The sequence below is a fragment of the Schistocerca nitens genome, chromosome 6 (genome assembly GCF_023898315.1).
Source record: "Schistocerca nitens isolate TAMUIC-IGC-003100 chromosome 6, iqSchNite1.1, whole genome shotgun sequence".
Taxonomy (NCBI): domain Eukaryota; kingdom Metazoa; phylum Arthropoda; class Insecta; order Orthoptera; family Acrididae; genus Schistocerca; species Schistocerca nitens.
Window position 1 is genome coordinate 293728306 of NC_064619.1, and position 72089 is coordinate 293800394.

A 72089-nucleotide genomic window follows, 5' to 3' on the forward strand; every position below is an offset into this window, starting at 1 on the left:
AAATTCATGTGTAGCTTCCATAAGTACTCATATTGGGAAGGTCCTTTATGCTGAGGTATTGTGAAAACATTGCCATGGATGCACAAACTGGATAACAAAAACAAAAAGAAAAAATTATGAATGCAACTGTCAGAAAACATGTGAGGGATCCAGCAGAGGAATGTGAATATCCTCAGCTGTGAAGATCTTTCAGCGCTCTAAAGGACAATGTTGGGTTCGGTATGTTAAATTCATTGGTGATGTGATTCCAGTTCATTCAGACCAATAATTGACAGGTAGAATGTGTCTGTCAGATTTTTTTATGCGTGTGACGAGGACCTCCCGTCGGGTAGACCGCTCGCCTGGTCCAAGTCTTTCGATTTGACGCCACTTCGGCGACTTGCGCGTCGATGGGGATGAAATGATGATGATTAGGACAACACAACACCCAGTCCCTGAGAGGAGAAAATCTCCGACCCAGCCGGGAATCAAACCCGGGCCCTTAGGATTGACAATCTGTCGCGCTGACCACTCAGCTACCGGGGGGCGGAATCAGCTAAGTGAATACTATGGAAAAGCGATTAGAAAGAGTACCAATAACTTAGAAAGAATGAGAAAAGCAGTATAGGCAATGTTTTTCCACAATAGGTAAAGTGATGATAAGTCACTACAGAACTTCAGTTGACTGGTGTAAATATCGCAACGCTGAGGCATGAGGAACCGAATACATACACAGAAACACCAACCCTGATGCCCCTGGAGCATCAAGAAAGCCAGTATGTAGAGATCTAGCTCACCCAGTTCTTCTCAAGAAATGCCCCACAGGAAAAACTCAAAAAGTAAATTAGTCTTTCAACAATGTTGTACAGACCCACTGTTGCATGGACCCAAAAGCACATTTGTAGGCTTGAAAACACTGAAGATTGGGGTCAGTGATACTGTGGCCCTCTTCGGTGATGGACATTCAGACAGAATAAGTGTTCTGAAGCAATTTGGAACTAAGTCCAGCCATAATACAGAAGTAATCTTACGATAACTGTGTAGAGATCCCTCAGATGGAGAAAGAGACTACATATGGTTGATCCTCAGGATGATAAATATTACAAAGCTGAAGAGTTTTAGGCTGTCATTCAGTAGTGAATTTTGCTTTACTTCATCTTTCAAGTGCGATTCTGAAAAATTACTTTTTTGCAATGTTTTCATTATCTCAGAAACTACTTAAGGTAAAGTTCTGAAGTTTTTACATCTTATTGATAGTGGTATTATGTATATGTGGATCTATAATGATAGAGGTAGCATTCATAGATTGACCATAATTTTTTTAACTACGTAAATTTTTAATACCTTCATTAAAACTTCATGTCTTGATTCCTAACAAGGTTAGGTATTTGATAGTAAATCAGTAAATGTATGATACGACTCTATAACCTGGCAAAGTTTTGTTTTATTACCTTGGTCAGTTCCTGAGAAAACGGGATGTAAATGTGTTAAATTTAACATTATCAGGATAGCCCTTAAGCGATTTGTGGGAATCACAGAAAATGGAAATCTAGAAGGCCACACGGGGTTAAACTACCATCCTCCTGAACTCGATTTCAGTGTCTTACCGCTACAGCCTCTCTCTCGGTACCACAGACTCTTCTTGAAAACGTATGTGACTCACGCTTTTTTCAAGTCGTCTGGTACCCCTCGTTGCTCCAGCGGCCAGCCATAAACTGCAGCTAGAGGAGGGTCAAAATCTTTCGCATTATCTATTAGGAATCTCATCTGGTATCTCATCGGGTACACATATCGTTCCAGTGCTGAGCAGTTTTATTTCATTTTCTACTCCGCGATCGATTATCTCAATATCTGTCGTTACGCCACTCGTCAGACAGTGGAAAGGGGAAACCGTATTACGATCTTCCGCAGAGCAAAAAATTCGGAATACCGATTTCAGTATTTCGGCCATCTCTCGTCCATCTGTCGTTTTGGCACCAGTTTGGTTACTGAGTGACTGAACAGATGACTTCGATCGGAATAACGATTTCAAGTGCCACCAAAACTTCTTGTTATTTCCTGTCAGATCGGATATGAATATTTTACTTTCGAATTCACTGAACGCTTCTTGCATTGCCACCTTAGACATATTTGGCTTCTTTCAGCTGTTGCATCTGCTGTTTACGTCACTGTACATGATATTTTACATGAACGTATTGCTTCCAGAGGCGTCATTACCAACACTAATAAATAAAAATTCTTGTTACTTTATATTTAAGTAGAATTTAGTGTAGGTTGTTAACATGTAAGCCAATAACAAACCTATCACTCCTATTACTGTTACTATAGTGCCTCACCTCCAAAGACATTCGAAGGTTGAATAACAAAAGTTAAAATAAATCTGTATAAACATAATATCAGACGGCGTTCTTGGAAGCTGATACAATCTACTGCCCATTTTTCAGGACAAACTCTACCGGCCACTGAATTTCCGTCAGCTAGCATTAATACTTATTCAAAGTGTATAAAGCGAGTCTACAATCGATAAATGATTTGTGTGACGAAAGAGAAATAAAACTATAAAAGAAGCCACAGGGCAACAAATCGAATAGGCTACACTTTATCATCGAAAATTCCTACAGTGAATGATTATTAAATGTTAATATTTCTAAATTATTTCGCTTGAACATAGGCTACTTGATTATTAACTATTGACTCATATAACATTGTGCGATTGTACGTTGTTCATTTTCGGGTCCTAAATTGTTAATCCTATCACTACCATACATAATTTATTTTAATACTTTAATCTTACATCTAAGAAACAGTTGACAAGGAATGAATAAATCTCAGCAAACTAGAGCAGTAAACGTTAATCTGATCTGAGAGAAACAATTTTCAAGTTCTTTTTGCACTGCTGTTAACATTCTCTCTAATCATACAGTATAAACAAAATTACCTTGGCAATCTTAAGTTCCACTTTTTATCGCCCTTTCATTACAGTTGGTATATACTTTGTTTCTTACATTACTGACACTACTTTCGATGTTATGCAAAATGAAACTCATTTAACCAGTACTTGTAAGATTTATACGTGAAATAAGACATATAAAAGCAGCGGCAGTATCGAAATGGCAAGGTTGTCAGGTTACAACGTAATTACTGCATTAAACAGAGCAGTTCCTACGGGTACACGTTACCTACTGGCCTGGAGTAAATGTAGACGCCACTCTTTAGTACCAAAGCGGTACTTTGTTGTCATGTTCGATCTGTCTGTAAAAGTATACGGCTGGCTTATTTGAAAGAATCCAGTGGCAGGCAAGGGAAATAAACGTATTTCTGCACTGTTCAGTCACATTAATTTGGCTGCCTGTCTATACTACACACGTTACAGGCCTTTATCAGACCACGTGAAGCATTTACGACTACGTTCTGTCGGACATGTCTTACAGAACAGACACTATTTGTATATGTATACATCTGTGTGATAGCGTGACGACTGCATGACATTTGCATCTGTGCGGATGCACTAATATCGTCCGAACTTCTACGGGAATCAATAATTTGAAAGTTGGGGTTAACGGAAGAGGGCCAGAGATAGGAGGAAATTTGGGTCTATCAGTGAGCGTGTCCGGTCCACAACGCTCTATTCAGCTGCAAGTCATTAGGTTCCCAACCACCCTTTCCTTTTCCTCCCCATTCTTCTATTTCATATATATACCTGTCAAAAGCCTGAATAACAAGCAGTTTGGTTTGCAATAAATGTTATTTGCTACTGACTGCTGTACCCTTTACTACTTGTTACAACGATGTATTCACAGACTTTCACATCGATTATGTGTAAACATATTGGATAGTAACGTACATTGTTCGTGTTGCTGTGATTTTTTATAAATATGAGGAACTCATAGTTTTGGCACTCAGACGTAACTTATTCAACAATTTATTTATAATAGTTACTAATTGTGTTTCGTACTGCGACAAATATATTCTTTTATAACTGACTCCAAGCACTATCAGAGAGTATGTCGTACGCAATTGTAGTGCGTTTGTAGCTTTTGTTACTATTCTTACAAACAATTTCACATTAAATGTTAATAACTTTGTTAACGGTTATCAAACGGACATGGTGGCACTTTCACTGAAATCGTCTCATTATTGTGATTTCAGCGCTGTCATTACATCTTGTGTAGCTCCACTGGAAGTCATTTCGTTGTATAAAGTGGATATTTATGCTTTCGTTTTTGACTCACTTAGAATCGCGCCATGCTGCCCAGCGTCAGTAGCCACGTCGTGGCTCAGTTTCACCGCAGTGGACATCCGGTTACTGGCTTCCCATGTATTTATTCTGCAGCCCGTTCGGCTTACTGTGTCTCCTCAGGCCGTGTGACAGCTGTTGCTTATCCGTCTGGACCGGCCACTATGCTGCAACTTGTTAGTCAAATGTAGACCATTCAAATCTTCTGTCCTTTCATCACTTTTTATGTAAGTCCTATTGATTGTAGGGTCACAATGTCGAAGTATACAGGGCGTTTGCTTGAACTTGAGACAATTAAATATATGGAAAACGACGCATCGTACAAAGAAATGTTACAGGTAATAGCTCTCCAGCATGGGCGGGATCAACTTCTTATTTACAAATGGGAACCCCCCAGCCCACCCCATTTTTATTGCATAGTCGGATTCTACACCAAAAAACATACGGTTCACTCAAACCGCTGATTTTCACTGTCAGTAGATGACGCTATAATCGACTAATATCAAATGTGCCTGTTTTTGCACCTAAGAGCCGACGCGTTTGATTCTACAGTTCGTTTACGATGTAAATGTAAATCTTTGTGTTCCTAAGGTAGACATCGATGTTCAAACATTACTTGACTGCTGCAAATATGATTTTACAGCACAAATGATATGGATAGGTATTGATATTTCTGGCAAATAAGTTACTTGAAGTTAACGTAATTTTCTGTTCCCTGTGGGGGTTTGATAGTGGTGGGTTTCCAAACCATCGGAATGCTTGATTTCAGTGGCCGCCCTCGAACCCCCCTACTATGGTTCCGTCCAACGGCCGTAACTCTCGCGCTGGGCGGTATATGTCTACCGCCAGAATACAAACCAAAACCACTGTAAGAAGGTAAAATGTCCATACAGTGATCGTGCATCTGCTGTGGATACTGATCGAAGTCAAGAACCCCAAAGGTGCGAGGCAAGAGCAAGGGAACTCACCGAAATTACGCACCCCACTGGTGAGAGGCAAAGGGACTCACCGATATCAAGCATCTCGATGGGAACATGAAAACTATTATACCTACGTCGTTGCTCCTGGACCACGCTAAACTAGTTTCTAACCAGACACTGAAACAGCTAACCGTATTGTACCGTACAATCAAATATGCAACACTAAAGTAAACTTCTAATACAAATATCAGTCGTTAGAGCGTAAATGTTTACATTCAGATCCTAGGTATTTGAAATACAATTTGATTGGTAGAGTTTAGAGCACGTTTTATCCGTTTTCTGAATCAGAAGTTGTACCACACATACAAATACACTCACTTTGGTGATAGTTTTATATTAATTTTACATGACAGTTTTGAGATGTCCCGTTGAGCTGTTTGTAAGTCACATCATTTGCACAGTCAAACTATCTATAAATCTTGTATTTTTTAGATAATTTCCAGTCCATTTTATATGCAAATGACAGAAAATAACTTGGCATAGGGACGCCTTACGTATCCCATCTGATATGGGTTTACTGACATAAAATTTTGTACAGAAATGTATGTACTCTAATTTCAGGTGCTTACGACGTTTTTATTTGGTGACTCTAAAGAATCATACACACTACCACCTTTTATTTTCACCTTTATTTCATTTATTTTTAGAATCTCTTATCTTAAGTGATTTATTTTACAAACTCTTTGTAAATATTATGTAACAAGTTTTATCAGTTCTCCTGATGTTTGCTATTGTAGTGCAAATTTTGTACATGATAACGAGGGGGTATCAAGTGCAATCTTGTCGCATCTAATCTACAGTGAGGGGAAAAAAGCGCAAATCGCGACATAAGCGAAATGTGGTAGACGTGTTTCTACATCTGTAAGATGACGTCTATTCAAATTTCGCGCCAGTCGCATAAAAGTGGAGCTAGTAGCGCCACTTTGAAGGTGCAAATCAGTTTTGCTTTAAATACACGCTGTACCGGCCGTGATCGTTAGGTACCATTGAGATAGGACGGATTGAGTTGCTGTTAGTCAAGAATGCCTTTAAGGCGACGAAGATGCCATAATCAACACCTCAATGAGTTTAAACCAGGTTGTGTAACAGACTAAGAGAAGCTGGATGCTCCTTCTGTTCATGTTGATGTAAATTTGACAATTGTAAGGAATGGTCACGCTTAGGAACAATGTATGAAATAGGTATTATTTAAAAGCCAGTGTGCTTTTATTTGAAACGAAAGTGGCTCTGGGGAGTGGAAGAGGTGCAAGGGTGAATTGACGCGCTACTTAGAGCAAGCGTGGGAAGTAAGCTACACTGTCTGTAGGCAGCAATGAAGGAGGCAACATCCTGGTGGAGCAGGGGAAGTTTTGCCTTCAGATTTGCACAAAATTGCCTCGGATGAAGACTGAAAACGGCTTACGGCGTACCTGATAGTTGTTGGGCTACTGTATGTAAAATTGAATGACAGCAAAATACTTGCAGGCCGTACTGTGGGAGTGTAGCCATCATAATTGCTCGCTACACCCAAGCCTACTGCCACCAGATAAGGTCTTTTGTACAGCGTGAACCATTAATTTAAACTGTGTTTAAATAATCATTCTTGAACTTTAAAGAAACTGGTTCGTGCTGTTATTTGGATTTGTAAATTTGTGATCGTGACAAGGCACCTTGGACCGGTCGGCTACCCCGCACGGCCCCTGTTATTTCATCCTAATCATACGCCTGTATAGGGTTCCTTCCTGGTGTTTGATTAATCCGAGTGCCTTGTTTTACAGAGTTATGAAGTGTCAAGTTAATATAAAGAGGCACCTTCCAAATTGTTTTTTTTTTGTGTGTTTTCTTAACTATTGCAAAGTGTTACAGTAAATTTGTGCTTACGTAAAATTCAGTCAGACTGTAGCCAAGTTACTGGAATCTGTTAAATAACTGTACAGTGTTAGTTCAAAGAATAATAGCTTTTGAAACTATATTGCAGTAAGGAAGAGGTTTTCTTAAAGTGAAATGTTCAGTATAAAAAGTGTGCGCTTTAGTATCTAAGTATTTTAGTTTTTAAGTTTGTTGATAATGGAAATTGCTTTTCTAAAGGTGCCCCCTGCTCAAATTTTTTTAGGTTCCTTGAAGTTATCTACTGGACTTTTTCTCTTTCAAAAACGTAATGTACAAGGGTGCAGTCCAACATTGTTTACGTGGAGTAATATTTATTTGAAGAAGCAACTTAAATAGTAGCAAGAAAATAGGTAAAATTCATACTTATACTTTTCCAATACTACACTGTTTCATTGCCTGGATAGGCTGACAACCGTTAGTATATAAATAACTCAAAATTTTTATAAAAAACACGAAACTTTTATAAAAGAATCTTACAAAGCAAACAATGAAAGAATAAATAATACAGATACATCAACATTTCGAGCCTACAAAATCACAGGTAAATCGCGTCGCGCATTTTTCTGTTCATGTGTAGGGCGTACACGTACCGAATGCTAGTGAAATTGTTTCCTCTGTGAGCACCAAACCCACCCCTACGAGCTCATAATTGCAAGATTACACAAATTCTTTTAGAATCAAATACACGTTGCTGCTTCACGGCATAAATTTTTCCAAACGCATCGTCATAGTGGCCAGTCCTATAAAGAATGGATTGCGAAACTGCAGGACATGATTAGAGATTTTAAATTCAATTTTGTCCGTGGCACAACTTATCAGGACGAAATGCGTCGTGGTGGTATTATTCGGAATCTATCAGATCAGGGATTGAGGACCAAAATTCTAAAGCATCGCAACTCGAGCCTCCGCGAAGTGTTTGAAGTAATCGATCCACACATAATTCAAGATTTAGCCGATTTCTGTCTACCAGCTACCACTACACTTAACAACCCGTGCCTCAGCCATAGCCGCGCCCGGAGCACTCGCAAGTCAGCAAGGCATAAACAAGGGTGGACACACTACACAAAGCGTTTGCCGCGAAGCTCAACACTAATTACATTGTCCCAGTTCCGCGCTATGCGAAGTCATGTGTGAAATGCTATGACACTCATGATGGGAAGGATTGCTTCTTCAGACAACCTCAATGCAATTTTTGACATCGCAGGGGACACACAAAATCGGTCTGCCTGCGAAAGACTAGAAAGCACTCCGGTGTTTCACGCAGGAATAATGCAAAGCAGAAATGGATGGAAAATCAGACAAGCGAAGACGCAGAAAACGCACGCACATGAGTTTAATGCGAATGCCACACACTTCAAAAAGCGTCTCCCAATCTCGAAATTGCCGGCCTTGTGACCGAGCGGTTCTAGGCGCTTCAGTCCGGAACCACGCGGCAGCTACGGTCGCAGGTTCAAATCCTGCCTCGGGCATGGATATGTGTGATGTTCTTAGATTAGTTAGGTTTAAGAAGTTCTAAGTCTAGGGTACTGATGACCTCAGATGTTAAGTCCCATAGTGCTTGGAACCATTTGAACCATTTGAATCTCGAAATTAACGAAAGCGCTCTAATGCGCAGCTGGAAACAGAAGTTTCCTACAACACGGAATCGACATTTGTATTCAGAGATCACACCACAAGTGCACATTACACTGTAGTGCCTTACCAACTAGATGTAGGAGCTTCTGTCACGTTGCATCACGTAGATACAGATGAAAAAATTGGCCAACCACCTCTGGAAACAACAAGTCTACATCGCACCGCCTACAACGGCGAAAGCATTCCAGTGCTTGGAGCGTGCTGCTTACTTGCAAGACACGAAACCACGACTAATGATGTCCCTTTCACTCTGGTGCGCTCACGCACGAGCCCAAATATTTTCGGCGTGGATGTTTTTGATTCTTTCGAATTAGACGTACAGGACAATGTGCACGCCGCAATTCAACAGTACTGTGACAAGTATCAACATCTGTTCGACGGTCCTCTAGGTAGTGCAAAAGATTTTTCATTCTCACATTACGCTGAAAGCTAATGTTCAACCCAAATTTTGCCGCGCACGCCCTGTGCCGCATGCGTTACGCGACGACGTGGCTACAGAAATTCGGAGACTGGAATCCGTTGGTGTCTCAGAATATATTTCAGCAAGTCAGTGGGCATCACCTTCATTCGTCATTCGCAAGCCAATGGGAAGATTCGTCTTTGTGTGGATTTCAAACGCACAAAATTCACAGTCTGTCATTGATTCCTACACGCTCCCACGTACAGAGTACATTTTGGATCTTGCAGGAGGTTATCTTTAGTTGCCGTTGGACAAGCGACAGAAAATTTTTGTTGTGAATACTCACATCGCCTTGTTTGAATATCAGGGCCTACTTGTTGGAAGTGCTTCCGCAACTGCATTGTTTCAAGCATTTCTCGAGTAAGTAACGTCCTGTTTGCCTTCTTGTTTTAATTATCTTGACGTCATAATCATCTCCCGACAAATACCAGAACACCTTAAAAATTTTTACTGTCTTTTTCAAATTTTATCTGAGGCGGGCCTCAAATGTAACATACAGAAATGATCTTTATTCATCACAACGATTGAATACTTAGGACATATCATCGACACCAATGGCTCTCGTCCTTCAACGAAACATTTGCAAGTAATTCGGCAATTGCCATCTCCTAGGAATTTACGTGTACTGCAAACTTTTCTTGGAAAATGTATTTACTACATCCAGTTCATTTCGAATGCCGCGCAAGTCGCCGCACTTCCGAACTGCCCCAGACGTAAAAATGTTCCGTTCAATTGGATAAAGACTGACCAAACTTTTCAAAGACTAAAACACATTGCTTCTTCAACCTTGCCTTATGCAGTACGATCGACTCAAACCACTTGGGTTTGCAGTTGATGCGTCATTCCATTGCATCGGGGTGGTTATGTGCAATAAAATTGGCAAATGTGAACGCCACATCGCATTTGCTTCCAAAACTTTGAACAGTGCTCAGATTAATTATACTCAGCTGGAGAACGAGACCCTGGCTGTAACATAAGGTGCCACGCAAATTTCATCATTACCTGTATGGCAGAAAATTTTTCCTGGTCATGGACCATAAGCCTTCGACTGCTTTTTTTTTTTTTTCTTTTTCGTGCGTGGAAACAAGTTTCCGACAGTACGGCACAGAACTTTTAAGGTTGGTCGCTATTGTTGTCAATTTACCAGTATGATACTCCCTATCGCCCGACGGCGCAATGCGCAAACACCCTCACATCATCTCGTTTACCTGTCGGCACAGATGCAGCATTCGACGCATCGGAGCTTCCTGTTTACATACTGAGTCTTTTGATCCTCAAGCACTGAATTCTTTTTCTGTTGATTCACGGTGGATCGCACAAGCTACGGAACATGATCATCACTATAATTGTTAAAAAGTTGCGTTCGCAAAAGTTGGCCTCGCTCTCAGAAACATACTCCCGATCCCTCAGTCCGAAGATACTTTGTGCACTGCAACAGTTTATCGCTTCTGAATGATGTGATTCTACTTCACATGCCTAATGAACAGACAAGAGTATTAAATCTCACATCGTTGCAAAAGCGGGTGTTGAGTCTTCTACATAGAGGTCACTGACCAACAGTTCGCACTAAGAGGCTGGCGCGCTAGCATTGTACGCAACATGGTTTATATAAGCAAATAGAACGTGTAACGGCACGCTGTCACGCATGCCCGGACAATGAGGCCGCTCCGTGCCAGGAATTTTCTCCTAGTCACATTCAGATAGTCTATGGCAATGCCACCATATAACTTTTGCTGGCCTCTTTCGGCAAGCACATTGGTTGATTATCGTGGATGCATCCAAAAAATACCCTTTTGTTATCCAATGCATACAACGAATGCCACAGGCACTGTCAAGGCACTTGCTTCTGTATTTTCATTCGAAGGCTTGCCACAAACAATTTTTCTGACAATGAACCTCCTCTTTCTTCCAAGGAGTTTGCACAGTTTTGCAAGCAAAATGGACTACAGCATGTCATGACAGCACCATTCTTCTCTCAGTCTAACGTGGAGGCCGTACGTTTCGTTCGAACTAACAATACACAAATATCACACTGTCGAGCTTCACATTCACTTGAAGACGGCTTACTGGTCTTTCTGCGCCGCGTGGGATTAGCCGAGCGGTCTTAGGCGCTGCAGTCATGGACTGTGCGGCTGGTCCCGGCAGGGGTTCGAGTCCTCCCTCCGGCATGGGTGTGTGTGTTTGTCCTCAGGATAATTTAGGTTAAGTAGTGTGTAAGCTTAGGGACTGATGACCTTAGCAGTTAAGTCCCATAAGATTTCATACACATTTTATCTTTATGCGTTCATAACGTACTTTGCCTGCTCCTGAATTTTCGGCAGCAGGACGTTTACATGAGAGACGCGTCGGACTTTGCTGCATTTGCGTTGTCCTCACGGCTCTGATCCAGGTTCAGACTTCACCACGAAGTTTCACCAGAACGGCAGAGTTCAATATCGATTGTACAAAAGCCATATTTATGGGAATCCGGCGTTGTTGTTAGACCAGCAAGCAGAGCGCGGTATACTATTCGCGGCAACGCAAGCACTCAACAGCGCCACAAAAATCAGCCACGGCTCTCTGAATTCAGCAATTTTGCCGTAGATGAAACTACACTACTGGCCATTAAAATTGTTACACCAAGAGGAAATGCAGATGATAAACGGGTATTCATTGGACAAATATATTATACTAGAACTGACATGTGATTACATTTTCACGCAATTTGGGTGCATGGATCCTGAGAAATCAGTACGCAGAACAACAACCTCTGGCCGTAATAACGGCCTTGATACGCCTGGGCATCGAGTCAAACAGAGCTTGAATGGCGTGTACAGGTACAGCTGCCCATGCAGTTTCAAAACGATACCACAGTTCATGAAAAGTAGTGACTGGCGTACTGTGGCCAACCAGTTGCTCGGCCACCATTGACCAGACGTTTTCAATTGGTGAGAGATCTGGAGAATGTGTTGGCCAGGGCAGCAGTCGAACATTTTCTGTATCCAGAAAGGCCCGTACAGGACCTGCAACATGCGGTCGTGCATTATCCTGCTCAAATTTAGGGTTTTGCAGGGATCGAATGAAGGGTAGAGTCACGGGTTGTAACACATCTGAAATGTAACGTCCACTGTTCAAAGTGCCGTGAATGGGAGCAAGAGGTGACCGAGACGTGTAACCAATGGCACCCCATACCATCACGCCGGATGAAATGCCAGTATGGCCATGATGAATACACGCTTCCAATGTGCGTTTACCGCGATGTCGCCAAACACGGGTGCGACCATCATGATGCTGTAAACTGAACCTGGATTCATCCGAAAAAAATGACGTTTTCCCATTCGTGCACCCAGGTTCGTCGTTGAGTACACCATCGCAGGCGCTCCTGTCTGTGATGCAGCGTCAAGGGTAACCGCAGCCATGGTCTCCGAGCTGATAGTCCATGCTGCTGCAAACGTCGTCGAACTGTTCGTGCAGATGGTTGTTGTCTTGCAAACGTCCCCATCTGTTGACTCAGGGATCGAGACGTGGCTGCACGATCCGTTACAGCAATGCGGATAAGATGCCTGTCATCTCGACTGCTAGTGATACGAGGCCGTTGGGATCCAGCACGGCGTTCCGTATTACCCTTCTGAACCCACCGATTCCATATTCTGCTAACAGTCATTGGATCTCGACCAACGCGAGCAGCAATGTCGCGATACGATAAACCGCAATCGCGATAGGCTACAATCCGTCCTTTATCAAAGTCTTTTGTACCTGTACATGTTTTTACATTCAAACATTGTCAACTGACACTGCAACTTCAGACTTATGTATAGACCGGTAGAGAATCAAACAGCGTGCAAAGGAAGACATAACACCTAAGTGACCTGGATGTCTTTAGTACCTCATTAGTAACTCTATTTTCAGGCAGATCTGGGGAATGATAAGTTTACTTTTGTAGGCGTCTTAACAACATCTACAAAATTCATCATCGTCATAGAGACAGTGTGGGGTATGTTGAGCAGCAATGGGATGGCAGGGACACTCAAGGTATATCCTTTGGATAGCGGCAGTCGCATGTGATACTGTCCGACCATGATGGACCTGAAGCAAATCTGTACCTTCGGGATGCTGTACTATATTGGATGACGATGCATCAGCATCAAATGAATGGTTCGCTATCATTCATATTCTGACGATGTTCCTTTGAAGTTTCCTTATCTTATGTTCTAAAAGGGACCTTTCGCGATTATTATGCATTTTGATGGTCTTCATACTCGTATTTAACTAGCTGAGTACTCAGAATTGTGTGGGTATGTATTTATTCCAATGTTACATGGTGACAATTACTGAACTATATGAAATAAAATATAACTTCTGAACAGTTTGCGTTAGGATTTACGGTTCGTGTATTTTCTACAAGCCATGAATTTATGTCCTGAACTGCTCTATTTAAAACAGAGCCAATGTTGCACATAATATCCTTATCACCAATCTAATGTCATCAGGAAACAGAAATATTTTAGAATTACCTGTAATACTAGAGGGCATATCATTTGTATAAATGAGGAACAGGAGGGGTCCCAACACTGATCCCTGTGGCACCCTCCATTTGACCATACCTCACTCAGATCCCACATCACAACCATTCTCAACACTGGGGATAATGATCTTTTGCTGTCTGTTATTAAAGTAAGAGGTATAGCAATTGTGAGCTACTTCCCATATTCTGTAATGATCTAATTTCTGGAGCATTATTTTGTGATAAACACTAGCAAATGCCTTAGTTAAAAAAAACATGAGTAGCATTCGAAATCTGTTGTTTAATCCATCCAGTACCTCACACAGATAAGAGAATGTAGAATTTTCAGTTGTTAAACGATCTCTAAAACAGAACTGTACATTTGATAGCAAATTATGTGATATAAAGTGATCAATTATCCTTACATCCATAACCTTTTCAATAACTTTATTAAACACTGATGGCATAGAAATAGGTCTAAAATTGTCTACATTATCCTTTTCTCCCTTTATATAAAGTGGCTTTACTACTAAGTACTCAGGAAACTGACCATTCTTAAAGGAAAAATTACAAATATGGATAAGTACTGTGCAGCACGATACTTTAATGTTCTGATAGGCACTCGATCACATCCATGTGAGTCCTTAGTCTTCACTGATAGAATTGTTGACTCAATCTCCCCCTTGATAGTATCACAGAGGAGTATTTCAGACATCAGTCTCCGAGAGGCAATTTCCGAGAGAGTTATATGATTTCCTGTAGAAACTAGTTTTTATTTAATTCACCAGCAATGCTCAGAAAGTGATTGTTAAATATTGTACATATACCTGACCTATCAACAACAGAAATATTTTTACTATGAACTGACTTTATATCGTCTACCTTGTGCTGCTGACCAAAGACTTCCTTCACAACTGACCATATGCTTTTAATTTTATCATGTGGATTAGCCATTCAGTTTGCGTACCACATACTCTTTGCCTTCCTAATAACATTTCAATCACCTTACAATAGTGTTTGTAATGGGCTACTGTAGCTTGATTGTTACTACTTCTAACATTTTGATATACTTCCCACTTTGTTCTACATGAAAACCTTTCACCACCTAGGCTGCGTTTTATTTATTTATTTATTTATTTATTTATGCATTTATTTTACCTGGCAAGATTAGGGCCTTCAGGCCCTCTCTTACACCGAACCAGGCATACTCAGATTCAACAAGTTTCAGTTTCTACAGAACATTAAGGACATATAACATGTTATACAGTATTAATGTTAAAGAAAAAAAATAGAGATTATAAAAGTAGTACACTGATAATTATAACAATCAAAAAATAATTATAACAATCAAGAATAATAATAATAATAATAATAATAATAATGACTATGTATATGAAAGTAAACATATTTTTCTTTTATGATTGTCAGTCCTATTGCTAGTTGGGAATTTTCTCGTTATATTCTTGCAGCTTGTGAGTTATTCTCATCAAGCAGAGACATAAGACGATGGAATGGGGTGAAAGAGATATAGAAGAGGTAGATACGTTAGAGGAAGAGAAATAGAATGGTAAGATTCGAAGCTATGATGGAGAGGAGAAAGAAAAAGATGAGAGGGGCACAACAATGGTGGCTATACCGTCCCTAATATGTGAGTCTTGAGTTCCCTCTTGAATGCTGAGTGGTTTTGGATAAGACGCAGATCACAGGGGAGCGCGTTCCATAGTCGTATGGCTGAGATGGAGAATGACACGGAGAAAGATTTTGTGTTATGTAAAGGTACAGCCAAGATGCTAGACGTATCCGATCTGGTATTGCGGTTGTGGAATGATGAGAGGTGTTTAATGTGAGAAGATAAGTATTGGGGGCACCAGTGACTAAGAAATCGATGAAGTAAGCACATTGTGTGGAGATCGCGTGCCTTATGTGGGCGTATCCAACCTAGCTGGGAGTATGAAGGACTGATATGATCATACAACGGTATATTGCATACGTATCTAACGCAAGCATTCATCACTAGCTCGAGGCATCTCGAATTTTCACTATTTGTGCCGTGTTGAACTACATCACAGTAGTAAAGATAAGGCAAGACTAGTGTTTGGACTAATTTTTGTTTAACATGGGTTGGAAATATTTTTCTAAATTTTTGAATTGCATGTAGGGAGGAGAGCGATTTCCGGCAAGCTGTGACTGTTTGTTCTTCCCAGTTTAGGTGTTCATCCATGATTATTCCAAGGTCTTTTACTGTTTTTTGGTATGGTAGTTGGGTACCATTGAGGAGTATTTGAGGGACTGTTTCGCGAAAGTACCGACTGATTAACTTTGGATGAGATATAAGTATGACCTGGGATTTCTTGGGGTTTAGTTTCAGACCTAGGTTCTGTGCCCATCGAGAAACAGAGCAAAGATCTGCGTTCATACTCGCTACTGCGTCAGCAATGTTCTTGGGGCTTGCACTTATGTACAGTTGGATGTCGTCGGCATATAGATGGTAGTTGCAGGAGTGAATCACTGAAGAAATATCATTAATGTACAGTGAGAAGAGTAATGGACCAAGGACGGAGCCTTGGGGAACTCCAGAGCGCACGTTTTTCCATGATGACTTTTCCGACCCACAAATGACTTGTTGACTTCTGTTTTTGAGGTAGCTGTCGAACCAGTGTATTGCGCTGTTTGAGAAATTCAGCTGCTTCATTTTAATTAGTAATATATCAAAGTCAACTGTATCAAAAGCCTTGCTAAAGTCAAGCAGAGTTAGGATGGTAGCTTCACGTCTGTCCATAGCATGTTTAATGTCATCAGTTACTTTGATTAATGCAGTTGCTGTACTATGGTGCTTTCGAAAGCCTGACTGATATTTGTCGTGGATGTTATGAGTTTTGAGGTAATCCGTCAGCTGTTCATGGACGATGTATTCTAGGGCTTTAGATATTGCAGGAAGTATGCTGATCGGCCTGTAGTCACCTGGCGACTTAGGGTTGTCAGTCTTGGGTAAAGGTTGAATTAAACTTTGCTTCCACTCAGTAGGATATGTACTACTGACAAGAGACAGGTTGAAGATGTCTGTGATAACTGGAGTAATAGTGTTTACGACGTTCTTAATCATGCCAATGCTGACTCCATCATTTCCTACTGCCTCGGAAGAGATTCTCATAATTGCCCTGTGTACTGTGCCGGTAGTGACATGTTTTAGGAAAAACTTGTCTCTCGAGAGATTGATATCTTGGGGCTGGTAATTTGTCGCTGCGTGGCAGTTTACAGCTGTTGAGAAGAAATCGTTTAATTCTTCTGCAGACGCTTGATAAACAGCGTCAGATCTTCGCTTCCCTATACCGAAACTGCGCAGCTTTTTCCACAGTGCAGCAGGTTTTGATATGCCGCATACGACAGAGCGGGCATGTCTGATTTTGGCATTCCTCACGCTTTGCTTGGTTCTATTTCGGAGTTTCCTATAAGCTTCGTACGCCTCGGGAGTTGGGTTACGCTTGAAGGCCCTATGTGCAGCATCACGTTTATTCATTAACTGGCGTAATGCAGTGGTGAGCCACGGAGCGGGAGCTCTCTTTACCTTGACAGTGCGTTGAGGAGCATGTTTATCATGCAGTGCAATAATTTTGCGACATAATTCCCGAATTTTTCCGTCTAAAGTCTCTTCATTGCTTATATCATGCCAAGGGATGTCTGAGCAATCCTTTTGAAGAGCGTCATGGTTAACATTTTTTAGGTTTCTGTAGGTTACCAGGTGAGATTTTTCTTTGGTAGTATGTACTGAGTAATTTAAGAATATCACGTCATGAGCAGAGAGTCCTGGAGCGGATGTCTGATTGGCGCGAATTATTTTATCTGGTCGCTTTGTTGCTATTATATCTATGAGTGTATGGCTGTGTGGCGTGTGATGAGTTGGGTCCAGCGGTGTTAAACTCATATCATTGGAGTGGAACAGTCTCCTTAGTTTTTCTGCAGAGGGAGATTTTAACTGTAAGTCGATGTTTGTGTCGCCCATAATGATTATGTGTTCATACAGTGTCACGAGCGAGGACAGGGCAGACTGAAAGGAGGACATAGCACCGACGTTTGGAGGTTTATAGATCACTCCAATTAGCAGTTTCTGATTTGATGTATTTATTTCGAAAAACAAGAACTCTGCTTCTCCTTCGCCCTTTGCATCCGATGTGCATAGTATAGTAGGTCTCAGATCAGAGCGAACATAGGCACCCACACCACCCCCGCGTCTTGTTTCACGATCTGCCCTTAGGAGAGTGTAACCAGTGATTCGGATAGCGTCGGAAGAAATGTTTGGTTTCAACCAAGTTTCAGAGACGAGGATAATATGGAACAGCGATTGGCAGAACAGGTCACAGAACTCGTCGAAGTGAGCCGTTAGCGACTGAGCGTTCGCGTGGGCCACAAAGAGCCCGCCGCCGGAACCAGTCCGTCCCATTGTGGCCGCCTGTAGGACCGAGCGCGCTCCGTCTACCTGCTGGCCGGAAGAGGGACAAAAGCTGGATTTCGCGGGGGAAGACATATTTACAGGTGTGTCCAGGGTCGTGACTGACTCAAGCATCTGTGGGCTAAAGGTGAAAGACAAGCTGGAGGTATCGGAGAAGGGAGCGAAAAGAAAGATGGAAAGTGGCAGTAGTGGTTTCGAAAAAGATAATAGTAGTAGTAGTGGTAGTGACGAGGATGAAAATAACAGATATAGAAAGGCGGTTTTAAGGAGATTCCTGTTAATGGAGAATGTTAATTCCCGTTTGACTGACAATATGAATATACATGAGCACTTATGATAGACAAATTACTGCCAGTACCCCATTTAGAACGTCCTAATGGAAAGCAACTCTCAAAGAGCATGAGAAACGTGTTAAGGAAAGCATTCATTTGTCATCTACATTATCGATTCTATAAACATCCTGCCACTCTTGTTTCTTAACGAGGTTTAAAGAACTCTCTACTGCCATTGGATTAGCTTTCCTACATAGTTGGTAATTTATTTGAGTACAAAAGCCCTTTAGTGTTAAATTTGTGCAGCATGGCCTGAAAGGCCATTCACCCTTTTACTAACAGAATGCCCATCTAGGAACGAAGAATGAATAACAATATTGTCGATGGCTGCTCCATCGTTCCCCGTACCCTATCTGGAAAAAACACAGTCTGCATCAGATCATAAGAGTTTAGGAGATCTACCAACATCCTTTTTCATCCACAATCATTTACAAAATTAATATTGAGGTCACCACATATACCTTATTTCTGGTACCTCCTATAAAGTGAATCAAGGAGCCTCAAGCTTGAGCAAAAATGCTTTGAAGTCAGAGTTAGGGGATCTATAAACAACAACAATTAGAAGTTTAGTTTCACTAAATTCAACTGCCCCTGCACAACATTCAAATATCTGTTCAGTGTAGTGCTGTGATATGTCTATGGACTCAAACGGAATGCTGTTTTTTGCGGACGTGGCCACTTCACCACTCTGCAAGGAACTCCTTGAAAAACAGCCAGCTAATCTGTATCCTGGTAAAGGAAACCTCGGAATTGTCAAATTATATAAGTGGTGCTCCGATATACCAATATCGTCAGAGTCAACTTCTATAAGCAGTTCATCTACATCTAGATCTACATTTGTACTCCACAAGCCACCCAACGGTGTGATTAGATATTTTGATTAGATATGCTAATTCCTTCTATACTTGAATACCTGATCTCCTTTGAAGGTAATTCCGTAGTTACTGACCTCCTTTAAGCATGTTTACCTATCAGCTGACTTCAGTCTAAGAACGATGCACCTGTAACACAGACTACTTCAGGAATTTTTCCATGAGTGATCCCACCACCCACTACACTGTCACCAATAAGCTTTGCCAGTCTCCCCTTCCCATACCTACTGTGGTGCAGGCCACACCTAGTGAAACTCAATCAATTGATAGACCCAACCGGCTCGACTGCAGTGTGATCCATGTCCTCTGCTATCAGTGGGTCTCCAGCCCCATATTAATACACCTAACAGCCGCATTAAGATGAGGCCGATCATGATGCTGAAATAGTAGCACAAAATGCACGTTAGTGCCACCAGTTTCAGTAGCTGTCTTTACCGGGCCACCACCTATATCATATTACCTGTCAGTATAAAGACATGGTGACAATTATTGAACTATATGAAAAAAATAGTCATAACGTATGAACGGTTTGCGTTAGGATTTAGGGTTCGTTTATTTTCTACAATCCATGAATTTATGTCATGAACTGCACTATTTAAAACAGAGCCACCCTGATCCTCTTTCTTAAAATTCCTACATAACTCCCCTACGCTCTCAGTCAGGTGAACCAACCCTGCACTAGGCTCCATAATGCTGGTGACTGAGTACTCACTCCCCAACACTTCCTGCAACTGCTGGCCATCGCCTCTACTGTGCCAACTACCTATCAGCAGAACCTTCTTCTTTCTGTTAGACTTCGCAACTGAGTTAGGCTTCCTAAGCGCTGAGGACTACTGCATGTTTCCTACACAGTGACTGTGTGGTGTGCAATATCCAGTCTCGGAATAATCGGTGCGATATTCCTTGATGGCATGATGACTACCGAACAGTACATGAAGGTTTTGGAAGACGATTTCAACCCCATTATCCAAAGTGATCCCGATTTTGACAAGATGTGGTTCATGCTAGATGGAGCTAGACCGCATCGAAGCAGAAGAGTGTTTGATTTCTGGAAGAGCACTTTGGAGAGCGCATTCTTGCTCTGGGGTACCCAGAGGCCATTGGAATGTAGTTTGTAACTAATTTATGTTTTTTTCGTATAGTTCAATAATTATTATGCTGTATATTTGTTCATCTCCTCCTGTCCTCTCTCTCTGTCCATCTCTACTATCACCCCTCTATGCCCACCTCCTCCACCAGTCTCTAATCTCCTACTGAAACCCCACTCTATGTCCATCTCTTCGTACCCCTACCTCTGCCCATCTCCTCTTGCCCTCACTTCTCCATCTGCTCCTCCCCCATCTGGATTGATTCTTTCCTCTTTGTCCATCTGCTCCTTCCCACTATATCCATCTCCTCTTCACACCCTCTAATTTCGCCTCCTCCTCCCTCCTCTCTTTATCCATCTCCTCCTCCCCTTTCTCTGTCCATCTCCTCATCTTCATCTCTCTGTCCATCTCCTCTTCCCCTCTGGCTGTCCATCCTCTCCTCACTCCTCTCCCATTTCATGTCCACCTCTTTCCTTTCCTTGTCCAACTCCACTTCCCCTTCTACCTGTCCATCTCTTCCTCTCCCACCTCTCTCAGTCCATATCCTCTTGTACATTATCTTATGCCCATTACCTCCTCCCTTTCTTTCTGTTCATCTCCTCCTACCCCTAATTCTGTTCATTTTCTCGTCCCCCTCTCTATGACAACCTCTGCCTCCACCTGTTTCTGTCCATCTCCTCCTCTTCCCTTTCTCTGTCCATCTAACCCTCCCTATCTCTCTTTCTCTCTCTCTCTGTCCATTTCCTCCTCTCCCACCCTCTGTCCACATCCTCCTCTCTCAGTCTATCTCCTCCTTGCCCCTCACTGTCAATCCATCTCCTCCTCCCCCATTCTTTCACCAGGTTATCAAGTTCACCACTATAGGAGGTTGGTAGTTCTTACCCCCCCCCACACACACACACAGTATTTCATTCAAGATCATAACTAATACGTGTAACAAATTTCGTTGAAATCGTTGCAGGGGTTTGGGATGATCTTTTTGTTTTTGGATTTGCCCACATACATACTTGTCAAATACACTCCTGGAAATAGAAAAAAGAACACATTGACACCGGTGTGTCAGACCAACCATACGTGCTCCGGACACTGCGAGAGGGCTGTACAAGCAATGATCACATGCACGGCACAGCGGACACACCAGGAACCGCGGTGTTGGCCGTCGAATGGCGCTAGCTGCGCAGCATTTGTGCACCGCCGCCGTCAGTGTCAGCCAGTTTGCCGTGGCATACGGAGCTCCATCGCAGTCTTTAACACTGATAGCATGCCGCGACAGCGTGGACGTGAACCGTATGTGCAGTTGACGGACTTTGAGCGAGGGCGTATAGTGGGCATGCGGGAGGCCGGATGGACGTACCGCCGAATTGCTCAACACGTGGGGCGTGAGGTCTCCACAGTACATCGATGTTGTCGCCAGTGGTCGGCGGAAGGTGCACGTGCCCGTCGACCTGGGACCGGACCGCAGCGACGCACGGATGCACGCCAAGACCGTAGGATCCTACGCAGTGCCGTAGGGGACCGCACCGCCACTTCCCAGCAAATTAGGGACACTGTTGCTCCTGGGGTATCGGCGAGGACCATTCGCAACCGTCTCCATGAAGCTGGGCTACGGTCCCGCACACCGTTAGGCCGTCTTCCGCTCACGCCCCAACATCGTGCAGCCCGCCTCCAGTGGTGTCGCGACAGGCGTGAATGGAGAGACGAATGGAGACGTGTCGTCTTCAGCGATGAGAGTCGCTTCTCCCTTGGTGCCAATGATGGCTGTATGCGTGTTTGGCGCCGTGCAGGTGAGTGCCACAATCAGGACTGCATACGACCGAGGCACACAGGGCCAACACCCGGCATCATGGTGTGGGGAGCGATCTCCTACACTGGCCGTACACCACTGGTGATCGTCGAGGGGACACTGAATAGTGCACGGTACATCCAAACCGTCATCGAACCCATCGTTCTACCATTCCTAGACCGGCAAGGGAACTTGCTGTTCCAACAGGACAATGCACGTCCGCATGTATCCCGTGCCACCCAACGTGCTCTAGAAGGTGTAAGTCAACTACCCTGGCCAGCAAGATCTCCGGATCTGTCCCCCATTGAGCATGTTTGGGACTGGATGAAGCGTCGTCTCACGCGGTCTGCACGTCCGGCACGAACGCTGGTCCAACTGAGGCGCCAGGTGGAAATGGCATGGCAAGCCGTTCCACAGGACTACATCCAGCATCTCTACGATCGTCTCCATGGGAGAATAGCAGCCTGCATTGCTGCGAAAGGTGGATATACACTGTACTAGTGCCGACATTGTGCATGCTCTGTTGCCTGTGTCTATGTGCCTGTGGTTCTGTCAGTGTGATCATGTGATGTATCTGACCCCAGGAATGTGTCAATAAAGTTTCCCCTTCCTGGGACAATGAATTCACGGTGTTCTTATTTCAATTTCCAGGAGTGTATATGTCCTATATATTTAACATATTACACAAGTATTTGTACACATATTTCACATGTACATCTATCGAATTTCGCCCTACAGTTTTATTTTCACGCATTTCAATGTTATGATGTCGTATCTCGTAAACTGTGTGTTGCACAGTGATATAATTTCGCAAGGACATCCAGTGGAATATGTGGGCTGTCTGCAGAATGTGTTGTGAATAGAGTTAGTGGTAAATAAGTAGTAAATAAAAACGTCATGCATAACGCCACAGGTTTTCACGCCTCTCAGTGTTAGCAACACCACATTTCGTGAACTATGTGTCGTACAATAATATATCTGAGCAGGCACGTTCAGCCGCAGATGTGTATATGATCTGCAAAAGCTATTGTGAATGGAGTTAGTAGCAACGAAGTAATAAACGTCGTGCATGAAGCGGTAGATTATCATGCTATCAGTGTTTATGACTTCCTAGCTCCTGAACTAACTGTCTTACAATAATGCGATTTTGCTAGTACGAGGGCAGTTCAATAAGTAATGCAACACATTTTTTTTCTCGGCCAATTTTGGTTGAAAAAACCTGAAATTTCTTGTGGAATATTTTCAAACATTCCCGCTTCGTCTCGTATAGTTTCATTGACTTCCGACAGGTGGCAGCGCTGTACGGAGCTGTTAAAATGGCGTCTGTAACGGATGTGCGTTGCAAACAACGGGCAGTGATCGAGTTTCTTTTGGCGGAAAACCAGGGCATCTCAGATATTCATAGGCGCTTGCAGAATGTCTACGGTGATCTGGCAGTGGACAAAAGCACGGTGAGTCGTTGGGCAAAGCGTGTGTCATCATCGCCGCAAGGTCAAGCAAGACTGTCTGATCTCCCGCGTGCGGGCCGGCCGTGCACAGCTGTGACTCCTGCAATGGCGGAGCGTGCGAACACACTCGTTCGAGATGATCGACAGATCACCATCAAACAACTCAGTGCTCAACTTGACATCTCTGTTGGTAGTGCTGTCACAATTGTTCACCAATTGGGATATTCAAAGGTTTGTTCCCGCTGGGTCCCTCGTTGTCTAACCGAACACCATAAAGAGCAAAGGAGAACCATCTGTGCGGAATTGCTTGCTCGTCATGTGGCTGAGGGTGACAATTTCTTGTCAAAGATTGTTACAGGCGATGAAACATGGGTTCATCACTTCGAACCTGAAACAAAACGGCAATCAATGGAGTGGCGCCGCGCGACCGCTACGGTCGCAGGTTCGAATCCTGCCTCGGGCATGGATGTGTGTGATGTCCTTAGGTTAGTTAGGTTTAAGTAGTTCTAAGTTCTAGGGGACTGATGACCAAAGAAGTTAAGTCCCATAGTGCTCAGAGCCATTTGAACCATTTGGAGTGGCGCCACACCCACTCCCCTACCAAGAAAATGTTTAAAGCCATACCCTCAGCCGGTAAAGTCATGGTTACAGTCTTCTGGGAGGCTGAAGGGGTTATTCTGTTCGATGTCCTTCCCCATGGTCAAACGATCAACTCTGAAGTGTATTGTGCTACTCTTCAGAAACTGAAGGAACGACTTCAGCGTGTTCGTAGGCACAAAAATCTGAACGAACTTCTCCTTCTTCATGACAACGCAAGACCTCACACAAGTCTTCGCACCCGAGAGGAGCTCACAAAACTTCAGTGGACTGTTCTTCCTCATGCACCCTACAGCCCCGATCTCGCACCGTCGGATTTCCATATGTTTGGCCCAATGAAGGACGCAATCCGTGGGAGGCACTACGCGGATGATGAAGAAGCTAAGGATGCAGAACGACGTTGGCTCCGATATCGACCAGTGGAATGGTACCGTGCAGGCATACAGGCCCTCATTTCAAGGTGGCGTAAGGCCGTAGCATTGAATGGAGATTACGTTGAAAAATAGTGTTGTGTAGCTAAAAGATTGAGGAATAATCTGGTGTATTTCAATGCTGAATAAAACAACCCCTGTTTCAGAAAAAAAAATGAGTTGCATTACTTATTGAAATGCCCTCGTACATTCACAGTTATATATGAATACTGTCTGCAAAATGTGTTGAGAAAAAATTGAATAGTAAACAAGTAATAAATGAAAACTTCATGCTTCGTGAGTCAGTTTTACTGCATCAACAGCGAAAAATGCCGTAGGAGATAAAAACTTTTTTCCTGTCATCATTTTTTGGCGGTAGACAGCCAGAAAAATTTTCGTAAAGGTTCGAAATTATGTGTGGCAAGTCTCTTCTCAAATACTTTACTCAAATATGTTGTGGTCCAAATAAAATCTTCTATATAAAGGTTATTGCAGACTAGTTGATCTAACGAACACATTGATCTCATGTAGTGTGATATCTTTGTTGACTCTGAAATCATCAGTCTCTGAGAGTCTGTGTGAGATGGCGAAGAAGATCGGACAGAGGGTGGCAAATCTGGGACTTTCATCCATTTTTAACTATGAACCATGGGCCTTGCCGTTGGTGGGGAGGCTTGCGTGCCTCAGCGATACAGATAGCCGTACCGTAGGTACAACCACAACGGAGGGGTATCTGTTGAGAGGCCAGACAAACGTGTGGTTCCTGAAGAGGGGCAGCAGCCTTTTCAGTAGTTGCAAGGGCAACAGTTTGGATGATTGACTGATCTGGCCTTGTAACAATAACCAAAACGGCCTTTCTGTGCTGGTACTACGAACGGCTGAAGGCAAGGGGAAACTACGGCCGTAATTTTTCCCGAGGGCATGCAGCTTTACTGTATGATTAAATGATGATGGCGTCCTCTTGGGTAAAATATTCCGGAGGTAAAATAGTCCCCCATTCGGATCTCCGGGCGGGGACTACTCAGGAGGATGTCGTTATCAGGAGAAAGAAAACTGTCATTCTACGGATCGGAGCGTGGAATGTCAGATCCCTTAATCGGGCAGGTAGGTTAGAAAATTTAAAAAGGGAAATGGATAGGTTAAAGTTAGATATAGTGGGAATTAGTGAAGTTCGGTGGCAGGAGGAACAAGACTTCTGGTCAGGTGACTACAGGTTTATCAACACAAAGTCAAATAGGGGTAATGCAGGAGTAGGTTTAATAATGAATAGGAAATTAGGAATGCGGATAAGCTACTACAAACAGCATAGTGAACGCATTATTGTGGCCAAGATAGATACGAAGCCCACACCTACTACAGTAGTACAAGTTTATATGCCAACTAGCTCTGCAGATGGCGAAGAAATTGAAGAAATGTATGATGAAATAAAAGAAATTATTCAGATAGTGAAGGGAGACGAAAATTTAATAGTCATGGGTGACTGGAATTCGAGTGTAGGAAAAGGGAGAGAAGGAAACGTAGTAGGTGAATATGGATTGGGGCTAAGAAATGAAAGAGGAAGCCGCGTGGTAGAATTTTGCACAGAGCACAACTTAATCATAGCTAACTCTTGGTTTAAGAATCATGATAGAAGGTTGTATACATGGAAGAACCCTGGAGATACTAAAAGGTATCAGATAGATTATATAATGGTAAGACAGAGATTTAGGAACCAGGTTTTAAATAGTAAGACATTTCCTGGGGCAGATGTGGACTCTGACCACAATCTATTGGTTATGACCTGTAGATTAAAACTGAAGAAACTGCAAAAAGGTGGGAATTTAAGGAGATGGGACCTGGATAAACTGAAAGAACCAGAGGATGTACAGAGTTTTAGGGAGAGCATAAGGGAACAATTGACAAGAATGGGGGAAAGAAATACAGTAGAAGAGGAATGGGTCGCTTTGAGGGATGAAGTAGTGAAGGCAGCAGAGGATCAAATAGGTAAAGAGATGAGGGCTAGTAGAAATCCTTGGGTAACAGAAGAAATATTGAATTTAATTGATGAAAGGAGAAAATATAAAAATGCAGTAAATGAAGCAGGCAAAAAGGAATACAAACGTCTCAAAAATGAGATCGACAGGAAGTGCAAATTGGCTAAGCAGGGATGGCTAGAGGACAAATGTAAGGATGTAGCGGCTTTTCTCACTAGGGGCAAGATAGATACTGCCTACAGGAAAATTAAAGAGACCTTTGGAGAAAAGAGAACCACTTGTATGAACATCAAGAGCTCAGATGGAAACCCAGTTCTAAGCAAAGAAGGGAAAGCAGAAAGGTGGAAGGAGTATATAGAGGGTCTATACAGGGCGATGTACTTGAGGACAATATTATGGAAATGGAAGAGGATGTAGATGAAGATGAAATGGGAGATACGATACTGCGTGAAGAGTTTGACAGAGCACTGAAAGACCTAGGTCGAAACAAGGCCCCCGGAGTAGACAACATTCCATTGGAACTACTGACGGCCTTGGGAGAGCCAGTCCTGACAAAACTCTACCATCTGGTGAGCAAGATGTATGAAACAGGTGAAATACCCTGAGACTTCAAGAAGAATATAATAATTCCAATCCCAAAGAAAGCAGGTGTTGACAGATGTGAAAATTACCGGACAATCAGTTTAATAAGCCACAGCTGCAAAATACTAACATGAATTCTTTACAGACGAATGGAAAAACTAGTAGAAGCCGGCCTCGGGGAAGATCAGTTTGGATTCCGTAGAAATACTGGAACACGTGAGGCAATACTGACCTTACGACTTATCTTAGAAGAAAGATTAAGGAAAGGCAAACCTACGTTTCTAGCATTTGTAGACTTAGAGAAAGCTTTTGACAATGTTGACTGGAATACTCTCTTTCAAATTCTAAAGGTGGCAGGGGTAAAATACAGGGAGCGAAAGGCTATTTACAATTTGTACAGAAACCAGATGGCAGTTATAAGAGTCGAGGGGCATGAAAGGGAAGCAGTGGTTGGGAAGGGAGTAAGACAGGGTTGTAGCCTCTCCCCGATGTTATTCAATCTGTATATTGAGCAAGCAGTAAAGGAAACAAAAGAAAAATTCGGAGTAGGAATTAAAATCCATGGAGAAGAAATAAAAACTTTGAGGTTCGCCGATGACATTGTAATTCTGTCAGAGACAGCAAAGGACTTGGAAGAGCAGTTGAACGGAATGGATGGTGTCTTGAAAGGAGGATATAAGATGAACATCAACAAAAGCAAAACGAGGATAATGGAATGTAGTCGAATTAAGTCGGGTGATGTTGAGGGTATTAGATTAGGAAATGAGACACTTAAAGTAGTAAAGGAGTTTTGCTATTTGGGGAGCAAAATAACTGATGATGGTCGAAGTAGAGAGGATATAAAATGTAGACTGGCAATGGCAAGGAAAGCGTTTCTGAAGAAGAGAAGTTTGTTAACATCGAGTATAGATTTAAGTGTCAGGAAGTCATTTCTGAAAGTATTTGTATGGAGTGTAGCCAAGTATGGAAGTGAAACATGGACGGTAAATAGTTTGGACAAGAGGAGAATAGAAGCTTTCGAAATGTGGTGCTACAGAAGAATGCTGAAGATTAGATGGGTAGATCACATAACTAATGAGGAAGTATTAAATAGGATTGGGGAGAAGAGAAGTTTGTGGCACAACTTGACCAGAAGAAGGGATCGGTTGGTAGGACATGTTCTGAGGCATCAAGGGATCACCAATTTAGTATTGGAGGGCATCGTGGAGGGTAAAAATCGTAGGGGGAGACCAAGAGATGAATACACTAAGCAGATTCAGAAGGATGTAGGTTGCAGTAGGTACTGGGAGATGAAGAAGCTTGCACAGGATGGAGTAGCATGGAGAGCTGCATCAAACCAGTCTCAGGACTGAAGACCACAACAACAACAACATGTGTGTTTGTTGAAATTTGATTATGGTCAAATACATTTACACTCAGACTTGTTCTGCAAGTGTATATGGTGAAACGTGTAAAATGTCAAAGTTAATATAGTGTTTATTTCAAGTCTATTATTGTATCCAGTCAAATTTTTACACAATTGAACGCAATCGTATTATTGATATAAGTGATTTCTGGAATAATCTACAACGATTTCTCGCAAATAATTTAATGTCTTTCTTAACATCGAGAAGATGTAGACCTCAGAAGGTTCATACCCCCACTTTTTACAAGACAATGCGCTGAGCCAACAACAACAACAAGTATTAAGGAGGAGCATATTTTTGACTTCTTTTTATTGCAATAAACAACATAGCCACTGCCTATCTTCAACTCTGTTTTTCAACTTGCAGTAATGTACATATGTTCATCTGTGATGCCAACAGTAATGTCCAGAAACCAATTTGTGTTGAATTAATTACCTTCATGCATATTGGATTGAGGAAAAAGGGTTGTTAAAAAGTTAAGAATGAACTTTAATATAGTGGCAGTGAAAAATGAAATATGTTGACTGAAAGACACCTTTCGAAAACTACATCTCATGATTTTGGTCAAATCAATCCTAAATATCACACAGGAGGAATAACTTCGCCAAACAACAGAGCTCGTACCGTAGGTCAGGCAGCAACAGAAAAGAGGGTGGTGACAGGTAGGGAGACGGATTTTGAAGATGGTGTTTAGTACTGCCGATGCAGGGAATCTCTGTTCTGTGACATGTGCAGACCGACTTGGGGAGTCATCAAGGGACTATTGAAACCCACACCAAGCAGCTAGCGTATGTAGAGAGAGATGTGTATAACACTCAGCACCATTGTTCCTAGCCGGCTAGAGTGACCGAGCGGTTCTAGGTGCTACAGTCTGGAACCGTGCGACCGCAGGTTCGAATCCTGCCTCGGGCATGGATGTGTGTGATTTCCTTAGGTTAGTTATGTTTACGTAGTTCTAAGTTCTATGGGACTGATGACCTCGGAAGTTAAGTCCCATACTGCTCAGAGCCATTTGAAACATTTTGAACCATTGTTCCCTGGCAACTATCTTATGTTCCACTTCCAGGAGACTGTGATCATGGCAAATAAGAACTTGAGCTTAGTTAATATAGTTCTAGCCATCCCTGCTTAGCCATTTTGCACTTCCTGTCGATGTCATTTTTGAGATGTTTGTATTTCTTTCGCCCTACTTCATTTACTTAATTTTTATATTTTCTCCTTTCATGAATTAAATTCAGTATCGCTTGTGTTACCCAAAGATTTCTACTAATCCTCGCCTTTTTACCAACATGATCCTCTGTTGCCTTCACTATTTCATCCCTCAAAGCTACCCATTCTTCATCTACTGTATATCATTCCCCTGTTCTTTTCAATCGTTCCCTAATGCTCTCTCTGAAACTCTCCACAACATCTGGTTCTTTCAGTTTATCCAGGTCCCACCTCCTTAAATTCCCACCTTTTTCCAGTTTCTTCAGTTTTAACCTACAAGTCATAAACAATAAATTGTGGTCGTGTACACATCTGGACCTGGAAATGTATTGCAATTTAAAACGTGGTTCTTAAATCTCTGGCTTACTATTATATAATCTATCTGGAACCTTCCCTTATCACCAGGCCTCTACCATGTATACAACCTTCTTTCATGATTCTTAAACCTAGTTATACTCTATGCGAAGTTCTACCTCCAGGCGGCTTACTCTTCCATTCCTTATACCCAGTTCATTTTCACCTACTAGTTTTTCTTCTCTTCCTTTTCCTACTACCGAATTCCAGTCCCCCAAGACTACTAAATTTTGGTCTCCCTTAACTACCTGAATAATTTCTTTTATTGCATCATACATTTGTTCAATCCCTTCATCATCTGCAGAGCTAATTGGCATATAAACTTGTACTACTGTGGTAGGCGTGGGCTTCGTGTCTATCCTGGCTACGATAATGTGTTCACTACGCTGTTAGTAGTAGCTTATCCGCGTTCCTATTTTTTTATTCATTATTAAACCAACTCCTGCATTAACCATATTTGATTTTGTATTATAACTCTACGTTCACCTGACCAGAAATCTTGTTCCTATTGCTACCGAACTTCACTAATTCCCACAACATCGAACTGTAACCTATCCATTTCCCTTTTTAAATTTTGTAACCTACCTGCCCGATTAAGGGGCCTGACATTCCACGCTCCGATCCGTAGAACGCCAGTTTCCTCCCTGCTGATAAGAACGTCCTCTTGAGTAGTCCCCGCCAGGAGATCAGAATAGGGGACTATATTACCGTCGGGATATTTTATCCAAGAGGACGTTATCATCATTTAATGATACAGTAAAGCTGCATGTCCTCGAAAAAAATTACGGATGTAGTTTCCCCTTGCTTTCAGCCATTAGTAGTACCAGCACAGCAAGGCCGTTTTGGTTGATATTACAAGGCCAGATCAGTCAATTATCCTGACTGTTGCCCCTGCAACTACTGAAAAGTCTGCTGCCCCTTCTCAGGAACCGCACGTTTGTCTAACCTCTCAACATATACCCCTCCGTTGTGGTTGCACCTACGGTACGGCTATCTGTATCGCTGAGGCACGCAAGCCTCCCCACCAACGGAAAGGTCTATGGTTCAAGGGGGGAGGGGGGGCAATCTTAATCCCTTGGAATTTTGATTGTGTGGACACTTGAAATCTTTGGTGTATGCAAGCTACAGTAATGATTCAACACTACAGGAAATCGTCATCCTTGCCTGTCAGTGTAAGTGTAACCAACCTGAAGTTCTTCAGAGAGTGCCTGGTTCCCCAAGACGTCCGATAGAAACGTACCTTAATATAAATGGACACGACACTGAGTGCCTCCATTAGCGATGGCTCACAAGAACAGGTCTTACGTATTAGCAGAGAGATTACATGACAAACTCCACTGTTTCACGGTAACGGAGTGATGTTTGCACATTTGTTTACTGCATTATGTAGGTCGTTCGTAATATCGCACTGCTTGCAGTAGAGGAGATGTGTTTCACGGTAGCGAATATAAACAAGCGCTCATAGCTCTTAAGGTACGCCTTTTAGAGCCAGGTAAAATGGACATTTCTTCTTTTGGTCCATACTACCATTTCTCAAAATATGGAACACTTTTCTAACACAACGCAAAAAAAGAAAGGAAAAAGAACTTGTTGGGACGTTCATTGAGAAGGGAGTACTTGCTACCGGATGCTTTGGAAGGATTGGTTTGTGGGATAAGACTGAGAGGAAGAAGGAGATACAAGATGATAGACGACATAAAGGGAAGAGGAAATTATGCAGACCTGAAGAGGATGGCAGAAGACCGGACAGCCTGGAGAACTACCATGTGAAAACCTGCCTTTTGGCAGAACACTGATAATGATGATTTCTAACACATTGTACAAATGACAGACAACTTCTATAGATCTAGGTAGCTGTTATGTAGAGGGAGTTGGCACAGTTGGGAACGTAAAGTCCATCTGCGCCTTGCAAAATGTTGGCAGCTAACGTCCACCAAAAATTACTGAAATGTAGCTCATGTAAATACATGAGGATATTTGAGTTTGATTGACTGCGTGACAGGCAAACAGTTACTGGATTCATTCACGGCCGACCAGTATCTAGTTGTATCTGTCAACAAAATACAGCGTGTGGACTAGACCCTTTTTTATTGGAGACCTGTAACTTGCAGTTCCGTTGCACTCCTAGATCCTTGCTTATTGGCCCATTGTCGGAAAGTTCACATTTTTCAAAATTTCCCTAAGACAAGAAGGTGTTCTAAACTTCCATTCGCATTTCGTTTCCATTACAAAACCATACAACAAAATGAAATGGATCCACTTTTACTGGCAATTTTAGACTATTAAACTTCGAGATTTTTATTCAGTACATAGCAAATGAACACAACACGCACGTTGTTGTGTTTATTACGTACCGGTACTTTAATATGAAAGCATTTGTCATCGAGGAAATAAAGAAAACAAGTTTGAAACTTTGCGAACTTTTACAAGCAATTAAGGCACTTCCAAAAGTTTTTAGTGTTCTTAACCCAATTCTTGAAAATTTCCACAGCGCTCAAATTTGTTTCTGGCTGCATGTTGTCTGTGGCACTCATTTCCTGTGAAACCCGTTGGTTGCACCTGGTTCGTTATTTCTTTTCTTGTTTCAGATAGGTGCGTATCAAGTCGGAAGCATTTCTGTGAGTACTGAAATTAACAATCACAAAAACGAGACCGAGGTGTCTGCTGTCCTTCTCCGTGGTATGCTCGTTTACTTCGTATCGACTTGTGACAGTTTAAGTGCGGTTCACTTTTATATTAGAAAGAACCTGAATAATCTCGAATATTGCCGAGTCCATTACGGAAATTTCATTTTAGATTGAAATACCATCAACCGAGCATCAGTAATGCAGAGTCTACCATGAGAGAAAGTTCATTATTCCGTCAGGTGATATGGACAGCCAAACAAAATAATATAAACAGTGTGTGTGTGTGTGTGTGTGTGTGTGTGTGTGTGTGTGTGTGTGTGAGTGTGTGTGTGTGTGATTGTATATTAAACCGAGGACCTAGAAACAACAGAGAGGCTTCGTCCCGCCGTAGTCCTCACTGGTTCACAACCCCACAACAGGCCACAGCAGTCCACCCACCTCACCGCCGCCCCACACCGAACCCCGGGTTATTATTGTGCGGTTCGGCTCCCAGTGGACTGACTCTCTCCCCCCTCCCCCCCCCCCCTCTCTTCCCGGGAACGGCTCATATCAGACGAGTGTAACCCCAAATGTTTGCGTGATAGCGGGTACGTGGAGACAGTGTTTGGGCAGCAATCGCCGACACAGTGGAACTGAGGCGGAATAAGGGGAACCAGCTCGCATTCGCCGAGGCAGATGGAAAACCGCCTTAAAAACCATCCACATGCTGGTCGCCACATCGAACCTCGACACTAATCCGCCGGGCGGATTCGTGCCGGTGACCGGCACGTCTTCCCGCTCGGGAAGCAGCCCGTTAGACAGAGCGGCAAATGAACAGTAGTAATGGTTTATTGTTATAAGGGATGCTCAAAAACTTTCCGTCTCAGAGCGTTGCTGCAGCGTGTATGCAACCCAGCACGACTCTGATGCGATTACATAAACACCGACAAGTAGATAAGGGATTGGTGTGGCATTCGTGTCGTCCTGGCAAACTACGACAAGGAGCACTGCTTCCTCATGGTTACGCATCTTACTATATCGCAAATTTCGTAACGCAGAAGTTACACCAACACAAGTGAGAAATACTCGAACACTCACACTACAGTCCTGATGTGTCTCATGCTATTACCACGCCCTAGGTCCCTTAAAAAAGCCTTGTAGGATCTACTAATCCTGTCGAACGATGATGTGCAGCTGTCAGTTAAGGACTTCCTCGCGCAACAGGACACGAAATTTTACCAAACGGGTATTTTCAACCTGGTGTGTCAGTGGTATGACTGTCTCAATGCTCACGGCGATTTTGCCTAATTGGCATGCCGATTGCGGACTGTACGGCCTTCGAACGCAAACTTTTTGATCGCCCTTTATGCAAGCGATTCTATCTTTATCTCTTAGCTTTTTACTGTTTCTTACGTTAAAATTTTTTGTAACAGTTCACAATAACTTAAATAAGGTAATTAATGTGCTAGTCGAAATCGGTAGTAAACGAAGGAACTGGAACTGTGAACACCTAAATACACTACCTGGCAAAGAAAAATTAAGCTCCCAGAAGGGCAGGGGAAACGAAATGAAACTTCACCTGTTGAGATGGTATGTAATTTTATTTTAGTGACTGCCAAATCGAGACACATTTACAAAGAACTACCCTATATGAGCCCACATATCAGTATGGCATTGCACCCCCTCTCCCTGGGATGTTTGCATTGATTAGAATGGGAAGGTTTTCATAGAGCCATTGCATCATCTGTTGAGTCTATCATGCCCACAGTCGTAACTGGTCGCCGACCTCCTGTCTGAGGGACTGGGATGGAGTTGACGTCCGAGATGATGGCACACGTGATCTATCGGCAACAGATCTGGGGATCTTGCTGGCTCAGCATCACGCAAACGGTTTTTGAGACACTGTAAGCAGTGTGTCAGGATTCTCCATCACATTGAAAACAATATAGTCAACTTAACGCTATTTTTTACATTGTGTAAGCACTCATATATCGAGAGTAACAATGTGAGGGCGAAACATGGGAGAGCGGTTATAAGCATTGTTGTGAGACTAGGTCTGTCTGCGAGAGTGGAAGTAGCAGTTCCGGTCGAGAGCTCGGATCTACCCTCACGTCGGTGATGGCAGATCCTACCAAACTCAAGGCCTGATTTCATTTATATAGCCAGGAGAGATTTAGATGGCTTAACTACGCTTGAAGATGGAATTCAAGGTAAAATTCGCCAGCATCGCGCAAAAGCAATTGCAGGGTTAGGATCGTGATTGTTAGTCCGAGTTTGCAATAATCCCATGTTTTGCTTGTCAGTTAAAGAAGCCTTCTTATCCTCCAAATAATAATACTTTTTCTCCACATCTAATTAAGAAATAAATACTGTGGTTATTAAATGTTATTGTAACTTTGAAATTGAAATAATTTGTTAATCTGGCACTCAGCCATTATTGACGCCTATGTCATTGTCATGATGATTCTGAAGTTTTAAATAGATATAATTTATGAAATCCCTTCTCACAAGTTATTTAGTAGTTAACAAGACCCAAGCAAACTCCTTATCATTAAATTCATTCTTAGTAACAATAATCTTTAGCCGCTGCTGCTGCTGCATGCTGCTGCGTATTGCTGTAAATCACATGGAAAGTACAAAACAGGGCCAAAACAGAGACACTGACACACCACAACATGTCATGTACTCTAATCCAGTAAATTCCGTTGCGCACGTCAGATTCTATATCACTTGCAAATTTTTATTCAAAACGCAGTCAGATAGCTTAGGTATTCATTGCTACAGGTTCATTTGTTCCTGTAGTTTTTCATCTTCAAATGCGCAGTTCAGATAGCTTATCCAGATGTTAGTTTTTAAGTCTTTGATGTAACTATCTGTTGAGGGCTTAACGGACAGTGAAACTGACAGCCATACAACACGCACACAGAGTTTTGCAGGTTAGATTCCGTCTACTGATAGCTCAGGTTGCTTATCGAGTCCATTTTCACAGACGAACATAGGTAATACTGGTTGTAGCTACGTTACATGTCAGTAGCATATACGTTACACGTGCCATGCGCAGACTAGCATTGTTCTGTTGAAACATAGCATCACGACACTGTCGCATGAGAGGTAACACTTGAAGATGCAGGATGTCCGTCACTTACTGTTGTGCCCTCACAGTTCCCTCAGTCACTACCAGCCATGACTTGAAGTCATAGCTCAGCCAAGAGTAACACAGCTGTAACTTTCCTAAACAATGGAAGAATAGAACCGCTCTCCACAGGTCGTCGCCATACTCGCAGACGACGATCACTCCGCGGTAGTACAGAACCGCGATTCGTCGCTGAATTCAATCGATACCATTCGTCAGGAGCCCATTGTTCCAAACACAGACGTTTATGTTGTATAGACAGCAGCCTACGCATGGGGCGGTTGTTTCCCAGCCCGGCTGCTGATTGCTCTAGGTCACTGGTGCCAGATGACATAGAAAGTTGCAGGGAGTCCATTATTTGTCCTCGGATGGCAAGCGCAGATCTAAAGGAGTTACGATGCGCTTGGTGAACAGTACGGCCCTCCAGCCTTATGGTGGTTAGGCGCAGTCGACCGGAACCCTGACGATGAGTATGCCTGCCTTCACGTTCCCATGCAGTCCTAGATCGGGCCACTTTTACATCCGAATGCTGCAAAAATCTCGATATGGTACGATTCGTCTAGCCTGTCAAACGGAGGCCCCTTTTAAAGGCCTTTAAAGCCGTCTGTTACGACTGCGCGGCATCTCCGTATCTTTTACAGTGATCGCGCAGCATCTGATGCTGTTCACACCCGATATATATCTTACCAGGCCTGGTAACAACACTGACACGAATAACACTAATGCACTCTGGTAGCCGTTCTACGTGTTGCAGAAAATTTCAACTCTAATCATTTACATACCCGCCGATGGTAAGTATACCAAGTTACGCTGATATCCGACCGTGTCTTCTGAGTGCGTCAGTTTTTTTCTTAGGCAGTGTGTTTTACATCTGCGAAGATGCATTTTCTTTACGAACGAATCGAAGGCAAAATGACTATTTGTTATCAACGGACTGAAGGTAGGAAAATCAGACGGCTTCTACTGTCAGTGTTTTGAAATCTTCCATCGGACAGAAATCTTAGTCACGAAAATAAAGGTAAGAATGCGGTATCCTTACACAAATATCGGTTATACGATAAATAGTGTCAATTTAAAGGTTGTCGATTCAGCTGCATGCCTAATAATTTCAATTACGAACAATTAAATCGGAACCATCAGGCAAAAAATGTTGTGGAAAGGGCTAACCAAAGACAGCGTTTCATTGGCAGAACACTTCGAGTACAGAACAAATCCACTAAAAAAGACTGCCTATACTACGCTTTTCCGTCTTCTGTTAAAATATTGCTGCGCGGTATGGGATTCTTACAGGGTAGGAGTGATCGAGGACAAAGGATGGCAACTAGTTTTGTATTATCGTGAAACAGAGGCGGGAGTGTCATGGATATCATACGTGAATTAGGGACAATCGTTAAAACATAGGCGTCTTTCGTTGCGACGAAATCTTTCAACAAAACTTAAATCACCAACTTTGTTCTCCGAATGCAAAAACGGCATCTACACGGGGAGAAATGACCATCGTAAAAAATAAGAGAAAGACTTAGATGTTCATTTCTCCTTCATGCTATTCGAGAGTGAACCACTCGCGAAACAGTGTGAAAGCGGTTCTGCGCAACCTCTATCAAGTACTTACATGTAAACTGTAGAGAAGTGATGTCGGTGTAAAAGTACAATGTACATGTTCTCATTTGCAAGTAGGCTACACCTGTCTTGCAGTTTCTCCCTTGGGTAATTTCTTTCTGGTGTTCTTGTTGTTTGTTCGAGAGAATTTGATCAGCTTTAGCAACGGGCCTGGTATGGACGCAATACTTTGGTTAGATATTGCTAAATGTTTGTCGTATTGAAGTGCATTCCCTGCAGTTTCCTTGGACTTAAAACCAGCTACCAATCACCCCGTAATTGACGATTTTTTGCAGGTGTCTATGAGCAGTCAATACTTATTACATTCTCTCTATGAATATTAAAATTGAATATTACTGCCACTGTACTATAAACTACTATTACCTCTTTATTCCCCCCTAAAGCTATAAATAAACGTACACGGGATGAATAGTAACGGATCTGCAGAACCGGCTAGCACTTTAATGTAGTGTCATGGTGTCGAACTACAACACGCGACGGATTATCTAGGAAACCAAAGTCTATAGAATTGCACTTCCTGTCGCCCTTACTACAGGCATCGTGGCACAGGATCCAAAGCTAACAAAGCATGGCATCCCAGATGTGTCCAGCAGGCATGTTTCTCAAGTATTAATACCATTCTGAAACAATTCTACAGTGGTTGGTGATGAACAGTCAGATGGCACAGGTTACCTGCAGGATGCTGCAGGTAAACAGATCGATGCGTCTGATCGGACAGTGTATTCCTGTCACATAACCACTAAGATACTGTGCCAGATGTACCGTGGTTCCTAGTTGCTCCCATGTAAGCATTCCCAATTGGGAAAACTTCGACTACATTCCTGAATTGTATACTGTTGTCAACCGAGTTATTGTTTTCGACGTCCTCGTAGTCTTACATCTTCATATGTCATTGTATGTTTAACCTTACAGCCGACCGCGATGGTCTCGCGGTTCTAGGCGCGCAGTCCGGAACCGTGCGACTGCTACGGTCGCAGGTTCGAATCCTGCCTCGGGCATGGATGTGTGTGATGTCCTTCGGTTAGTTAGGTTTAAGTAGCTCTAAGTTCTAGGGGACTAATGACCACAGCAGTTGAGTCCCATAGTGCTCAGAGCCATTTGAACCATTTTAACCTTACAAGCACAGGCTTCAATTCTCTGTGCTTTAAGTGTCCAACGGTGCTGTACATGCGACCATTCCAATCTCTACCTTCCGTTGTCCAGTGAGCTGAGATACACGCGTGGTGTGTCCTAATACCACGGCAATGATTCTGTATGGTATAGCTACTCACGAGCTTTATGTATTTGTCACATTTTTTCCTTCAGCATTGAACTGGCGAGTGCGGGTGATTAGCTACACTACCGCTCGTAAATCGCTGTTACAGTTGAGGATAGCCGACGTCGAGTCCTATCTACTACAAGTCATTGCCCATGACAGTACACTTTGGTGATAGTGATTTTACTCGCGATGAGTAGTTTATCTTGCCGCGAAATTGAAGTAGGTAGTTTCTGTGAGTTAGTATGGGCAGAGGTCACTGTTGGCAACCAGAATAAAATAATAATTGGATCCTTTTACCGCCTCCCAATCTAGATGATACAATTTCTGAAAGGCTCAAAGAAAACTTGAGTTTGATTTCAAACACGTATCCAACTTATACGATTATTGTTGGTGGTGACTTTAATTTACCCTCGATATGTTAGCGAAAATATATGTTTAATTCCGGCGGTACGCATAAAACAAAATTGTACTAAACTCATTCTCTGAAAATTATTTCAAGCAATTTGTTCGTGAGCTCAAGGGAATAGTAAACGGTTGTGGAAACACACTTGACCTCTTAGCAACAAATAATCCTGAGTTAATAACGAGCATCAAAACGGGTACAGGGATTAGTGAACACAGGGTTGTCGTAGTGAGACTGAATATTGTAGCCCCCAATCCTCCAAAAATAAACGAAAAATATACTTATTCAAAAAATCAGCTATAAATTCAACTGATGCCATCCTGAGAGACAATCTCCACTCCTTCCAAATTAACAATGTAAGTGTAGACCAGATGTGACTTGTATTCAAAGAAATAGTATCTGCACCAATTGAGAGATTTACACCATATAAATTAACGAACGACGGAGCTGATCCTCCTTGGTAAACAAAACGGGTTAGAAAACTGTTGCAGAAACAACCAAAAAAGCATGTCAAATTAAAACAGACGCAAGATCTCAAAGATTGGTGATCTTTTACAGAAGCTCGAAATTTAGCGCGGACTTTAATGTGAGATGCTTATAATAGTTTCCACAACCAAACTTGGTATCGAAACATGGCTGAGAATCCAAAGAGATTCTTGTCGTATGTGAAGTATGCTAGCGGCAACACACAATCAATGCCTTCTCTGCGCGATAACAATGGAGATACTATCGCAGACAGTGCTGCCAAAGCAGAGCTGCTAAACACAGCCTTCCGAAATGCGTTCACAAAAGATGACGAAGTAAATATTCCAGAGTTCGAATAAAGAACAGCTGCCAACAAGAGTAACGTAAAAGTAGATATCCTCGGAGTAGTGAAGCAACTTAAATCAATAAAAGCAAGTCTTCTGGTCCAGACTGCATTCCAATTAGGTTCCTTTCAGAATATTCTGATGCAGTATATACAACCGTTAACTCGATGAAAATCCGTACCCAAAGACTGGAAAGCTGCACAGGTTACACCAATATTCAAGAAAGTTAGTATGAGTAATCCATTGAATTACAGACCCATATCATTAACGCTGATATGCAACAGGATTTTGGATCATATATTGTGTTCGAATATTATGAATTACCTCGAAGAAAACGGGCTACTGACACGCAGCCAACACGGATATAGAAAACATCCTTCTTGTGAAACACAACTACTTCTTTATTCGCATTAAGTATTAGGTGCTATTGACAAGGGATTTCAAATTGATACCGTACTTCTGGATTTCCTGAAGGCTTTTGACACTGCACCGCACATGCGGCTTGCAGTGAAATTGCATGATTATGGCATGTCGTCTCAGTTATGTGACTGGATTCGTGATTTCCTGTCAGAGAGGTCACAGATCGTAGTAATTGACGGAAAGTCATCGAGTAAAACAGAAGTGATATTTCTGGCGTTCCCCAAGGCAGTCTTATACTCCCTTTGCTGTTCCTTATCTATATAAACGATTTGGAAGACAATCGGATCAGCCGTCTTAGGGTGTTTGCAAATGATGTTGTCGTTTATCGATTAATAAAGTCATCAGAAGATCAAAACAAATTGCAAAACGATTTAGAAAAGATATCTTTATGGTGCGAAAATTGGCAGTTGACTCTAAATAATGAAAAGTGTGAGGTCATCAGCATGAATGCTGAAAGGAATTCCGTTAAACTTCGGTTACACGATAAATCAGTCATATCTAAAGGCCGTAAATTCAAAAACATCTAGGAATTACAATTACGAACAACTTAAATTGGAAGAAGCACATAGCGAATGTTTTGGGGAAGGCTAACCAAATACTGCGTTATCTTGGTAGGACATTTAGAAAGAGAAAAAAAATGAAATGATTATGTGGCATTGTTGGCCGGGAAGTTTGGCCGCCGTATTGCAAGTCCTTTGTAGTTGACGCCGCTTCGGCGACTTGCTAGTCAATGATAATGAAAAACACAGAACACCCAGTCATCAGGAGGCAGAGAAAATCCATGACCCTGCCGGGAATCGAACCCGGGTCCCCATACGCAGGAAGCGAGATCGCTACCGCAAGACCACGGGCTACAAAGATTTAGAAAGTGCAACAGATCTACTAAGGAGGCTTCTTACTCTACGCTTGTCCGTCCTCTTTTAGAATAGTGCTGCGCGGTGTGGGATCCTTGCCGGGTAGGATTGACGGAGTATATCAAATGGTTCACATGGCTCTGAGCACTATGGGACTTAACATCTGAGGTCATCAGTTCCCTAGACTTAGAACTACATAAACCTAACTAACCTAAGGACATCACACACATCCATGCCCGAGGCAAGATTCGAACCTGCGACAGTAGGAGCAGCGCGGGAAAAACGAGCACCTAATTTTTCTGTGCGAGCCCTGATTTCTCTTATTTTATCGTGATGATCATTTCTCCCCATGTAGGTGGGTGCCAACAGAATGTTCTCGCAATCGGGGGAGAAAACTTGTGACTGAAATTTCAAGAAAAGACCCCGTCACAACGAAAAATGCCTTTGTTTTAATGATTGCCACTCCAATTCACGTATTATGTGTTTGGCATTATCTGCCCTACTTCGCGATAGTAAAAAACGAGCTGCCCTTCTTCGTACTTTTCCGATGTCATCCGTCAGTCCCATCTGATGCGGATCCCACAGCGCACAGCAATACTCCAGAATAGGGCGGACAAGCGTGGTGTAAGCAGTCTCTTCAGAGTCAATTGCCACTTTTCGCACCAAACAGATATCTTATCTAAATCATTTTTCAATTCGTTTTGGTCATCTCATGACTTTACAATACGGTAAATGATAGCATCATCTGCAAACAATCTAAGCCTTCTACTGAGATTGTCTCCTATGCCGTTAATATAGATCAGGAGCAATAGAGGACCTGTAACACTTTCTTGGAGAACGCCGGATATTATTTATGTTTTACTCGATAACTTTCCATCTATTACTACGAACTGTGAACTTTCTGACAGGAAATCACGAATCCAGTCGTATATTCCATAGGCACGCAGTTTGGTTCGAAGACGTTTGTGAGGAACGGTGTCGAAAGCCTTTTGGAAATCTAAAAATATGGAATCAATTTGACATTGCTTGTCAATAGCACTCATTACTTCACGAGTATAAAGAGCTTTTTGTGCTTCGAGAAAACTATATTTTTTGAATCCGTGTTGACTATGTGTCAATAAATCGTTTTCTTTGAAGTACTTCATCTTGTTCGAATACAGTATAAGTTCCAAAACCCTACTGCAAATCGACGTTAGTGATATGGGCCTGTAATTCAAGGGATTACTCCTATTTCACTGTTTGGATACTGGTGTGACTTGAGCAATTTCCAGTCTTTCTGTACGGATCTTTCTGTTAGCGAGCGGCTGCATATAATTGCTAAATATGGAGCTATTGTATCAGCATACTCTGAGAAGAACCTGACTGGTATACAATCTGGACCGGAAACCTTGCTTTTATTAAGTGATTTAAGCTGTTTTGCGACACCGAGGAGATCTATTTCTATGTTTCTCATCTTGGCAGTTGTTCTAGATTGGAATTCAGGAATATTTACTTCTTCTTCTTTGGTGAAGGAGATTCGGAAAATCGTTTTTAATAAATCTGCTTTAGTGGCACTGTCATCAGTGACTTCACCGTTGTTATCGTGCAGTGAAGATATTGATTGTGTCTTGCCACTGGTGTGCTTTATTTATACCAGAATCTCTTTGGGTTTTCTGCCAGATTCCGAGACAGAGTTTCATTGTGGAAATTATTGAAAGCATCACACATTGAAGTACGCACTATATTTTGAACTTCTACAAAATTGTGCACGTCTTGGGGATTTTGCGTTTTTTAAATTTGGCATGCTATTTTCGTGCTTCTGCAACAGCGTTTTGTGTACCATCACTTATTAATTTATGTGGTATATATCTCTCAATTGTTGTCAATACTATCTCTTTGAAATCATTCCACAACTTTTCTACGCTTACAAGATCAGATCGGAAGGAGTGCAGACAGTCTCTTAAAAAGGCGTTCAGAGAATTTTTATCAGTTTTTTTAATAGATATACTTTGCGTTTCGTTCTGATGGTTGTAGGAGTTACGGTATTCAGCCTAGCAGCTATTGCCTTGTGGTCACTAATCCCTGTATTCGTCACGATACTCACTATTTTTCCAGGACTATTTGTTGCTCAGAGGTCAAGTATGCTTTCGCAACTATTTACGCTTCGAGTGGGCTCATTAACTAATTGTTCAAAATAATTTTCTGAGGAAGCATTCAGTACAATTTCAGATGACGTTTTATGTCAGCTGCCGGCTTTAAACATATAATTTTTCCAGCATATCGAGGGCATATTAAAGTCACCACCGACTATAATTCCATGAGTGGGGTGCCTATTTGAAATGAGACTCAAATTTTCTTTGAACTGTTCAGCAACTATATCTTCTGAGTCGGGGGGGGGGGGGGGGTCGGTTAAACGACCAAATTAATAGTTTAGTCCGATTGTCAAGTATAACCTCTACCCATACTATTTCGCAGGAAATATCTACTTCAATTTCACTACAAGGCAAACTACTTCTGAGAGCAATAAATACTCCACCACCAATTGTATTTAATCTATCCTTTCTTAACACTGTTAGATCGTTATAAAAAATTTCTGCTGAGCTTATTTCCGGCTTTAGCCAGCTTTCTGTACCTATAAATATTTGAGCTTCAGTGGTTTCTATTATGGCTTGGAGCTCTGATTCTTCCCCAACACAGCTATGACAATTTACAATACCGATCGTTTCTACAACTAACTTACTGTGTTTTACCTGCCCCCTTTTAGACGGACGCCCTTTCTGTGGTTCCCTGAGGCCTTCTAATTTAATAATAAGTTTCACGTGGAGGTCAGCCTGATACATTGACCACACAGCTGGCCCACTAGAAGACGAAGCTGTCCTCTCAGTCGATGGTCGCGGACCGTGTTGAGCGGCCCTGTGCTCGGCCACAATCAGAAGAGCGGTTGCAGCGGCGTAGCGAAACATTTCTGGGCGTGGCTACACCGGTGTCGCTCTTTCTCCGATGTTGCTTGCAGTAAGTATCTTTCCTTCTGGACGCGTTGGATGTACCGTCCCTACATTGGAACCACGCTCTTCGGACGACACCTCAGGAACAACATTTGTCCCACCAGTGAAGCATTCTAGCATATTGCCATAGCCAGCCATCGAAATACTGTGCGATAGAAATATGTAATCGACAACACGTTGGACATACAGAAAAAAGTTGGTAATTTGTCACACCCCTGCCGGCCGAAGTGGCCGTGCGGTTAAAGGCGCTGCAGTCTGGAACCGCAAGACCGCTACGGTCGCAGGTTCGAATCCTGCCTCGGGCATGGATGTTTGTGATGTCCTTAGGTTAGTTAGGTTTAACTAGTTCTAAGTTCTAGGGGACTAATGACCTCAGCAGTTGAGTCCCATAGTGCTCAGAGCCATTTGAACCATTTTTTTGTCACACCCAGTGCATATAAACAGTTTTTATGCAACTACATTAATTCTAAGCAAAAACCACTGCAAAAAAGCTCTATAAAAGTGTTTCAGTGCCCTTACCTATGGGTTTCATGCAACCCACAATGACTGCAAAAACCGCACTCGAGATTTTCATAATCTCTCGCTCACTATATGCAAACTAATCCAACAGAAAAAATGGACCAGACTTCTTTGCAGGAAATTAATGTAGTTAAATTTTGAACTGGGACACATTTTAGATGGTGGCCAGGGTTTCCGATTTATTCAAGAAAAACCCGTTTGAGGTCACTTTTGTACGTTCTACTTGAATAATTCGAAGACTACATCCTCTAGATTAGATTAGATTCAGTTTTCGTTCCACAGACCCAAAAAATTTGATGATTCCCTTGGGTGTGGAACATCTCAGAAAGTATAACATAAGAACATAAAACATTTTAATATAATACTTACTACCCTTTTCATTTGTCAGGAGATAGTCGAAATAGGTTAATACAATGCAGTAAACTGAACAGGTAATATTTACAGAATTAACATGCTGTCAGAATGAAACATTGTTATGCACTATTAATAAACGTATCCTATTACAAAATTTAGCTACATTAACTTTCCTAGAAAAAGATCCTGTTCGTTTGTTATGCAAGACTAATTGTTCACAGGTAGCAAGCGAGAGAATATGAATATCTTGCATGTGTTATCTGAAGGCGTTGCGGGTTGCATAAAACCCATAGGTAGGAACGATGACTGTGCCTGTAGTTTCAAGCGACACTGACAGAGAGCAGGAAGCGCAGTGATTCAGAAACGCGACAACTAAATGCAGAACTGAAGAGGTCGATAGTGCCCGTTTCCCTCTCCACAACCTGTCCATGCTTAGCACAATGTCACATCATGCCAACTGCTAGTAAAGTTCAGAAGTTAATATTCTGAACCAGGCAGGTTCTGGGCTAAATGGGAATGAGATCTTCCGTTTTAATTAAGGGAAGACCTCAACACAGTAAACAGTAGTATAGTACAGCGAAGGGACCAGGCCGATGTTCTATTTCGTTCAGTACTTCTTTCCTCAGTTGCGCAAAGAGCCCAAGGATGAGCACCATGTTGTAAGAATGGGTTATTTTTTTCGAGTGCGTTATTTATATGCTGAATGATTTTTGTTCTCGTATCGTTGTATGTAATTAAACCATCATTCAAGAGCGTAACTCTCGTAGATGATTCAAATTTCTGCCGGGAAAGATCAACATATGTGAAGCGGAACATCTTTGAAGAACTGACCGTGCTAAAGGAAGCAATTTCTCACTTCTCAAATGTGTCACAACGACGTCACAGAATTTCAAAAATTTGTGTCAGTAATCTGTATTACTAAACGGCTATCCTTGTTCATAGCCGTTTAGTAATACAGATTACTGACACAAATTTTTGAAATTCTGTGACGTCGTTGTGACACATTTGAGAAGTGAGAAATTGCTTCCTTTAGCACGGTCAGTTCTTCAAAGAGGTTCCGCTTCACATATGTTGATCTTTCCCGGCAGAAATTTGAATCATCTACGAGAGTTACGCTCTTGAATGATGGTTTAATTACATACAACGTCCCCCCCATGAACCATGGACCTTGCCGTTGGTGGGGAGGCTTGCGTGCCTCAGCGATACAGATAGCCGTACCGTAGGTACAACCACAACGGAGGGGTATCTGTTGAGAGGCCAGACAAACGTGTGGTTCCTGAAGAGGGGCAGCAGCCTTTTCAGTAGTTGCAGGGGCAACAGTCTGGGTGATTGACTGATCTGGCCTTGTAACAATAACCAAAACGGCCTTGCTGTGCTGGTACTGCGAACGGCTGAAAGCAAGGGGAAACTACGGCCGTAATTTTTCCCGAGGGCATGCAGATTTACTGTATGATTAAATGATGATGGCGTCCTCTTGGGTAAAATATTCCGGAGGTAAAATAGTCCCCCATTCGGATCTCCGGGCGGGGACTACTCAAGAGGATGTCGTTATCAGGAGAAAGAAACCTGGCGTTCTACGGATCGGAGCGTGGAATGTCAGATCCCTTAATCGGGCAGGTAGGTTAGAAAATTTGAAAAGGGAAATGGATAGGTTAAAGTTAGATATAGTGGGAATTAGTGAAGTTCGGTGGCAGGAGGAACAAGACTTCTGGTCAGGTGACTACAGGGTTATAAATACAAAGTCAAATAGGGGTAATGCAGGAGTAGGCTTAATAATGAATAGGAAAATAGGGACGCGAGTAAGCTACTACAAACAGCATAGTGAACGCATTATTGTGGCCAAGATAGATACGAAGCCCACGCCTACTACAGTAGTACAAGTTTATATGCCAACTAGCTCTGCAGATGACGAAGAAATTGAAGAAATAAAAGAAATAAAAGAAATAAAAGAAATTATTCAGATAGTGAAGGGAGACGAAAATTTAATAGTCACGGGTGACTGGAATTCGAGTGTAGGAAAAGGAAGAGAAGGAAACGTAGTAGGTGAATATGGATTGGGGCTAAGAAATGAAAGAGGAAGCCGCCTGGTAGAATTTTGCACAGAGCACAAATCAATCATAGCTAACACTTGGTTTAAGAATCATGAAAGAAGGTTGTATACATGGAAGAACCCTGGAGATACTAAAAGGTATCAGATAGATTATATTATGGTAAGACAGAGATTTAGGAACCAGGTTCTAAATTGTAAGACATTTCCAGGGGCAGATGTGGCCTCTGACCACAATCTATTGGTTATGACCTGTAGATTTAAACTGAAGAAACTGCAAAAAGGTGGGAATTTAAGGAGATGGGACCTGGATAAACTGACTAAACCAGAGGTTGTAGAGGGTTTCAGGGAGAGCATAAGGGAACAATTGACAGGAATGGGGGAAAGAAATACAGTAGAAGAAGAATGGGTAGTTTTGAGGGATGTAGTAGTGAAGGCAGCAGAGGATCAAGTAGGTAAAAAGACGAGGGCTAGTAGAAATCCTTGGGTAACAGAAGAAATATTGAATTTAATTGATGAAAGGAGAAAATATAAAAATGCAGTAAATGAAGCAGGCAAAAAGGAATACAAACGTCTCAAAAATGAGATCGACAGAAAGTGCAAAATGGCTAAGCAGGGATGGCTAGAGCACAAATGTAAGGATGTAGAGGCTTATCTCACTAGGGGTAAGATAGATACTGCCTACAGGAAAATTAAAGAGACCTTTGGAGATAAGAGAACCACTTGTATGAACATCAAGAGCTCAGATGGAAACCCAGTTCTAAGCAAAGAAGGGAAAGCAGAAAGGTGGAAGGAGTATATAGAGGGTCTATACAAGGGCGATGTACTTGACGACAATATTATGGAAATGGAAGAGGATGTAGATGAAGATGAAATGGGAGATACGATACTGCGTGAAGAGTTTGACAGAGCACTGAAAGACCTGAGTCGAAACAAGGCCCCCGGAGTAGACAACATTCCATTAGAACTACTGACGGCCTTGGGAGAGCCAGTCCTGACAAAACTCTACCATTTGGTGAGCAAGATGTATGAAACAGGCGAAATACCCTCAGACTTCAAGAAGAATATAATAATTCCAATCCCAAAGAAAGCAGGTGTTGACAGATGTGAGAATTACCGAACAATCAGTTTAATAAGCCACAGCTGCAAAATACTAACACGAATTCTTTACAGACGAATGGAAAAACTAGTAGAAGCCGACCTCGGGGAAGATCAGTTTGGATTCCGTAGAAATACTGGAACACGTGAGGCAATACTGACCTTACGACTTATCTTAGAAGGAAGATTAAGGAAAGGCAAACCTACGTTTCTAGCATTTGTAGACTTAGAGAAAGCTTTTGACAATGTTGACTGGAATACTCTCTTTCAAATTCTGAAGGTGGCAGGGGTAAAATACAGGGAGCGAAAGGCTATTTACAATTTGTACAGAAACCAGATGGCAGTTATAAGAGTCGAGGGACATGAAAGGGAAGCAGTGGTTGGGAAGGGAGTAAGACAGGGTTGTAGCCTCTCCCCGATGTTATTCAATCTGTATATTGAGCAAGCAGTAAAGGAAACAAAAGAAAAATTCGGAGTAGGTATTAAAATCCATGGAGAAGAAATAAAAACTTTGAGGTTCGCCGATGACATTGTAATTCTGTCAGAGACAGCAAAGGACTTGGAAGAGCAGTTGAACGGAATGGATGGTGTCTTGAAGGGAGGATATAAGATGAACATCAACAAAAGCAAAACGAGGATAATGGAATGTAGTCAAATTAAATCGGGTGATGCTGAGGGTATTAGATTAGGAAATGAGACACTTAAAGTAGTAAAGGAGTTTTGCTATTTGGGGAGCAAAATAACTGATGATGGTCGAAGTAGAGAGGATATAAAATGTAGACTGGCAATGGCAAGGAAAGCGTTTCTGAAGAAGAGAAATTTGTTAACATCGAGTATAGATTTAAATGTCAGTAAGTCATTTCTGAAAGTATTTGTATGGAGTGTAGCCATGTATGGAAGTGAAACATGGACGGTAAATACTTTGGACAAGAAGAGAATAGAAGCTTTCGAAATGTGGTGCTACAGAAGAATGCTGAAGATTAGATGGGTAGATCACATAACTAATGAGGAGGTACTGAATAGGATTGGGGAGAAGAGGAGTTTGTGGTACAACTTGACCAGAAGAAGGGATCGGTTGGTAGGACATGTTCTGAGGCATCAAGGGATCACCAATTTAGTATTGGAGGGCAGCGTGGAGGGTAAAAATCGTAGGGGGAGACCAAGAGATGAATACACTAAGCAGATTCAGAAGGATGTAGGTTGCAGTAGGTACTGGGAGATGAAGAAGCTTGCACAGGATAGAGTAGCATGGAGAGCTGCATCAAACCAGTCTCAGGACTGAAGACCACAACAACAACATCCTTGTTCATAGGATCAGTTTCATGTCCCATATCTAAAGACTGTGAGGGCAACAAAGCCTCAATTTTCAATATTTCTCATAACTATTGGCCGAATTTTCAAAATTTAAAATGCTGTCGTAATCTACCAATCAAGAGGTATAGAATTATAGAAAAAATTCAACAAAATCGGACAAGTATTGCAGTTAGGAATTGTATGTAGGTGTTGAAGCAGCATAAATCGCCGCGCGAAAATACCCAGCGTATATTCATCCAGTATTCGTGAATGAAATCAGTTAGTGGCTTGGAACAAACTTCACATATAAGTGCTAACCTTATGAAACTTTTATCGGTGCCAACTCACATAAAAAGATGTAATGAAAACTTTTATCGCTTACTACATTTTCGCTGCTCATGAAATAAAACCTCAGCAGCAGGCGTGACTTTTCAGTTTATTACTTCTTTACTTCTAACTATATTCGCATCACATTTTCATCATACCACTAAATGTGCCTGCAAAATTGTATTGTAAGTAGGCTGTTTAGGTTTACATGTTGGTAACGCCATGTAGCGCTCTATATGAAAATCACTGACTGCAATGTGCAGTCTGTGGCTGGTTTGCATTGTTGGAATTTTTTTCTATTGTAGTGTTGGGCAGTTGGGTGTGAACAGCGCGTAGCGTAGCGCAGTTGGAGGTAAGCCTCCAGAATTGGTGGATGTGGGGAGAGAGATGCCAGAATTTTGAGAGGTTACTATGAGCAGACGATCTGGACGTGTGCCCGTCAGAAAAAGGAAATTTCTTTAATTGGATGTCACAAAATTATATATATATATTATGATTTTTGAACCATATTAAGGTAAATACATTGTTTGTTCTCCATCAAAATCTTTCATTTGCTAACTATGCCTATCAGTAGTTAGTGCCTTCAGTAGTTAGAATCTTTTATTTAGTTGGCAGTATTGGCGCTCGCTGTAGTTTGAACAACGAAGATTTTTGTGAGGTAAGTGATTCATGTAAGGTATAGGTTATTGTTAGTCAGGGCCATTCTTTTGTAGGGATTACTGAAAGTCAGACTGCGTTGCGCTAAAAATATTGTGTCAGTTTAGTGTTGATCAGAGTAAGTAAAGAGAGAAATGTCTGAGTAGGTTCAGTTCTGCTCACCTGTTTGAATATCAAATAATGTAAAAAGTTTATCAGCACAGTCATTTATAATTTTTCTAAGGGGATGTTACAATATAACTGTACAAATATAGTTCAGGAGATATGACGTCATAAAATTGAGATGGGTTAAAAAGTAACTTTTGCTTAAAACGGAGTACAAAGTACCCCGATTATACCCATTCAGTGTCAGATAGTGAGAGCATTTACCTACTTCCAACAAACTCTAAAGATAATTTCGAACTTTTTCTACGTTACTTCTCTCTTGCATGCTTAACATCAAATGCATCTGCATCTGTAGCTACGTGATTACTCTGCAATTCACAGCTAAGTGCCTGGCAGAGAGTTCGTCGAACCATCTACGAGCTATTTTTTTTACCGTTCTACTCCAGAACAACACGCTGGAAGAACGAACTCGTGAATCTTTCCGTGCGAGCTCCAATTTCTCTTATTTTATTACAATGATCATTCCTTTCTTCCTAGCCGCGCGGAATTAGCCGAGCGGTCTGAGGCGCTGCAGTCATGGGCTGTGCGGTTGGTCCCGGCGGAGGTTCGAGTCCACCCTCGGGCATCGGCGTGTGTGTTTGTCCTTAGGGTACTTTAGGTTAAGTAGTGTGTAAGCTTAGAGACTGATGACCTTAGCAGTTAAGTCCCATTAGATTTCACACACATTTGAACATTTCTTTCTATGCAGGTGGGCGCCAACCAAATATTTTTGCAGTCGGAACAGTAAGTTGGTGATTGAAATTTCGTGAATAGATTCTGTCGCAATGAAATATTTTACATTAACTCATTTTTAAAGTAACCAAAACTTTGAAGCTATTTTATACATGGGAGTTCAATTCTTTAAAGAATATGCGATTTATTGGTACAAATACACTCTAAGATAAAATAAACAACTCACCATGAAGGAATTATCCAAGTTGCACTGAAACCGGAAGATATGATGTACATATACAGACAAATACATGATTACAATTTCAGAAAAATTAGATGATCTGTTCAAGGGAAAGAGGTTCACAAATTGAGCAAGTCAATAAAGAGCAGTTACTCGGGTTGGTATTGACTGATAGAATTGTCTAATGTCTTAATGAGGGATAACTTGCCAAATTCTGTCCAAATGGAGCGTTAGGCCGTCATAATCCCGAGTTGATTTGAGAGCCCTGTCCTTACTGTTCCGCCGGCAGGTGTGGCCGAACGGTTCTAGGCGCTACAATCTGGAACCGCGCGACCGCCACGTCGCAGGTTCGAATCCTGCATCGGGTATGGATGTGTGTGATGTCTTTAGGTTAGTTATGTTTAAGTAGTTGTAAGTTCTAGGGGACTGATGACCTCAGATGTTAAGTCCCATAGTGCTCAGAGCCATTTGAACAATTTTTTTCTTACTGTTCCAAATGTTCTCAATTCCAGAGAGATATGGCGACCTTGCTGTCCAAAGTAGGGTTTGGCAAATACGTAAACGAGCAGTAACGAGTCTCGCTGTGTGTGGGCGGGCATTATCTTGCTGAAATGTAACCCCAGGATGGCTGTCGGTCTGTATGGCGGCGACAGACAGTTTCGTACCCCAAAGCTCTGCAGGACGTCTCCGGATAGGTCTTCGCTGGTCATCTGGGACTCATCACTGAAAACAGTTCTACTCTACTCAATAAGATTCCAGACGGAATGTGCCCAATATCACTGCAAATGAGCTTCTTGGTGTACCGATGTCAGTGGTTGTCTGCGCTAGGGGTGCTGTGAGCTCAGCCCTTTTTTGTGGGAGCCACCTGTTGATGGTCATTGTGGGCACTAAAGCACGAGTTGCCCGTCGAATTTATGACAGTGATGAATCCTGGACTCTGAGTAGGTTTCTGGCGATTGCTCGATCCTCGCGTTCTGTCGTCTCTCTAGATCGACCGCTTCCTTCTTAACGCTATGTTCGGCCTTGGTTCACCCATTCCTGACAACGTCATCGCATGGTGACATCGCTTCTGTTTAAGTGTCGAGCGATTCGCCTCTTACTCCAACTGTCTTCTTTGAGCCCAACCACACGTCCTCACTCAAATTCTGACATCTGAATGTATTGTTCACACGCCTGTCCGCGAGGCATAGTTATTGTCCAACTGAGTACACAGAATGAAATTCGAAAGGACTTTATACTCTTGTATTGGCATCTTCCCTTTTACTATCGTTGCCAACTGCACGGTGAAATTGGGCTGTAGCATCACACGTTCTTCCATTGGCCGCGAAAATTTACAGCTTAGCATTTTCCGTCGATACCTGTATGAATACGAATTTGCGTAACTCCTTCGTGGTGCATCGTTTTTTTTCGCCTTAGAGTGTGTTATGCATTATGCCTCTTATCTGTCGTTTTTGAGTACCAAGACAAATATCGTGTAAGAGTTAGCTGTAAGTCAATTTCAATAAAGCAGCCACGTTTCATTAGAGTTGCGAGGAGAAACTGAATCAAATAAAAAATTCTGACAACGACCTCATGATCATTAACGAGAAAGAAAGAGAAAAAGCTAATTCATCTCTACAAAAATATGGACGTCCTGTGGCATATGGTGGGAGACTATCGAGAAAGCACTCGGTATTTCTGTTGCTCTCCTTGACGTACTAATGCTGTGCCTGTCAACAGACTTCTGATTATGTAATTGCAAAGAGGATTTTGTTTGTTTCATTAACACAGATATAAAACCCTTGGAGTGTGTCGACGAAACTCGTTGAATACGTAAAACGTCTCGATTGACCCGCATAATTTCAAGGTTACCCAGCATATATGTGTGGCAACCGATTAGTGGAAATCAGTTAAGAGATTCGGGGGATACACATTATTCTCTCAGTTGCGGCGTTCCTCTGAAGTCGCGTTATGAGAGCAGATCCGCGAGGAAGGGTGCTACCACACTGCAGTAACCTGGTGGCTTAGAGCCAAATGGGTTGCAACTCGCCACACTACGGAGGAGCTGACATTTACGCGAGACCAAATTATTTGTCACAAGAATAAGTTTAAGAAAACTGTAGCATGAGTGGGGCTAAATTTTTATGATTAATGTAGATATTTGTATGAAAAGTCACTCATTAAAAATCTGACTCAAAGTAACATGTACAGACTCAATCGTAAAAAGAACACAGGCAAGTACATCAACCTTCCTACAGAGACTTCATACATCCCAAATCCTGAACAAGGTATTAACAAGGTGATATATCTCATTATAGAAATAGTTATCATGGTTTGCAATCTATCCTCGAAAAAATAATTGTTAAAGGAAGGTAATGGACGAAAGAAACGAATTATTGTACCCACTAACCACACCAACATGTTGCTGAAGAAACAATGGTTTGTTCTAAAGGTAGGAAATTGTATTTACATCAGTTGATAGTATCTTGAATATTCGAGACTGACTGTTAGTATTACTTTGCACCAAGACACAATAACCAGAAATTCAGTCAAATTTGTTCAGTCAATCCAAGCTGAGTATACAAAACCAGTACCAAGAGGAAGACCTTATATCACAAAGACGAGTTGAAACGAAGCTGTAGAAACACCTAAGTAGCCACGAAATGAAAAAAAACTCAAGTTGTTTGCACATTTCCCGAATGTTGAAGTGGTTAACAACAACAACATCTTAGCTCGAGCCCCGAGGATAAGACTTCTCATTGTTGAACTTTTGAACGATCAAATATATAGCACTTACTGCTCCGTTACAAACAATCGAGTAGTAGGATTGAGCTATATAAGTTCAAAAATGGCTCTGAGCACTATGGGACTTAACAGCTGAGGTCATCAATCCCCTAGAACTTATAACTACTTAAACCTAACTAACCGAAGGACATCACACACATCCATGCCCCATGCAGGACTCGAACCTGCGACCGTAACGGTAGCGCGGTTCCAGGCTGAAGCGCCTAGAACCGCCCGGCCACTCCGGCCGGCGAGCTATATAAGTCTTTTATTCCACGATTACTGTGTTATTTATAATGGACTATTTTTTTTTATTTTCACGATTGGCTGCGTAAACTTGTAATATGTGTGTAAAATATTATATTGTGTCATGTTTTGCTGTACGTGGTGTACCAGAAATGTTGCAACAAGCTTGGCCGCAAGTGTCAGGAGTAAGTGTTATCGGAAGTCGAAGATCGGAAAGGAAATAAGAGAGTGATTCATTTGAAACATTGGACGTAATGAGTACACAGGGTGTACGACACGACTACAGCTCTAATGTTACAGCAGATGCTCGAAATTTGCTCCATCAGACGCCACGCATACGTAACACTGACAGAGCATCGACTGCAAGAAACGCTTGAACACACCTGGAATTTCTTTGAGTGTAGCAGCTGTGCAGACAATCCTTGCGACGAGGTCCTTTTCAAACTCTACAGGATCGCAATACGTGAGAGATTTCATGGCTCCCCGCAGAAAGAAAGGTTCGATAAATCCGATGAGCGTAGGTGCCAAGATTCCAGGCCACCATGCGAAAATTCAGAAATGCGGGTTTGTCCCGTTCAGGCCAAAAAACAGCCTGTCAGAAATGAGGAGATGCGCAATCATGTCGGGACCACATGTAGCGCCACATATTTCCTGAAACATTTTCAAGCAAGCCGAGAGAAACCTTTCCCAGAGAGGTTTGATAGTTCGCGGTGGTCAGGCGGGATGGTAAAATGTACGGTCCGATCAAGCAATCGCCGGCCAAACCGTCTCACACGTTGACTGTGAAGCGATATTGTGCTGCGTGCTGCCGCTCAACGAGGGGGTTTTCTGATGACCCCAAATGCTCACTGTGCTGATGGAATATGTTATCCCTAGTGAATGTGACCTCATCAGTGAACAACACATAAGCTGGTAAATGCACATAGCGGCCACTTTGTAGCAGAAACCACTGTGAAAAAGGCAGACTGGTGAAATGTCGTCGGGGTGCAATCACTGCACCCTTCGGAGAAGAAAGGCGTGTAAGGACTCGCGTTCAAAACAGGCTGGACATTGTTACGAGACATTCTTAGGTCGGAGGCAACGGCACATAAGCTGGTGCTTGGACTATTCTTCACAGCATCCAACACACTTTCTTCCCCAACAATCTAACGTGCCGATCGTGGCCTGCCCTCTCTAGCCGTGCCAGTTCTTAATGACAAACAAGTACTCGTACAAATTTCGATGCAGATGTGCAAGCAAACTGTGGTGCGGTTGATGTCTGTCTGTGTAGCGTTTTCGAAAGTTGCGTCAAGCGGATCGTCCATTGCACTCAGCTATTCCATACATACAGTGTACGTCTGCAGTCTCACCGTTCGTATAGCGCTCCCTGCTCCTCTGAAGCTGCCTAGCGCTCGAATGAGGAACTCCTCACGAACTGCTCCAGTACTCTCGTGTACAGCAACACCTAGCGGCGTTCTCCTCCAGTACTCTCGTATACAGCACAACCAATAGCCGTATGACGACGTTTGCGGCCATGGTTTGCTATGTAATTCTCAATCCTTATGATGTGCCCCATTTCCTCTAGAAACCTGGGCAACATTTCTGGGACACTCTGCATATTAACGTTTAAACTAGTGCACATTATGAAGTCCAGAAACGGCCTCTTCAGTAACAGACATTCTTCGAATATGCCAGGCACAGTGTGGTTATATTTACAACATTTCTGCATTTTGAGCTATAACTGCAAAATCTTACCTTTCAGTACGTTAACTACATCTTCCCTCTATATGACCAGGGAAGAAGACTTCTGAATTAAAAAAAATCAATGTCCAATCAGATTAAACTTATCCTGTACGGATATTGTAGAACCCCTGACTGTTAACTGAATGCAAATACATAAAACTGCAACCAGTCGCTACATCACTCATACAGTTGTACAGCACATGCCAGATGCTGGCAAAGTTTCGCTGTCACAGTGTAAATATATACGGATTGTGTAAAAGTGTTTGAAGTGATGTCCCAACTGGCCATCAAAATGGAAACAGACAGACAGGCACTAACCGAACAGAGCCGCTTATAGTGTCGCAAGCCAGCACCGAGCAATACCAGAAATAGATATGTAACTTCCAGAAAACTATCTGAAGATGAACCTGAAAAGGTTCGAAAACCGTTTCATGGAATAATAAATAACCATTCAAAACAGTGAATGGTTGCAGTTTTATGTATTTACAATCTTCAGTCTTCCTATTTCAAAGAAATTTAACAACAAACAGTAATTACGAGAGACAACATATGGAAGAAGGAGGGAAGATCATTAGGACTGGAACTCCCGTCGACGATGTGGCCATAAGAGACAGCATTTAATCTCAGACTGGGTATGGATGGGGAGGAAAATCGGACGTGCTCTTTCAAAGGACATGCTGTAACATGTGGGAAACAAATTCAACCGGAAGGAAAATGTGTCATCACTTACCATGCACATCAATATACTTTGGAATTCAGTCATTCCGTAAAGTAGGATCAATATTAAGTTTTAGGTTAGTAGTGAATCAATGCCAGTTTCAACATACTCTACGGTGTTGCCAGATCTCCCAAATGTCAGGGATCAAGGTTGCACTGCTACCAGATCTTCAGTAATGGTCAATGTCCCCTTTATCAGTGGGGTCTATAGTCAATGACCTCCCACTTCCTCAATCCACTCCCCTCCTGTAACTATGCCAATTGTGTATCATTTGGGTTCTTCATCCTGTATTGAGAGTATCAGGAAGTTTCTGCAAGATATTAGCCAGCAGGCGGAGTAAGAGAGGAAAACTGACATGTAAGTATTAATCAATTCCTCTCTCTCATATTTCATTGCATTTGTGTGTAATTCCCCAAATATTCACGTTTTCTTCTTTTTCAACAGTGGAACAGCCTTCTGATGTAGCAGCAACTAGTATGCTGGAGCAGAACACATATCTATTCAATGCACCATTATTAATCAATTCACAGCACACAGAAAGACTACCTGATATTTCTGAGCTTGGGACACAGCTGGTTCCAGGAAGATCTACCAGCAGCACTTCAGACAGAATAATTAATAAAAAACTGGCATGTAGTTATTATGAAACCATTTTTCCCTCATTGGTATTATTCTGTATGTTTTCTAAAATACAACTTTCCAACTTTTTCCATAGTATAAGTGCCCATGATGCATCACTAGCTGATATGTTGGAGCAGCACATACACCTGTTTGCTACTCTGTCATTTGTCGAGCTGTAGCAGCATGCAGTGGGTTTCCTGATATTTGAGAGCAAGACAAACAACTTGCTGAACTGGAGCTAAGGTTGCTGAACTAGAGCTAAGGGGTCCTAGTTGCTATTGTTCAGCACTATATGTAGTTTGACAGCCAGTAGAAGCAAGCATATGAATAGTGGTATAGAAGCAGAGAGTGATTATGGTATAGGAATAGAAATTGAAAATATTTAACTCAGTGTTGAAGTGCAATTTACAGAGACTATGTGGGATACGTTATGTGGTGCAATACAGTACGTTATTGTTCTTATGACGAAAGAGTATTACCCATCCAGTCCGCCTCCATACGTTCGCCTCTGGTTTAAAACTGTCCATTGTCCAGATCCAGATATATGGAGATGTAGCACTCAAGGTAACATCAGGAGACTGATCCATTTGTTTACATCATTCAATTGTTGCAAAATTTTTAACTTACCATATTCTGCAATGTAAAGTCATTTGTCTATTAATTCCCTATTTGCAAATTATTGATTCCTATAGTTCAGACAATATCATTGCATCCACACTGAATCAGGTGTCAAACAGCCACCGCACCCATACAGAAACGTATAATATCTGATCAGTGTCCGTTCTGTTGGAGATGTACAAAAGAATAGACACCACTCAGATATATACAGTACGGCATTTTTGCCCCCGTGGATGTGTTCTACATCCAGTCTCAACAGAAAGTCTCTCTCTGTACCATTTCTCGGTTACTCTGTAATCTACTACATTCTTCCAGCACTACTATGTTCTTCTATAGACAGCTGCATCATTTGTGGCCAACTTCTGTGTGTTATGACAAAAAAATATATCTCCTTTCCTTACAAGAATCGAAGATAAAACCACATGCACTTTATTATTATTTATACCACATTTCCACTTTCCAACGCTCTCTAGCTTATAAAAGCAGTTCAGTTCTATGTTTCAACCACAGCAGGTTCTTCCGATTGGTGGAGGGGTATATAAAACCACCATCCAACCATCTAGTTAGGTGCCAAAGTGAATGCTGTTCACAAATAAAACATTTATCATTTGACAGCTAATAGGTCAAAGTGTGTGAATGTCACGACTGCATCTGATGTTGGGTTCAAGGTATAGCAGAAGCGAACAATTTTGCAGTGAGGTACGAAGATGAGGCTCACTCAAATAGAGTAGAAACTACTGTGCAGAAATCTGACATACAACGTGAGTCAGTTCACAACCAAATAAAGGTCCATAAAATCTCAACGTTCGTCTCTTTGACAGCAGCAGCAGTCGAAGCAGTATCAGCGCACCAATATTCGATGTGTTTGTTGATGCTGTGTTAACATTTATAGCTCAAGATCATTGCAGAAAATATTCTAAATAGGAGAAGTATTGCAGAAACATACGTTTGCAGGATGCAGTATTATGATGTATTTGTACAGACTCAATCAATGATTAGTCCATGTTAAAACATTTGTAAAGTGTATCTTGGAACGTTATAGTTCGTTATGATGATGTGGAGCTAGATAACTACATAAGTGCATGTATCAGAAACTCAGTACATGATAGCATACATACATCTACATACATATTCCGCAAGCCACTTGAAGGTGTGTGGCGGAGGGTACCTTGAGTACCTCTATCGATTCTCCCTTCTATTCCAGTCTCGTATTATTCGTGGAAAGAAGGAATGTCAGTTTGCCTCTGTGTGGGCTCTAATCTCTCTGATTTTATTCTCATAGTCTCTTCGTGAGATATACGTAGGAGGGAGCAATATACTGCTTGACTCATCGGTGAAGGTATGTTCTCGAAACTTTGACAAAAGCCCGTACCGAGCTACTGAGCGTCTCTCCTGCAGAGTCTTCCACTGGAGTTTATCTATCATCTCCGTAACGCTTCCCCGATTACTAAATGATCCTGTAACGAAGCGCGCTGCTCTCCGTTGGATCTTCGCTATCTCTTCTATCAACCCTATCTGGTACGGAACCCACACTGCTGAGCAGTATTGAAGCAGTGGGCGAACAAGCGGACTGTATCCTACTTCCTTTGTTTCCGGATTGCATTTCCTTAGGATTCTTCCAATGAATCTCAGTCTGGTATCTGCTTTACCGACGATCAACTTTATTTGATCTTTCCATTTTAAATCACTCCTAATGCGTACTCACAGATAATTTATGGAATTAACTGCTTCCAGTTGCTGACCTGCTATATTGTAGCTAAATGATAAGGGATCTTTCTTTCTATGTATTCGCAGCACATTACACTTGTCTACATTGTGATTGCCATTCCCTGCACCATGCGTCAATTTGCTGCAGATCCTCCTGCATTTCAGTACAATTTTCCATTGTTACAACCTCTCGATATACCACAGCATCATCCGCAAAAAGCCTCAGTGAACTTCCGATGTCATCCACAAGGTTATTTATGTATATTGTGAATAGCAACGGTCTTACGACACTCCCCTGCGGCACACCTGAAATCGCTCTTACTTCGGAAGACTTCTCTCTATTGAGAATGGCATGCTGCATTCTGATATCTAGGAACTCTTCAATCCAATCACCTACTCCAACAGATATGATTACATTGTATACGATATTCGAAGGAGACAAAAAAATCGCGGCAAGATATTGAAGCCATGATTAAATTCTTTCATATTACTTTCCAGGCTATGGCAAGGGACAGCTAAGGGTGTCCCAGGAGAAATGGTCATTATTATAGGATGTGACAGGAATGATTATTCGAAGCAGAAGTGTCTAGAAAACATGGACTCTAAAATGCATACCTTAAAAGCTACAAGCACTTCTCATCTTTGACACTGTGAAGCAAATCTCTTCTCTGTTTCCATATTCTGCGAGGTGGTAATATGGACCAAAAGAAGAAAAAAATTTCCAGTAAGTATGGCATTTTAAGCGTATAAATTCAGATTTATGCGTATTTCTTCATCTTCACTGAGGCAAAACATGTCTCTTCTACTAGACAGTTGGTTATAGTGGGCTGCGAATGTCCTACATGAACTGCAGACATAGACATCAAACGTTTCTAAATCATTCTGACGAACACATGATTTAGTTGTATTGGACTGCTATGTAGACACACATATAATTATGTACACAAAAACCCACAGTCTAAAAGCTTTCTAGTGATTGAGTATTACATCAGCCCATAGCAAACTCTCGTTGCTAAGTTATAGGACATTGAAATACTAGTATGTTCGACTCTGAAATATTTACGAGGAAGCTTGGATTTCACAAATTTTTATATGGACCAGGAAATTGATGAGTGGAGACAACAGAACACTCCATACATCTATATATTATAGCAAAAGGAAAGGTAACCAAATTCCCCCAGACGGTAACAACGTCCTCCAAAACTGTAACAAAAACGAAGGGTCAAGTGTTAACAACGTGGTTCAAAACTATTAGGTTGTAGCAGCACGTCAGTGTTATGTGCAGTTTCAGATTTTGTTTATTTCATTGCGAAAGCATCATGAGAAACTGAAAAAGAAGGCGAACAGATATATAACACCAAAAGATACATATTTGGAGCAGCGAAGCAATTAATATCGTGTTCTTTACTGAGGAAGACTGCTGATAAATGTGGAATAAATTCCATGACACTACACCACTTCTATCGGACAATGTATACGGATGACCCTATTCCAGCTACACATACTGTTTACAAAATAATCTCACCAGGTTTTGCTGAAATCTCAACGACATATCCACAAGAAATAGTAGGTACCACAAAAAGACAAGGTGATGCCATGTCTATGCTGTAAAAAGCATTTAAACCCATTTCTCAACCTCTGCGGAGCTTATTTCAAGAAGAACACATATTTACAAAGGAGAAGACGTACCAAGATGAAGAAGACAAAGTAAACAATGTTTCTAGGAAAGCAGAAGACGGAAATATTGGAGGAAAAGAAGGAAAAGATCTGATCATGATGACATCATTGAAATACGTAAGGCCATCTGGAATGTTGGGTGTGCAGCCTTTAAGTTTAATCAAGCATGTGATGGAAGTGGAGGATAGGGAACTGGAAAGAATATCGTATTTACTGTGTCCAATATTCTTAAAAGACTTACGAATCCGGTAAGTACACATCAAAAAATTTAGGAATACGTTGTGAAATATTACCGATGTTGTATAAGAAAACCCAAACAGTGAAAAATGCAACATTAGGAGAGGAATCTGATGGCGACATGACGGACATTCGGCATAAGAAAAATAGCAGTCAACCATGTAGTGCTACAACGATGAAAATTAATATTACGACAATGTCAAACCTTATTTTCATGATTTTAAAGAAGTATTCATGATATTAGAAATGTAATTATAATTTTATTATTTTCATTTTTGTGCTCAGGGTATCAAAGACTTTCTAGTGCACGGAATAAATTAGCATTGTTTGTACTACGAAACTATATATGATTGTTAAGAGTTAAGCATGTAATAATTCGATGTAAGACATTTTGTGGAGTCTGAATTTTGTTCTCGTACTGGTCGGTAGAGAAGGAAAAGTTCCTTAATAGATGTGAAGGTATAAAGGCTGTAAAAAGGAGAGAGAGAGAAGGTAAATACAAGTTATTCAAAACAAATATCTCTAAAGTGTAACGTCTTGTGATTTCCTATAACTAAAAATTGCAAGGTCTAATCTGAGGCTGTCCTGAATAACAGCGAAGAGCATTTATGTTATCATATATTTTCTTCGTTTGATTACGGTTGTGATTCGCATGTTTCTTTTTGTTACGCGACGTGTTATGAATATTTTCATTATACGCGCAAAAGTGCACACAGCTTTAATCGAACCTGCGTCTTTCGGAAACGATAACTTTTAATGAGTACAATTACGCGAATACCGTCTAAATCGCAACCGTGATCGCAAAAGTGTTCCCTGGACCAAATAATTCTTATAAAATGTGTATTCTCCAAAGCGAGCAGCATTGCACTATCACTGACTCGCAACAATCGAAAGAGTAAAAACAGTGCTTAAATAAAATTGCCACCTTTTAATAATTATTATTATCCCATTAAATAAATAAATAGCAATTCAGAGGCTATCCAATCAATAAACAGAGAGGGCAATTCAACCACTGCACTAGGGGATCTACTGTGACGAAGTATTTGTGTCATTATCATTGCTCATACCATCATTAACCACTGCACAGAATATAATTCGTCAGAGTGAAAGCTTTGAGAAAAATGTGTTATTAAATGATTATGGAGATGTCTATTCCAATTCCAGTTTCCCCATAATATTTGCACTTTCTTTAATGCAGCAGTCTACCTTAGTTTATTTAGTACATTGCCCCTTTTTCTCAAGCCCTTTGGAATGGTGGATTATAAGCAGATTTTTCGTTTATTTCCAAATGTAGCAAACCCCTACGCATACATCATACGCCATGTCTTCACTCAAGCAGCAGGTCATGACCAGACTACCTTTTCTGAGTATCAGAGTGATGGGTCGTGACGATCAGATTACCTTAGCTGAGTGTCAGAGTGACTGCTCTCTATAGTGTGACTGGCAGTCGCTCTCTTCAATGAAGGGCGAACACACTGCTCCTGCTGCAAGTGGTCACGACCTCTGGAGAGAGATAGTACCGACTAGATTTAACACTTTATCACCTTCACGTTCAGTAACAATGCCACCCAAGTGATCCTTGTAGGTGGACATATCATATAATCAGATACTGTAGTTTAATGACAGCCACGCATCACACATCAATATCAAGGCAGAGGTTTCTGACATTACCGCTACAGAATTATTACACACATTCCAAATAATGAGACTTGTGTGAGCAGTCAGAAGGCATAACAGATAGAAACCACCCTTAACCTTCTTTAAATGTTTTCCAGTTATAATACATTGCACAATCCTGACAGGTACATGAAGTATTTCTTTCATTCCAAAAAACGCTTAATATTGTTTCAGTCTAATGACATGTACATGTACTTCTGGCAATAATTTCCACACTCTGGCAAGTAAAAGGACTGTTGCTTTAATAAGCACGAAAACACTATAAATTATCTCACTCTAATGCCTGTAGATGTGTACCCAGAAGTCAATATAGTTTTGGCAGGAATGTTTGCCATTTGACCCTGTGAACACATACAGGAATCAATCTCCCTTTCCCCACCTTCACACTTACAGGGTGAGTGTATGTAACACGCAATTACGCTGGTTGTGCTCACCACAGTTTCATAAAGTACGTTATGTACAACCATGAGACAGTGTTCTGTTCAGTCTGACGGTAATAGATGTGTTCTTGCCCAGCTGAAAAGAGCTGTGAGTGTAGGTGGGTGAGAGGGTGGGTGAGTGGATGGGTGGGTGTGTTTATCTTTATTAGCTAAGAAGTCACTCAATATGTTAATTATACGTTCGTGGGCTGCAGCGTAGTTATGTTGTGCATGGGACTGAGGATGAATGTCATACTCCATGTAAGTATCGATTGTTTTTTGACATGTGTGGATGTACACATGTGTTTATATATTGCTTAAGTACCAGCTCTCTACGTTGCAAGTCTCTGAGGTGCCCCAGGAGGAACATAACTAGTGGCATGTGAAGTTGACTACATGTTCATAGCCGGAACATTCAGTGACGAGATCTCTGAAGATGGATTAAAACTGTCACTTATACTAGTGAACAGGGTTCTCACAAAGACAAAATACGTGAGTACACAACAGAGGCATATGACAAACGGTGATAAATGGTTGTAAAGAAACCAAGGGATTTTTTTTATACATGTGTTACAGGCCTGACAGCTGCAGACGAAATGTTTCTGGAATTTCTATGAAAATACTATGATCCAAAGTGGCCATGATGTATAATATATGTAAAACATATTTTTAATTTTGAAATACCGAGGTACCGAGAGCTACACGGAACCTTAGTGCTCAGCATGGTATTCTGGTGGTTGTTATTTTGGGTAGACCTCCTCACACACACACACACACACACACACACACACACACACACACACAAACAAATCAAATGATACAGAAATCAAGTAAAACAGCGTTTGAGGATTGCACATTTCTTCTACACGTTTTCATAATAGCTTTGAGATTTCTCTTCTTAAAACTGTACCACTTCTCTATACACTGATTATATTTTGTTATAATTTCACAATAACAAAGGGCATTTTGTTGGAACATGGGGTATTTTTGCTGCAGTTCAGGAGGCGTTTTGTTAGAGTCTTGAGATATGTTGTTACAATCTGGGGTCATTTGGTTATTGTTTATTGTCTGTGACATATAGGTGTATAGGGTGAAGTGTTACATAGCGTCTACTTCTCACATCCCTGGTTCATAAGAAATATCTGTGAAATATTTCAGTGCTCAACATATTTCAATGTCCTACAATCTAGGAACGAGCTTCCACTGTGGACTGATGTAATAACCAAACACAAGCAAACTTTTCCATTTCTGGCTGATGTGTGCATAAAGATAAGAGTGTATTCAGCAGATGAATGGAACTAACACATGTGTTTACGGGAAATGATTTAGAAATGTTTGATGTCTATGTCTATTCTTTATGTAGGACACTCACAGTCCATTAAAACAAACTGTGTTTCCATCTTCCATCAGTTGGAATGTCTTTGCTACACTGGTTTGAGGGTGTATATAGACACTCCTGCTAACCTCTATATTAACTGTATGTTACAGTTATGTACAAATGATGAAATGTGCGAAAAGCTGCATCAAACCCCCAAAAGAATCTTCTCCATTCGAATCTCAAACGCTGATGCACTGCATTTGTCTAATTTATGGCTAGGAGCTCACTTTTGTTCTAATGGCCAGTGAGATGTGTATTCATAATACCAATAATGAATTGTCAGAAGCCGCAGTTTATCATGCAGAGTAGTTAAGGCGAAAAGCATGTGAAATAGTATAATCTGTGTACTTGAAGTAAATAAGTGGCTACTGTTGATCATCACTCTGTGTTATCAACATAGGCAAAAGTAGAAATAGGTGTCACCTCTATTAGACGGCTTTGGAGTGTGATTCTGTAGGAACCAGTAAGCATAGTGCGGCATTTACGTTAGCACACCATGTTATGATGCGCTAACACTTGCTGTTTTAATTATTTTCCTGTAAGCAATGCAGAAACACCAGCACTAAATCCGATTCAATAGCCGACACTTGCAATCACCTGACAGGTAATCTGAAAAAAATTCATCATGACTTCAATGTAGCCATCCGACGGTTTAGACATTTATCTTGAATTCTATGTAAGACCATGATACACATATTCTTAAGTAGAGTGTGTGGTATTAAGCTATGTTATGTCACATATATTCCCAAGGAAACATAATCATGATGCATATGATGTAATTAAACATGTTACAGCTTGTAAAAATATCAGTCTGTTACAATTTTATTTTAGTTTCATCTTACACACACATGCACACACCATGCACACACATACACACACACACACACACATACACACACACACACACATATATCAGGTCATTCTTATTATTCATTCCACATCAGCCCCAATCGCAATATGGCAATCTTTCACGACTGATTGTTTTTGTTTCCTTTGAATTCTGCGAGTATTGCATTCAAACATATTGAGGTATGTATGCTATCATGTAATGAAATTATGATGCAAGCACTTATACAGCTATCTAACTCCACATTACCATCGTGAACTTTATATCCCAATATGCACCTTACAACATCGTCAAAAAACGTTTTAATATGGACTTACCATTTTCTCAGTCTGTGCACTGCAACAAGTATTGCAATTTGCAAACTACATATGTTCACAACACTTTGATACTTTAAAAATACATTCTGCAATGACTCTTTGACTGTTAATTTTAACGCAGTACCACCAAGCATAGAATACTAATGTGCTGACAATGCTGTGGCTGCTGCTGGCACCAAAGAGATTAATGTTAAGATGTTATTGACCTATAGCTGGTTGTGAACTGCCTTCCATATATGTTGGATTGCTGCACAGCTGGTTCCACTCTATTTAGGTGAGCTTCACCTGGTAACTCACGGTACATTCTCTACATCTACCATAACTTGGAACTCAAGGGTGGTCAAATGATACATACTGGCGAACAGCGCAATGTGCAGTTTGACAGCAAACTAGATAGTTGGACTGGCAAGTTGATGTATCCCTCCACCAGCTGCTATCTACCAGTTGTGATAGTCTTTATGTGTCTGGAGAGTTGCTGGAAGGCCTGCCAGGTTGAAAACCTGTCAGTACAGGGTGGGAAGGGGTACTATTATGAATTTCCTGGACGGGTAGCCTGTCACTGGAGAAATAGAACTGAACTGCATTTCTAAGCAAGGGAGGCAGTTGGAGGGTGGCAATGCGATGTAAATAATAATAAAGGTGTGTGGTTTTAATTTCGATTCTTGAAAGGAAAAGGTATAGATTTTGTGTCATAATACGCAAAGGTTGGCCACAGATGATGTAGCAGTCTGTAAGAAGATTATAGCAGTGCTGGCGGACTGTGGCGATTCGCAGAGTAACCAAGGACTGGTACAGAGCGATTTTGTGTTGAAAATGGATGTAGCGTATGTACATAGAAGAACAAATCCAGTACTGTTCTATTACAACGTTACCATATAACACCTAGGAATAACGGACCTAAAGTGGATCTAAATGGACTGGCACAATGCGCATGCACACTGCACGATACTCTAACCAAAATTCAGTTTTAAATCATTCCACTCCTGAATAGTGCTTGAGCAATATGAGTAACGCGTGTGTTACCACCTCATAGGAACATACTGTTGTTCTGTCCTAAGCAATATACACTCCTGGAAATGGAAGAAAGAACACATTGATACCGGTGTGTCAGACCCACCATACTTGCTCCGGACACTGCGAAAGGGCTGTACAAGCAATGATCACACGCACGGCACAGCGGACACACCAGGAACCGCGGTGTTGGCCGTCGAATGGCGCTAGCTGCGCAGCATTTGTGCACCGCCGCCGTCAGTGGCAGCCAGTTTGCCGTGGCATACGGAGCTCCATCGCAGTCTTTAACACTGGTAGCATGCCGCGACAGCGTGGACGTGAACCGTATGTGCAGTTGACGGACTTTGAGCGAGGGCGTATAGTGGGCATGCGGGAGGCCGGGTGGACGTACCGCCGAATTGCTCAACACGTGGGGCGTGAGGTCTCCACAGTACATCGATGTTGTCGCCAGTGGTCGGCGGAAGGTGCACGTGCCCGTCGACCTGCGACCGGACCGCAGCGACGCACGGATGCACGCCAAGACCGTAGGATCCTACGCAGTGCCGTAGGGGACCGCACCGCCACTTCCCAGCAAATTAGGGACACTGTTGCTCCTGGGGTATCGGCGAGGACCATTCGCAACCGTCTCCATGAAGCTGGGCTACGGTCCCGCACACCGTTAGGCCGTCTTCCGCTCACGCCCAAACATCGTGCAGCCCGCCTCCAGTGGTGTCGCGACAGGCGTGAATGGAGGGACGAATGGAGACGTGTCGTCTTCAGCGATGAGAGTCGCATCTGCCTTGGTGCCAATGATGGTCGTATGCGTGTTTGGCGCCGTGCAGGTGAGCGCCACAATCAGGACAGCATACGACCGAGGCACACAGGGCCAACACCCGGCATCATGGTGTGGGGAGCGATCTCCTACACTGGCCGTACACCACTGGTGATCGTCGAGGGGACACTGAATAGTGCACGGTACATCCAAACCGTCATCGAACCCATCGTTCTACCATTCCTAGACCGGCAAGGGAACTTGCTGTTCCAACAGGACAATGCACGTCCGCATGTATCCCGTGCCACCCAACGTGCTCTAGAAGGTGTAAGTCAACTACCCTGGCCAGCAAGATCTCCGGATCTGTCCCCCATTGAGCATGTTTGGGACTGGATGAAGCGTCGTCTCACGCGGTCTGCACGTCCAGCACGAACGCTGGTCCAACTGAGGCGCCAGGTGGAAATGGCATGGCAAGCCGTTCCACAGGACTACATCCAGCATCTCTACGATCGTCTCCATGGGAGAATAGCAGCCTGCATTGCTGCGAAAGGTGGATATACACTGTACTAGTGCCGACATTGTGCATGCTCTGTTGCCTGTGTCTATGTGCCTGTGGTTCTGTCAGTGTGATCATGTGATGTATCTGACCCCAGGATGTGTCAATAAAGTTTCCCCTTCCTGGGACAATGAATTCACGGTGTTCTTATTTCAATTTCCAGGAGTGTATAATTAAAGGTGCAGCAGTAAGAGTTATTTCACCACAGCCTTGGAGAAGTATTTATCCACCTTTCAAATATTTCTGTCATTAATAAATCTTCCTCTAAAACTAGAGTGTTTGTGAATTTCGTTTATCACATCAGTCGTTTTAAATAACGGTATTGGGACAGTTGTTACTGACCAATTGTATCAGAGAATTTGTTAGCCCACAGATCTTAAGAAAAAATCCCCTGAACTGATACAGTTCCCCACAAATATTGTTATTCCATGGGTCTTGACATATTGACTTTAAACGGGGGAACAAATACAGCAATCTTCTATTGCACGATTGGTGAAAACAGTAACCACCTTAAAAATTTCACTGTTTCATAACGCTACTGGAAATAAGCCGCTGGAGTCAGTAACATGCATATAATACTTAGAAAGTACCATCTGGACCGAAAGATTAAGAGAGAATGATTATATAATGCAACTTGTATGAGAATAAGATGGCCTGCCTAGATTTTTTGGAAATTCATCACCAGCCACGAGGGAAAGATTTTGCAGCGTCTTTCTCTTTCAGAATTAGCATTTCAGTGTTGGTTGTTTGTGGCCAGATCGTGTATTGCCATGTGTAAGGAGCAGAAATGTCCATTAGCTTGTGTTAAAATTGGACAACATCAGGGTCATGGCCAATGGAGGCTGCAATTTATCATTCCGCCATATAGCTATTCGCATTGGTCCTGATCCTATAGCTGTCATGCTAATGTGAAATCGATGGTTGCTGAAGAGCCGTACTTAGAGTGCGCAGAATGCGTGTTAGGGGAGGAGAAAACAGTTCTGGTGGGGCTCCTTTGCGGACGCTATATCATTGTAGGGAAGGTGCAGATCTAAAGCTTAAAAGCCTTCGCCGAAACGCCTATCTCGCAGAACTTGTAAGCCACAGCCAGAGATTCTGCAAACGATCGTGTTAACAGGTTATGCCAGTACAATAAATAATTCGACAGGTCAACCGTTTATTACTAAAAACGCAGTGGCTACAGGACTACAATGAAACGGGATCAGACAGAGCAATTTAATTCCGCTTTTCTTGTGCACCGTCTGTCTTTCTCTTATTGCCATGTTAAAGTTTGCTTCTTTCCCCACAACACAGCGTTGTTTACACGATTTCACCTCAGCAACATGCTAATGCACTTGCAGCTGCGACAGAATCATGAAACAGTCTACTACTAATCAAACAACTGAGGACACATGAAGATCAATAACTTTGAAAAACTCATGCTCGGTATGAAAATAAAAGTGTGATTCCTTCATTTATGGTGTTACAAACCGATACCATTTTTCATATCACCAGCTGTCGATGGCCTTTCGAAGAATTATATTATTTGATAGACAAACTCTGTAGTCACTCTTATATCGCGGTATATAAGAAAGTTCCGTAAGTTACCTATGTGAAAAAATACTCTCCACTTTGCATATCACTAGCCAAAAATTCCTTTCCGTATCTCGAACGGTTGATAAGATATGAAGGATGAGATGGATATTTCGCTTCCACTCTCGTTTCCGCAAGAGATCGGAAGTGAGTGCACTATATGCCATTCATTTTCTCGAGTTCTAAGAAAAATTCAATAATTTAGCTCCCTTTCGTTTTTACACAGTAAAATGTGGTCTGAGATGTACCAAACGCAAACTCTTAGCGACCCTATTTGTTATTGGGAAGTATTAGAATTTAGCATAGCACATTGTTAAATATGGAAAAATTACAATAACACTGACCCTTAACCAAATGAAAGGCAGTTCATCATAAAGCAGACAAATGAGGATATGAGATGTGTGAGAATCAATTTTTTTTATCGAATAGTTTCTTCAAATTCGTTCGAAAAATATTGCAATGCAACCGGTGAGCGCACACCTGCGTTACGACAGTCTAGCCGAGACGGGCAGAAAATGTTTCGTTCGCAACGGACGAAGTTCACAGCTGTGTAGGTGACAGGCAAACGAGGCGGCCGCCCTTGGGAACAGAGCGGTAGACTCGCCCACCGCTGAGAACGAGAATGCATTTCTGCTCGTAGGTCATGTAATCCAGCGTGAGCTCTAACACTACACTCGATCTCAGTGGCCCATGCGTCTAGGGCACGAAAGAACAGTCATATAGTGGTTGGACAAAAATGCCGAAACACTGAGGGAAATGCATGTTTGAACATAAATGCAAATGCTTTCAAGCCTGCAGGTTGTGCTGTTATCAGAATGAGATTTTCACTCTACAGCAGGGTGTGCGCTGATGTGAAACTTCCTGGGGGATTAAAACTGTGTGCCGGACTGAGACTCGAACTTGGGACCTTTGACTATTCGCGGGAAAGTGCTCTACCATCTGAGCTACCCAAGCACAACTCACACCCCCCCTCACAGCTTTACTTCTGCAGGTATCTCGTCTTCGAGTCTCAGTTGTGCTGTTATATCTGACTACGAACATCACGTATGCCATTTCATCAGTACGGGAAGTGTCTCTGCAGTCGGAACAGTGGTATGCGTAGTTGTCAGTGCATTATGTCGGAGCGAAGTAAATTCGAATCTGAGCAAATTGTTATTGCTCGTATGGTGTGTGCCTCTGTAAGTGAGGTAGCGGAAGTGTCTCGCGTTTCAAAAGGCACCATATCGATATTTAAACCGCACACAGGCAAAGCGAAGAAACACGACCCGCTAAATCACAAAGCGGACAAAGATGAGTTTTCAGTTACCATGATACAATGTCGTTGAAGAGGATTCTGACGAAAAATAAGAGGACAACAGCTGAAAAAGACACTGCGGAGCTGAATGTCGCTCTCGCAAAGCCTGTCAACACCAAAACAACACGAAGAGAAGTCCGCAATCATGGAGCTGCAGTGCGGGTTTCCAAAAACCACTCATCAGTGCAGCAATTGCCCATACAGGAAAACGTCGTGGTAAAGCCACAAAACCTGGACTAGGAGCAATGGTGAAAAGATGTTCGGTCGGAGAGTCTTGTTCCACACTTCTGGCCGAGTTTACGTACCAAGAGTGAAACATGGCAGGGGTCCGGTGATGATTTGGAAAGGCATATCGTGATATTCCGTGGGCCTCAT